The following is a 71,625-nucleotide window of genomic DNA, read 5'->3' on the forward strand; positions in this document are numbered from 1 at the left end:
CTAAACTATAACTGTATCTAATATTACCCATCCCTATAATTTCTCGAGTGAATCTGTGATGGAAAAGTCAGGACTTTTCTGTTCAAACAATTGTCAGCTTAGCTTAGAATTTACTTCCTCTCATTCTCTATGATCTGATTGTTCTTACATTTTTATGTAGATGCTGATGTAAGGCTTGCCAGAAGAATAAAGCGTGACACCAATGAGCTGGGTAGAAATGTTACCTCCGTGCTTGAGCAGGCAAGAATCATTTTTCCTGTGATCATGAAGGAAACCCTATAATATATATACATATATATATATATATAATGTCTTTTAAGTCTTTTTGTGGGTTTGAGTTTTGATCTTGAAAGAGTTTCAATTATAAATTGATGTTGTGGATCCATGGAATCTGCAGTATTTGAAGTTCGTGAAGCCTGCTTTTGATACTCATATCTTCCCATCAAGGAAGCATGCAGATTTCATCATACCCAATGGTGTGGAGAATCATTTTGCAATGGATACAATCTTGCAGCAAGTCCAGAAAAAGATTGGCTATCATAACCTCTGCTACACATTAACCAATCTAAATGTCATTGAACCTACAAACCAGGTACTATACTTACATCTTCTTGTTCTTTTTGTAAAGTAATATTGTGTTCTGTTAATTGGCCTAAGTCAGTTACAGTTGAATTCTAAGGGATATTTTCAATTATATCTTGAAAAGTGCTAGAGACACAAAAGTAAACTATGAGAGTGATGTGATTTTATGTGATCTATTAGATATATTTTATGATAAATGTAATTTTACAATATTTTATATAATGCTAAAAATATATTATTATACAGATCATGTGATGCATGCATACTCTAATTCGTGACAAGGAAATAGCAAAGCATGATTTTATTTTTCAATCGGATCGTTTAGTTCGTCAGGTATGATGCACTGCCTTTTGTTTAATCCTAAGAACCTTTATTTTTTGTACTGTCTATTTTTGTGTCTAAAACAACCCTTAAACGACCATTTTATTTTTCAGGTGGTGGAAAAAGTCTTGCCTGGCTTCCTTCTACACATTTTACAGTGAAACAAGTAACTACTCCTCAAGGTGTGTGTATGGAAGAGGAGCAGAAATTGTCAATCACTTTTATTATTATTAGCATTATTTATTTATGCTTAATGCGGCTATATCAAACTGATCTGCTGCTAACCTAACTTTGACATTCTGATCCAGGAGAACCATACAAGGGACTTAGTTTCTCGAAGAAATTATGTGGCGTATCCATTGATCGAAGGTATAACTTTTGATTAGAAAAATGTTGTTTTTTATCTTAAAATTTATCTCATCTTCACTCTCGAGTCACGCCAAATGATATATCATATTTTAAGTGAATTTTCTTTTGAGGGATTGACCTATAAACGGGATATAATTTTAGGAGAAAATCTTCATTCTTTGTATTTGATATCTGCATATATAGATACAAGTTTGTAACGGAAACTACAAGATTTTAGGAATTGTAAAGTTGTACAACAGTTGCAAGAAATCAAGCATTTAATCATTGTAGCTAGAGATCACGCAATCAAAGGTGTCAATCTTTCCAAATATGATTTTTGTGCATTATCACTTATACACCCCCGCAAGATGGACATGCTGTCGAGGACTCCAATCTTGGACCTTAGTGAAGCAAATTTGGCTTTTGGAATCTCTTTTGTTAAAAGGTCAGCAAGCTGATCATGGGTTGAAACGTTATTAACGTCAAGCAGACCTTTGTTGACATAATCTCGAACAAAATGAAGGTCAAATGCAATGTGCTTCATCCTAGAATGCATTACTAGGTTTAGGCTAAGTTGAGTTACCCCAATATTGTCACATAATATGAGAGGAGTTCTGGAAAGAGGGAAGTGAAGCTCGGACAGCAAGGATTTGAGCCACGCAATTTCTGATGTTGTAGCTACAAGTGCTCGATTCTCAGCTTCGGTTGATGAACGTGCAATGGCTCATTGCTTGCGAGTGCTCCATGAGATTAAGTTATCACCAAGGAAAATGAGATAAGCTGTGGTACTTGATCGATCATCAGAATTTCCTGCCCAATCAACGTCGAAGTAAGCTTGGAGTGTTGATGCACTTGTGTGATTGAGTTGAAGGCCATGATGAATGGTGTGTTAGAGGTAGTGAAGAATGCGTTTGGTTGCAGTCCAGTGAGTAGATGTTGGTTGGTGCATGAAATAAGCTAATTTCTTGACTGAGAAGGCGATGTCCAGTAGAGTGAATGATAGATATTAGAGTGCACCAATAACCTTTCTATATTCGGTAGCATCTGTAGGATCTGTACCATCTTCAACTTTGAGAGTAATATTTGTGCTTTGAGGTGTTTGGACATCTTTGGCACCATCCATCTTAACCCAATCAAGGAGACTACGTATGTACTGATTCTGGCTGAGAAACATTCCAGTAGACGTTGGGATTATTTCAATACCAAGAAAAAAATGAACCTATCCCAATTCTTTAAGAGAGAAACGTTTGCTAAGTTTTGTAATGATTTCATGGACAAGAGAAGTGTTGCTGCCAGTGATGAGGAGATCATCAACATAGACCAAGAAGTACATTGTATGGCCACCTGCATGATAAATAAATAAAGAGGAGTCCGATTTGGATTGGGTGAAATTCAAATCAAGTAGAGCACCTTTGAGCTCATTGTACCATGTACGTGGGGCTTGTTTTAAGCCATAGATGGATCTCTTCAACCTACAAACATAATTAGGAAAATTTGTGTCAACAAATCCTTTGGGATGCACCATGAATACATTTTCCTCAAGTGTTCCATGTAAGAAAGCGTTGTTAACGTCAAGTTGTCGAATGGGCCAGCGATGCATAAGAGCAATTGAGAGAATTGTGTGAATAGTAGTGGGCTTGATAACAGGACTAAAAGTTTCTTTGTAATCAATACCCGGTCTTTAATGGAAGCCTTTTGCAACAAGACGAGCTTTGTATCTATCGATACTTCCGTCAGGTTTCCTCTTGATCTGGAAGACCCGCTTACACCCAATTAAATTTTGAGAAGCTTGAGGAGGAACTAAGTCCCACATACCATTCTTAACCAAAGCTGTGAACTCTTGTGACATGGCTTGGCGCCATTGAGGATGCTTTAGTGCTTGAGTGACGCAAGTTGGTTCAATTGTTTCAGGAAGAGGGTGTTGGTGACAAGGTACATGTGTTTAGGCTTGTGAATATTGTTCATGGATCTAGTGGTCATCCTATGAGGAAGTGAAGGTTCAGATGCAGCAATTGGAATGGATTGATTGGTGCATGCTTCAAATGTTAATTGTAAAGGTTGTGAAGGAGAAAGAGATAGCATACCTAAGGATGGCTGTGACGAAGGTGGTAGTGCAAGGGAGTGATGTTCTTTAGGTAATGTGAGAGATGGAGGCACATGCTTAACTAGCGGAACCTGTGGGATAGGGCCAAAGAAAACTACTGCAATCGGTTGTTGTGTGTTGCTGTCTAAAGTGAGGTGAAGCTGTTCATCTCCTGAGTTTGAGAGAAAAGGAAAGGTAAGCTCACCAAACACGACATGACGAGAAAGGTAGAGACGATGGGTCTTGATATCAAGACACTTGTAAGCCAAAGACACGGCAAGTGGATTTGGGTTCAAATTTGCTTTTGTTATATGGTTTGAGCCAAGGATAACATAGACAGCCAAATGTGCGGAGCTTGAGATAATTTGGTGAACGATGGGTGAGAGATTCAAAGGGGGTTTTGCCATGTAAGAGAGGAGTGGGCATTCAGTTTATTAGATAGCATGCGGTCTCAAAAGCAAAGGACCAATAGGATAATGGAAGTTTAGAGTGATGGAGAAGGGTAAGACCAGTTTTGACTAGGTGACGATGTCGGCGTTCGGAGACACCATTGTGTTGAGGCGTGTGAGGAGGGGTTGTAAGACTAGTGATACCGTGTTTGGCGAGGAAGGGACAGAGTTTGAGATACTCACCACCATTATCAGTGTAGAGATGCTTGATGGTAGTGTTGAATTGATTTGTAATATAATTTTGAAGGTTAATCAAAATACTCTCAACATCAGATTTTTGTTTGATTGGATAGAACCAAGTAAATTTAGTGAAATGATCAATGAATATAACGTAAAAACAATAACCATTGATTGAAGCAGTTGAAGATGGACCCCATACATCCGAATAAAGTAATTCAAATGGCTTAGAACTAGTCATGGACAAGATGGAAAAAGGTTGCTTGTGGCTTTTATTACATTGATAGGAAACACAAAGACTTTTCTTGGAGATAGAAGATTTTTGTAGAGGTAAATCAAATGAACGAACAACTTGAGTGACAATTTTGGTGGAAGGATGACCCAATCGTGAATGCCAGCCACCAAGAGACATGTGGACACCAACAAATGCCGTAGGTGGTTTGCGCAAGACATGAGTTGGCTGAGGCATATAGTAGATCCCATCCTCACATTTACCTTGAAGTAGATGCACCCCTGTGCTCAGATCCTTCACAGAGAAAGAAAAGGGATTAAATTCAACAGAACAATTGTTAGAGGAGGTGAATTTATGAACAGAGATAAGATTGCGATTAATGGAAGGGACACAAAGATGGTCTGTAAGAGCAAATGTTTTGGAAGGTGTGGTGAGATTGGTTGAACCAATGTGTGTGACATTCAAACTTGTGCCGTCCCCAATGACAACCCCGTCAGGTCCTTCATACTCAGAGTGCATATACATGTTTTGGAGTTTAGATGTGATATTATGAGATGCTCCCGAGTCAAGCATCCAACGATTATTTTCAGGTTGAGGCATGATTGTGCAATTTGCTTGGGCCAAGACACGACGAAGCTTGCGGCATTCTGTGACAGTGTGGCCATTGAAGCCACAAAAATGACAAGTCTTTCCTGATTGGCGGCCTTGTTGAGTAGAATCAGTAGAGGAGTTGTCGTTGGTTTTGTACTGAGAAGGACCACCAGAATTTCCTGGTCGAGAGTATGTTTGTTTCTTGTCATTCTTTTGAGAGGAACGATTATTGTACCTGCATTGAGAGACGTTAGTTGTAATAACAGTAGAGTTAGAAGCATGTTCTAGACATTTCAAGTAACGTTCATGGCCAAGGAGCAGGTCATGGAGTTCTTCAAATGTAAGAGAGGTTGCACGGGTGCGAATCGGTGCGATAATCTCACGGTAATCCAAGCCAAGATCATTAAGAATGTAGAGCGTAAGGTCATCGTTTGTCACAGGTGTATCGATGAGTGCTAACTCATCTGCGATAATCTTCACAAAGTGAAGATATTCTGTAATGGACCGAGACCCGCGTTGAAGAAGAGTGAGGTCCTCCTTGAGTTGCATAACTCGAGTGCGAGAATGACTGGCATAGAGTCGTGTGAGGGTCTTCTATGCTGCCATGGACGTCTCAGCAGTAGCAATATGAGAGACAACACCCTCAGAAACACCATCAAGAATGGCGTTGAGCAGGAGCTTGTGCTGTCGTTTCCAATGTGAGTATGCAGCCTTGATAGTGGCCTGTTCAGCAGAGGAGACACCACTGAGAGAAGGGCATGGTAGTGTACCATCAAGATACCCCATAAGGTCATAACCAATGAGTAGAGATTCGAACTGACAATGCCAAGCAGGAAAATTGGTAGGTGTCAGCTTGTGAGGAAGCTGGGCAGCAGCGTTTACAGCAACAAGAGGCATGGAAATTTGAGGATTAGAAGAAACAGAGGTATTATTGACTGCCATAGTAGTAAGAAGGATCGGCTCGTTGGAGCTTTGTAAGCTCTGATACCATAAACAGGATATAATTTTAGGAGAAAATCGTCATTCTTTGTATTTGATATCTGTATATATAGATACAAGTTTGTAACGGAAATTACAAGATTTTAGGATTTGTAAAGCTGTACAACAGTTACAAGAAATCAAGCATTTAATCACTGCAGTTGGAGATCAAGCAATCAAAGGTGTCAATCTTTCCAGATCTGATTTTTGTGCATTATCACTTATAACCTATCTATTTAAAACGTATGATATCAATTAGTATGACCAAAGATGATAAAATTTTCATAGGGTGTGGGATAGTGAATAGTGGCAGATGAGAAGAATTTTTTTTTTATTATATTTCAGTGGAGAAGGCATGGAGAAAGCTGCATTGCTTGCATGCTGTGCAGAAATTAACATAGGAAAAATCCTCTTCCTTGGACCTGACCTGGTGTTACATTCATCAAGTTGAAAAGGAGTTGTCTCAATGTATCGTGGTCTCTCATTCCTCTTCCATGTAGGTTCATGACACGCTTCCAAAAGATATTTCAGAAAGAAATATCCTGTGAAAAGGAGTTGTCTCAATGTATTATTGTCTCTCATTCCTCTTCCATGTAGCTTCATGACACGCTTCCAAAAGATATTTCAGAAAGGAATATCCTGTTCTTGCCTCAGGTGACCATCATTATCATTAGAATAATACTACATATATGCAACCTTTTTACAATTCTTTTGTAACTCTGTTTTAAAATAAGAGTATTTTTTATAAGACCGAATAACTATTTTATTACTAATTTTATAAAAATATTCACAATTTAAAATAGAGTTGTAAAATAGTTGTAAAAAAATTACGTTTTCATTTTCATTGCGACGTATTTTTTTCCTTCCAGAATATTAATGTAATTCGTTTGGATTTCTTTGCGTGCAGGTGAATCTGCCATCCAAGCAATTATATATATTTTTATTTATATATTTTATATTTTACAAATTATATATATAAATATATATTATAATTTGTTAAACTTATTTACAAGAGTGTACATGTATTGGATTGGCATCTTAGGCCAACTTTTATATAGGAGGTTAAAGCAATATAATATTGTGAATAAATCTAATACACTTGTGAATAAGTCTAACAAATTAAAAAATTGATAACTAGTTTTTACGTTATTTATTAGTTTTTAAATTATTGTTACATATTTTAATTTTAATTTACAATTTAAATTATATAATAATTTATATTTGGCACCAAAAAAATATTTTTTTAAATCCAAAAATAATTTTTAGATCAAATGGAATTGAAGTTGGAGGGACGAATGGAATGTCCACCCCCCAACCCCCGGCAACAGGGTAGAGTGCCGGGAAGGGGTGACCACACCCCTGCATATGTGGGTATCACCCTTAACGGATATAAAACAGTGTTTGTGATAATTGGCCTTAGATTGTGATAATTATCTGAGAGTCAATTGAAGAGTAGTTGACAGCAGAGATAATAAAAGGAATCTCGAATGTGAAGAAGATCAATAGAAGCTCCTTTAAATTGGATCATCGAACAAACATAATCTAAAAAGGCAATGTAAAACAAATTAAAATTCAGGTTTTTTAGAAAAATATTCCCTTTTCAATGCTTTCATGCATTCTCAGTACTTTACAAACATTTGAAGAAAAAAATACCAAAGAAAACTCTGGCAAATTATATCCACACTGTTAATAATTTAGAAGAAAAAAAATATTATTATGAAAATTGAGAAATTCTGCAGCTACAAGGAGAAACTTTGACTCCGACTACATGAAAAATGTCTTTTTGCGACTAATATTTTTGTGGCGATTTAAGGATGTTTGGATATAGAGATAAGACATAAAATTCTCTATACTTCTCATAATTTTCTTCTTAAATACTTTTCAACTTTAAATATTTATATTTTTTATTTAATCATTATCTAATCATTATCTAAATACAAAAAAAAATATAATTTTTACAAACTTTAAAATAAAATATAAAAATTAATACAACTTTTTTCAAACATCAAAACCCAGCCAAAAAAAAAATATTAAAAAGTTATATTCATACAATTTTTTAACTTTATAATATATATATTCAACTTTTTCTCTTTAATTTTTTAAAATTTAATAAAATATCTTAACTGAAACTACTTTATTACTATTCACGTAATTATGAAATATTCAGCTTTTAAGCTTTGACGCAAAAGGTTAACTTTTTGCATTTCCCTCGTTTCATTTCCTGCGAAATACAACTCGTCACTTAAAACTATTTTTTGTTTTTATTTAATACGACTCGCAGACCAACCTTATGCATATATTGGAGTGATATACAATGTTTAATTAAAAATAATATATATATATTTTTCAGGATTTTAGAATATTTTAAATATATTGAAATATTTTAAGGATGTATAAAATCTTATAGGTTCATTTTATACCATATACCGAAAATAATCAAGAAAATTTTGAGGAACCCATATTTGTGAACCCTATTTTTTTCGTAATATCATTAGATAATGAGTTAGTGATCATGTTTCTATACTCTTTTTCAGGTTTAGCTTTATCTTTAAAAAAAAAGTGTTTCGAAACTAAAGCACTACTAATTTCTAATAAATATTAATAACTGGACTAAATATATTATTTTCCATCTAACCATTCTAGTTTCATGTATAATTTAGTGATCTAATCAGATGTATTATTGATCATTTAGTCAGTTAACTTAATTGCAAATATCAATTTTTTTTTTCTTTTGCATTTAACAATAATATAATTTGAGGGATGATAGTCTTATTTTTAGGTCATTTAACTATTAATTGTGTAGAAATAATATAATTCCATTTCACAATAATAACCCATTCTTTTCGGAATAGGAATTCCTATGCCACAAAAACCAAACATGCTTTTAGCTTTCATTCAAAAAAATAAAAGAATCTTTGGGAGGGAAACCTAAAAGAGGAGAAAGAATCAAGAGAAGCATTTTTTAGATGTTTCTTGGGAAGTAAGAATTGAGAATAAGGTAAAAAGAAAGAAAACGTGTAGAATATAGATAGTTTCTCCTCTCATCTTCTAAAAGAGTATTGTTTTTCCTTGGAACTGAATAAAAGAACTAAATTAAAAAGTACACCACAAGAGTCTAAACATAGATTTGTCCTTTGAGTAAAGAGAGATATTTAATTACAAAGAAATTTTAGAAAAATAAACTTACAAATTGGCAATCGTGCAAGGTCTAAAGTGTAGGCCACTCCAAAATGACATCTACCTTTGACTGGTCTGCATGAACACCATCAGTAAACTCAATAAAACGAAGGAAAGTGACATAAGTAGTAAGGAAAGAACACTTCTTCTGATTAAAAAACAAACAATCCTTTCTCAGCATCTCAAAAATAGTTCAAAGGTGACCTAAGTGTGATGCCTGTGTCGGACTATAAATGAGGACATCGTCGAAGTAAACAACAACGAATTTTTCCATAAAGTAAAACCTAATGTATGAATCTCATGATTGTGTTGGGCACATTGGACAGCCCAGAAGGTATGACCATCCACTCATACAAACCATGTTGCATCTTGAACGTTGTTTTTCACTCATATCTAGACCTTATTTTGATTTAGTGGTATCCGCTTTTAAGGTCGATTTTTTAGAAGACCTTAGAATCAGACATGGACCCAACATGTCATCCAATAAGGGAATCAAAAATATGTACTTCACTGTGATCTTGTTCATCGCTTTGTTGTCTATTCACATACGCTAAAAACCATCTTTCTTCAGTACTAGAAGGACAGGAACTGCACAGCTCATACTTTCACAGATGTAGCCTCTCTCCAATAACTCTACAACCTGACATTGTAACTGTTTAGGTTCCTTGGGGCTGAGGAACCTAAACAGTTACAACGTCTATTTGGCAAGCTCGATCCTAAAACAAAGTTAATTTGGTGTTGAATATCCCTCATAGGTGACAGTCCAGGAGGAAGATCTTCTAGCATCAAATCAGAGAACTCTGCTAGCAGCTGCTACACCTCTGGTGGCAAATCTGGGTCTATGTCTACTACACTATTCCCACAAGGTAGCAAAGCGTAAATCACGTCTTCACACTCAATCTCTTCTAGAAACCTGGACATAAAAAGTAAGTTAGTACATCGGCTATTGGGGTAGGAGAGGTTCCTTCCTGGCAAAGTGCCAACACCAAGGGTGCAAATCGGTTGGTCCGGTCCGACAATGGACCATTTTCGGTCCCTCATTTTTTTCGAACTAGACCAGACTGAACTCCCTTAGGGATCAGACCGATAGCTATAGATCCAGTCTGGTCCATTCGGTCCGGCCTAATTTTTTTTTTTTTTTTAAATCAATTAATAAAAAAAATTTTATTTAAAATATGAAATTAAACTAAGTGACTTATTAATGTGAATTATGTAACAAACTCAATAAAAAAATATTTCATATGGTCAATGATAATAAATTAGATAAAAATTACATCATTAATTTATATAATTATTATATATTTAACTAATTGATATTATATTTAAGTTAATTGATAGAATATTAATAAGTGTTAATAACATATTTAAAATTTTATATTGTTGATAGTGATAGGTTAGATGAAAATATATAAAAAATATTGTTAATTTATAGAATATTAACAAGTATTAATAACATATTTAAAATTTTATATTTTTAATTGTATAATTATTATATAAATAATATATATAAAATATTTTTTTATTTTTATTTTTCATTCGGTCCGGTCCGTGGTGGAAAAACCCTGGACCATGGACTGGACCGAAACCTTTCAATCCTCTAAAACATGGACCGAGACTGACCGATCTCAGTCTTGGTCCGGTCCAGTCCAGACCGACTGTCTATCACCCCTTTGATGCTAAGGGAATTCTTCCGCCCATTGTGGATAACGCTGCAAAAATATTACAAAGGCCTACCTAACTACACATGACAAGCATCCATAGAGACGACATCACACCAAACATTATCAAAATAGTTTTTGCCAATTGAAAAGGATACTAGGCATCGTCTGTCTACTATTACCTCATTGCCCATATTTAGCCATGACAATTTATATGGCTTTGGATGACGGTTTGTCTTCAACTGTAACTTTTGAACAGCTTCTTCAAACACTACATTCTCACAATTGCCACTATTAATGATCATCTTACAGACTTTATCGACAACTGAATAGGTAGTGTGAAAAATATTGGTTCTTAACCAATCGTCTCCTTACCACTCTTATGAGCTAGTAGACTCTTGCGAACGACTAGGGTCTCATGGTCATCACCATACAACACATCTCCATCCTCCTCGTCATCATACACATGTTCTTCAATTTCTTCAACTTCTTCTACCACTTCTTCTTTAATCAGGATATTTTTGCATTTTTTATTAGCAGATTTTCTACAATAATCTACTTGATGTCCGAGTTCGCCACACCAGAAACATATGATATTGGAATTAGAATTCTAGCCCTTCAGTGGCTAAGGGGTAGGACGAGATTCCTGAGACAAACTATTTGACTGTGTTGATCGCTTTTGATTATCGACCTCCTGCTCTGCTATTTCTCCACTACAAGTGCACTCTAGTATACTTCAGAAATTGTCCATAGAGAGTGAAGATTAAGGATATCCTGTAGGGGCTGCCGCAAGCCACCCAAATATCGTGCCATCATCTGCTCCTCTGTTTCAGATAGATAATTCTGGGCTATCAATTGATAGAACTCTTCCATGTAATCATCAACTAATCTCATGCCTTGCCTCAATGTGGGAAGTCACTAAAACAAGGTTTGAGTGTAGCCGAAAGGAATAAAATGACCCTTCATCTTTTTCTTCATCTTCTCCCAATTAGTAATCTTGGTCTTGCCCTGTCTGTCTCGTGATCGCTTCAACTGCTCCCACCGAGCAGATGCTCTATCCTTTACTTTGATGGCAACCAGTTTCACCTTCACACAATCTGGGACTTTTTTATAATCAAAAATTTGCTCTATTTCATGCAACCAGTCAATGAAATCTTTAGCCTATAACGTACCATAAAACTCAAGCACATCCACTCTAAAATTGAGGTCCCCAAGACGCACCTCCCTACCATGGTGCTCCCGAAATAAAGCACAGGTTTGATATGGGTTCTCGAAACTAGAATCAAAATCGTGATATTCCATCTCACGATCACCGATATTTTGTGCCGCTAAACGCTGGGATAACTTTGCAACCTATCTCTGCAAATCATCAATCATCACATCCTGAACGCTACGATCACAATGAGGAACTTCCTCATTTGAAACCTATCCACGACGACCACGAACACCAGGCACCAGCTATGGAAACTGATGAGATATCACACTAGGAAACATGCTAAAGCTCTGATGCCAACTGACACCGGACATAATTTAGATTAATTCTGGTGGCTAGTTTTAACAAATAGTCGAAACATAAAAGACAAGAGAGTCGTCCAAAATACAAGAAAAACAACTCTGTTTTAAATTGAAAATTATCAAAACTCCAAAATGTACAACCAAACCCACAAGTTGGGCTGAAATAGTTATAAATTCGAAAATATTATGATTTTATCAAAAATAGCAAAATCCTAATAAACATATCAAAAATATAGCCAAAATTGGGATAAAAACTACCTTCTAACTAAGAAACTAAATATTACCATAAAAGGCAAAAAATATCTAAAATTAAAGTTTTGAATAAAGCAATAGCTGATTTTGGGCTCATAAACAATGCACATGGAGCATAGCTAGGTGACCATGGAATGCGCACCAAAAAAAAACTTTTTGAATTGGGGTCATAAGCACGAATTCAATACTCGCAGCCAAAGTTATGATCAAAATACCGATATGTGCCCCAAATAAGGAAAAAAAACATTGTTTCCAGTTGTACTTGAGTTGACTTACCGTCTTGAGATAGTTCAGTGCCATCAACGTACAATCTGACAGCTCAATATCATCTGATTCGAATACTCATGCATCAGGAACTTAGTGATCTAAATAGATGTATTATTGATCATTTAGTTAGTTAACTTAGTTGCAAATATCAATTTTTTTCATCTGCATTTAAAAAAATAGAATTTGAGGAATGATGGTATTATTTTTAGTTCACTTAACTATTAATTGTATAGAATAATATAATTCCATTTCACAATAATAACCCATTCTTTTTGGAATAGGAATTCCTATGCCACAAAAACCAAACATGATTTCAGTTTTTATTCAAAAAGGAAAAGAATCTTTGGGACGGAAACCCAAAAGAGGAGAAAGGATCAAGAGAAGCATTTTTTAGACGTTTCTTGGGAAGTAAGAATAGAGAATAAGGTAAAAAGAAAGAAAGCATGTAGAATATAGATAGTTTCTCCTCTCATCTTCTAAAAGGGTATTGTTGTCCCTTGGAACTGAATAAAAGAACTAAATTAAAAGTACACCACAAAAGTCTAAACATAGCTTTATTGTTTGAGTAAAGAGAAATATTTTAGTTATAAAAAAATATAACAGAAGTAAACTCACAAATTTATGCAATTTTATATAATAAGTTAGATTTACTTAAAAATAAAGATAGTTTTATAATTTAACGTACTATATAAAGTCACCTAAATTATTGAATTTATATTTGTAAAATATTTTTGTAGATGCAGCACTTCCCCTCAAGTAAAAAGTAGAAGTACCTCTATAAAGCCATACCACCTAAGATAAACAAAGAAATTGTCATTTTTTATTTATTTATTTATTTATTTATTTTTGCTAACTAATTAGAGTATTAGTATTAGTTTCATTAAAATCATCTTTAAAATTTGATGAAAAATACATATTTTCCATAAATCTAAAATCTCTCTAGCCATAATCTCACATTAGATTAATAAAAATAATAATATAATATTATTTTTTTAATAATAGTACTTTTATTTGTATTTTTTATATTTTACAATTACACTAACTATATGTTAATTAATAATAATATTTATTCCTTCACATATTTCAAAACATTGTTCACAGTTGGGGTAACTTTTACAATATAATATTATTTTTGAAGATGAACAGTACATCTTTAAATTTGAAGATATACTTAAAATTAATATAGCTTATAGTTCAAGCTTTTATTTTTTGAAGAAGCCAATGTAATCATTTTGTCTACATTTCTTTAAATTGTGAAGATGTATTGGCCTTTGAAGAAGATGCTGCTAGGTACCAAAATGAGGAGATCATCGCGAGACCAAAGAACGACATTATTAATAGATGATATTGTGAGGAAAGAACAATATCCTCCAATAGCTTCCAGCCCACCGGCCGTTAGCATACCTCCGAGGCCTCCTAATCAACCTAGCATACCTCCAAAACAAGCTCCGTCTAGTCAACCCGAAACGCCCCCCAAATCCCCCACTGAACCTAGCGGTGCACCGCCTCTGAAGTCTCCTGAACAACCCACCACAACCACTCCAAAAGAACCACCCTCCAATGAACCCCAAGCACCTCCCAAACCACCCCTGCTTGAACCTCCCAAATCCCCCCATGAACTTACCACGCCACCACCTTTTGATTCATCTGGACATCCGGCTAAGGCATCTCCGAAACTGCCCTTTGTCATCGGTAAAATGTTATATATCGTATGTACTTAATATACGAGCATGCCAAAAGACCAACATTTTTTCCTTATGTCTTGACTTTGAAATATTAAAAATAAGAAATTTGCTTGATTGTTGAGGACGTTATGGAAGCGGAAGGCTATCATGGAAGAATTCAGCTAATTTTTCATTTCTATTTTTCTCAGCAACCAAACAGATAGCAGTGAGCTTCTTCGTGTTCTAATCATTAAAGGATATATGTTGATATCTGAAAAACACTGACATTGTGATTAATTAATGCTCCATAGAACACGATGAAGATGTTATTAACTTGATTCATTTTTTGTGGAGATTTCAGGGGTATCGGGAGGTACAGCATCGGGCAAGACTGCAGTCTGTAACATGATAAGTGACCGTCTCCGCAATTCTCAACGGCTCTATGATTGTAGGGTTGTGCTAATCGGTCAGGTTCGCTTCTCTATTTTTGTGACAATTATTCACTTTATAGCATGATTTTAATGAAATAGCAATAAATTTATTTTCATGAATTTTTCAAAAGATTACCTTAATGAATTAAAGGTCGTGCATAATTAATTTGTAATGCCTAATTTGATATATTAAATTCAAATTGCCTACCCATAAAACCACTATTCGAAAAATTCTCTTCTCAATTAAGCTGATGTGGATGATATATCTTGTAAAGTGATTACATGACATAATTTGATTTAAAAAAAATGTTAAATTTTGAATCTTACAAATCAAATAATCTTACTATTTAAGTGACGTGGATGATATTCTCTGTATACCGACTTGATAATAAAATAACTCTTCACTGGAAATACGTCTAAGGCTAATTAATATTTGAATTCGAACCCAAGTTAATATTTGAGTTTGACACCCGGCCCTTGCTTGCGCGCCAAGCTCAACTTCTCCTCAGCTTCATCTCCAAGCACCTTCCAGTTTCCATCCACGAGACATAATTCGACACAGTTGAGGACCAGAATCTGGGAGAATTTACTTGGGATATATATATATATATATATATATATATATATATATTATTGAGACATATTAGGGTTTTAAAGACAAAATCCCGATTATAAACAAGCAAAACAAAACGGATCAAAATTGAGACAAAAACACACCGAAAAGCAGAATTTTGTAATATTTATTGTGATATTTAGTAATGTTGTTAAAAATTTACATTATAAATTATATGTGTTTATCTTTCCATTAATAATCCTTTAGGCTTTAGATCAAAAAGATCAACTTTAGGGAAACTTGATCCAAATAAACTGCTAGTTATGATCCTATAATTAGTTCTTCATATGTTTATATAATTCAGGATTTTATATGCACACATATAAGTACGTACAATAGTTACAAAGAAATTTTACAAAAATAATAAAATCTAATGGAATAAGTGTTTTCACCCATTTTCGCTTGAATACGATGATGCGGTTTGCAATTTGTTTGATAGAAAAATATAATAATTTTCTTAATCTCATAAAATTTTTTGGTTATGATTTATTTACGTAGGACTCATTCTATCGAGGACGCTCTTCAACAGAAGTGGAATTGAAACATGCACCCGAGTCCAATTTCGATGATCCCGGTATATACATATACATATATACATATATATATATATATATATTTATATGCTTAATTACTAATTCCCATGTATTTGTCGATCAGCAGTACTAGGTTTGAATATATCTTTATATAAAGTGATTATCAAAAATAAATTCTTGTTTTAACGATATTTATTATTTTTCCATGAAAAGTTAATGCGGTTTGGCCTACTAAAAATGCCTGCAGCCAATAATATTATATTAACGATGACAACGAGCTTGTTTTGTTTTGATAAACGGCCCCATGCATTAATTGAGGTTTTAGGGATCAGTACTACGTAGTCATGCATGTAAGTATTATTTCCAATTTATTATTATTATTATTATATGCCCAACAAGCCCTTAAGATCAATTTTTAATACTAATATGTATAAACATTAACAATCCTATATACTTAATTAATAATGCTCAAATTATGAAGAAAAATAATAATAAAAGAACTATATATCATGTATATATTGTCAATATTTATACGTTGCACGTATATTATTTGATTTGTTTATGACTAATGATCTTATATGTGTATATATATTATATACTTAATTAATAATACTCAAATTATGAAGAAAAATAATAATAATAATAATAATAAAAGAACTATATATCATGTATATATTGTCAATATTTATACATTGTACGTACAATATTTGATTTGTTTATTACTTTGTTGAAATTTAGTTTTTTTTTTTTTTAATTTTGATTTTTGTCTTTCTTTAACTTTGTATTTTCTTTTTCTAGACAAATAAGCTATTGACTTTTTATTTTTTTATTTAATTATTATGTCAGGTACACCCCGGGGCTAATGCACCCGGCCGTTCCCTAGTGTTATATATATATATATATATATATATATTTATATAACTATTGATTTACAAAATTTCCTTATTTTATTAAAGAAATATATAGAAACTTCATAATAAAATTAAATTGTTTATGGTCTCCTCATTATGTGTATATAGATGCATTCGACAAGGAAAAGCTCTTAGAGTGCATTCAAAAGCTCAAATCGGGCCAGTCTGTTCAAGTCCCACAATACAATTTTAAGAAGCAGTGCTCTGACAGTTATCTGCAGGTACTTAATTCTAATTCCTGCTAAATATATAGTCATGGGGAATAAATTTGTACAATTGATCTGCACATTCCCAATAAAATTGAAATTTAATTATGTGATCTCTTTTTTTTTATAAGAAGTTTTACATTTTTTAAAAAAATACGCGAAACTTACATTAACACTTACATTAACTTTCTTATCTTACATTACTTATTTTAGAGATTTTAAAGGAAACATGCATTTATTTTAATTGTTTTATTTGGTCATACTTTGGCAGGTGGATCCATGCGATGTTCTCATCTTGGAAGGCATATTGATTTTGCAATGTCCACATGTCCGCGGCTTGTTGGATATGAAGATTTTCATCGATAAAGGTACATGTTTTTTTTTTTTTAGAAAATCTATTTAATACACCTTTTGCTATATCAGCTTTTTCCACTTCCCAGGAAGAATAATCGGATTAAAAAAATTATTTTCTTTGTTTATATATGTTTTATATATTTTTTTTTTCTTTTAGCACACCCAACATAGTGTTGATGTGAATGTTTTCTACATCACTTATGTTAAAAAATTATTGGTATTTTAATTTTTTTAAATTAAAATAGGTCCCACTATAAGTAGTCATGTATTAACACACCAACTTATATTTACCAAAACCCAATGATATTATAAGTTGTCACTTTCTGTAAATATTTTACCTAAAACTTTTTTATCAATTGATTAATGGATATCTTTTTTTTTTTTTTTTGAGTAAATGTTATTAATAAAATTAAAAAGCGCAATAGTAGGGATTTGGAAAATTCCAACAAACATGATCCCAAATCAGACATTATAGCCTAGAAAATAAAAACAAATTGGGAAATGGAATAAGAAAACTCCAGTCCCATAAGAGAAATTATATTTGCATTTTGCATCCTTATGGTATACAAATCTCGTGCATTTCTTTCTAGCGAAGTGGATAAATTATCTGCGACTCATGAAAAAATTATTTTTTTAATAATAAACCTCATTTTTTTAAAATAGAGTATGCGAGATTTAAACACTCTAAACTAACTGTGTCTAGTATTTACCAATTCCTATAATTTCTCGAGTGAATCAGTGATTGAAAAGTCAGGACTTTTCTGTTCAAACAATTGTCACCATAACTTAGAATTTACTTCCTCTCATTCGCTATGATCGATCTGATTATTCTTACATTTTTATGTAGATGCTGATGTAAGGCTTGCCAGTAGAATAAAGCGTGACACCAATGAGCTGGGTAGAAATGTTACCTCTGTGCTTGAGCAGGCAAGAATCATTTTTCCTGTGATCATGAAGGAAACCCTATATAATATATATATATATATATATATGTAATGTCTTTAAGTCTTTTTGTGGGTTTGAGTTTTGATCTTGAAAGAGTTTCAATTATAAATTGATGTTGTGGATCCATGGAATCTGCAGTATTTGAAGTTCGTGAAGCCTGCTTTTGATACTCATATCTTCCCATCAAGGAAGCATGCAGATTTCATCATACCCAATGGTGTGGAGAATCATTTTGCAATGGATACAATCTTGCAGCAAGTCCAGAAAAAGATTGGCTATCATAACCTCTGCTACACATTAACCAATCTAAATGTCATTGAGCCTACAAACCAGGTGCTATACTTATCATCTTCTTGTTCTTTTTGCGAAGTAATATTGTGTTCTGTTAATTGGCCTAAGTCAGTTACAGTTGAATTCTAAGGGATATTGAATTCTAATGGATATTTTCAATTATATCTTGAAAAGTGCTAGAGACACAAAAGTAAACTCAGAGAGTGACGTGATTTTATGTGATCTGTTAGATTTACTTTATGATAAATGTAACTTTACAATCTTTTACATAATGCTAAAAATATCTTATTATACAGATGCGATGCATGCATACTCTAATTCGTGACAAGGAAATATCAAAGCATGATTTTATTTTTCAATCAGAACGTTTAGTTCATCTGGTATGCACTGCCTTTTGTTTAATCCTAAGAAGCTTTATTTTTTGTACTGTCTATTTTTGTGTCTAAAACAACCCTTGAACGACCATTTTATTTTTCAGGTGGTGGAAAAAGGTCTTGCCTGGTTTCCTTCTACACATTTTACAGAGAAACAAGTAACTACTCCTCAAGGTGTGTGTATGGAAGAGGAGCTGAAATTGTTAATAATTTCTATATCAAACTGATCTGCTGCTAATTAACCTAACTTTGACATTCTGATCCAGGAGAACTATACAAGGGACTTAGTTTCTCGAAGAAATTATGTGGCGTATCCATTGATCGAAGGTATAACTTTTGATTAGAAAAATGTTGTTTTTTATCTTAAAATTTATCTCATCTTCACTCTCGAGTCACGCCAAATGATATATCATATTTTAAGTGAATTTTCTTTTGAGGGATTGACCTATCTATTTAAAACGTATGATATCAATTAGTATGACCAAAGACAATAAAATTTTCATAAGGTGTGAGGTAATGAATAGTGGTTGATGAAAAGAATATTTATTATTATATTTCAGTGGAGAAGGCATGGAGAAAGCATTGCGTGCATGCTGTGCAGAAATTGACATAGGAAAAATCCTCTTCCTTGGACCTGACCAGGTGTTACATATAATTCAACTGCCCGAGTTTTCTTTCTTTTTTTTTTTTCTTTTTTTTTTTTTTTGTTGTTGAATTCATCGAGTTGAAAAGGAGTTGTCTCAATGTATTATGGTCTCTCCTTCCTCTTCCATGTAGGTTCATGAAACGCTTCCAAAAGATATTTCAGAAAGGAATATCTTGCTCTTGGATCCTGTTCTTGCCTCAGGTGACCATCATTATCATTAGAATAATACTACATATATGCAACCTTTTTACAACTCTTTTGTAACTCTGCAGGTGAATCTGCCATCCAAGCAATTAAACGTCTGAAGGATAAGGGAGTCCCTGAGTCTCAAATCATACTCCTCAACATCATCTCTGTGAGTGAATTAGCTCAAGTGCTTGAATGTCATGTATTATTTATATACAACATTTATATATTTTTTCTACACTGATTGTAGGCTCCAGAAGGAATAGAAAGAGTATGCAAACAATTTCCAGCCCTAAAGGTTGTGACTTCAGAGATTGATGTTGGACTAAACAAACAAGGCAAGGTAATACCTGGAATGGGAGACTTTGGAGGCCGCTACTTTGGGACTCATGACTGCTAATTTCGATCATATTAATAACTGGTATAACAGCCGGCTAATAGTCCCTTTATAAGGCTTTCGAGCAGATATTCGCAGTGCCCCCCCTCCCCTTCCCCTGGGCGAAACAGCCCCCTCCACTTCACAGCAGCTCGTAGTCCCTTCAGAATAGCGACACAGCCCCTTCAAACAGATCTGCGCAGCCCCTTCTCAGCTCGCAGCCACCGAAATTGTGTTAGAGACCTTTGCTTTAGTGTTTGGTAAAAGTTCTAAGAACAAAAATTATTGGCAAACTGGAGAAAATTTAAAAATATTTATGATGATACTATTGATTTTACATTGTATTAGCATGTAGATGGGTGCATGTGATTTTTTGTTTTTCTTGTTTCCTTTGAAAACCTAAAATCTCATGCCGTATGTTTGGTTACTAGTACTTTAAAACATTATTGTAAGGTATCCTCTGGAGTTTCATTTCTATGAACCTGTTTTACTTTTATGCAAGCCAACGATGCAGATACACATTCATTTGGCTTAATAAAAAGCAACTTCTCATTTATTTGGTTTCTCAAGTGGTAGAGTTTAATACAAAACCCCTCTTGCAACACTTCTGCATTACCATGTAACTAAAAGTGCATAGATGCAGTCATATGTGTGCCGAGTAAACGACTTACCTTAAATTCATTTGCCCTGCACCTCACTTGCTCAAGAAGCTGTATCATTTGAAATACAGAGCAATGCTTGTGCAAAGATTCGATATACCAAGATAAGCGAGCAGCTTTTAATTAGAATGGTGGTGGTCGACTGCTGGAGGTGGAAGTCTGGTCGGCGTTGAAAGATTTTGGTGGAAGTCTGGTGGGTAATACTTGAAGCAGACCGCTTAGAAGCGGCTCTGTACTTTCAAAGCAATCTTTTGATGGGATTGTTTCATCAACCGCTATTATGGTGGCGAACTTCAGTACCGGATCAATATATATGGGTGCGATTAACTCTGATGCAATATATATGGGTGTGTTCATAAAGTCATAGTGTCATGGTGTCTGTCACCAATTATTGCTCAATTCCAACAAACCCGTAAAAAATGACTACAAATATTTGCACAGGGTTCTCTTTCTTTCTGATGCTTATTGGATTTAAAAGACAGTTCTTTATGTTGACAGAAAGGGGATGGGGAACAAAACAAAAGCAGTGGAGCCAAGCCAAGAATTTGGAAGGCTTCACTCACTTTATTCCCACCATCACAAATCAAACTCAAGGGGAAAAAACAACTTAACCTATACTTCATTTTACAGACAAAATGGCTCTCCTTTATCAAGCCCTAAAATATAAGCAAAATTCACCATAGCACCGTCCTCAATCACAAGACTGAAGGGTTCTAAGGGGAAAAATATAACCATTTGGACGGGAACAGCCCTCACATGAAGTAGCTGAGAGCCCTTCTTCTTCTAGAACCCCCTTCGCCATAAAGTTCATTCCATTGTAAAAGCTCGGTCATGTTCACGGACTCGGATGAAACACTTGCACATACCTATACCCACATAAAAATATAAATAAATCAAAAGACAATTGAAAATGCTAAAAAAATGAGAAGGTTGCATCAGTGGATATTTTAGTTTCACTTTACCCGTTCATGAGCATATTTGAAGTCATTTACATTCAAAGGCCGTATATCTGCACTACTGCTCAAAGCTGGTGCAGGTCTACCTTCTGCGAGAGCAGCAGCATGCTCCTGAAAGTGTAACACATTCGATCATATTACTTCTATGAAAAGAGCACCTGCGTCTGCTGGTTATGAATCTAAGCAGTGGACAGCTACATGTCAGTTCACCTCAAATTTGCAGTTTCTAACCCACCCGTGGGTAGCCCAAGTGGTAAGAGCGAACTTGTGTGCATGAGGCCCATGTCACAGGTTCGATTCTCCATGGGATCAAACTGAGATTTTAGTGGGAGGCCATGGCGGCGGGGATTGTTGTGCTAGTCTCCCTGGGGGTTTAGGTTCCATGGGTGAGTCCTAAGGGCTCTGCTGTGGAGTGGTTCCCCCATCATAAAAATTAAAATAATAATAATAATAAATTGCAGTTTCGAAGCGTTTGTTCAAAGAAAAAAACTTGCAAGTCATATGCACTCGGTGATTTAAAACACAATCACAACCTCACCCTGCTAGTATGAGGGGAGGACAAGACAGCTTCAGCCCTGCCACTACGAGTGAAGGACATGATTTTTTGAGCTAAAGCTCACTGGCCAGAAAAGTTTTACTCATAGAAAGGGTTGAGAACCAAAAAAGCATCAAAACATTACATTATTGGGCATTTAGCAGACAATTGTTAATCTCTAGTTTCACAGTCTGCGTAGAGATTTTGTATCTAAACAAAAGCGCTTGGAACTGTGATCTGGTGCAGCGTCTCGAATAGCTATGATAATATCCATAAGCTAGATTGCTTGGCAAAAAAACACATTAATAGCCTAGATTGAAAAGTAAAGATTTGGTGCAGCCTGTCCCAAAAACTAAAGATTACACTAACAAGGGGCAGTGATAACAATGCTTGAACAAGAAGAATAAACTGCTAAACCGTGCAATGATTGGATGGAAGAAGCAGACCTTTTTTTCCTTTTCCAATATCTCTTTAATTGGACGGTGAGCAGCAGTTACACATAGGTTCTGCAGTATATATTGAGTAAGCATGATGAGAGTGATTCCACTTATAGAATAATAATGAAGCTGTCGACAATCAATTTAGTAGTAACAAATATCACCTTCAGGTCACTTCCAGAATATCCATCAGTCATATTTGCAATTGCATCAAAATCAACATCAGGAGCCAAGTCCTCTTTAGCCAGTATAACTTTTAGTATCTTCGCTCTATTTGGAGAGTCAGGCAAATTTACCATCAATCTGTGGAAGAACACACCATAGAAACATGACACACAGACATTGAGAACTACCAGAATAAATGTAATAATCAAGCAAATGGTTAGTGAAAGCAATGACCTCACACAAGATGTGTGCATGCACATATGTATGTAAGCACAGGAGCAAAGATTTTGTGTTTTATGTTGTATATGTTTGCACGAGACTTTTGAGCCTTGTTTGACATGATGTTTTTACCTACGGGGAAGCCTTCGAATGACTGCCTCATCAAGGTCAAAAGGCCTATTTGTAGCAGCAAGCACCAGAACCCGCTCTGTGTCTTTTGTCCGTAAGCCATCCCAATTCACCATAAATTCATTTTTCATCTTTCGCATGGCTTCATGCTCCCCTGGATTTTCCCTCCGGCCCAACATGCTGTCAACCTATAAGAAGACCACCAAGTGAAAAAGTATTAGCAATAATCAACAAACAAGAAGTCAACATGAAAGAGTTAAAATGCTTACTTCATCAACAAATATAACACTAGGTGCAATTTTACTGGCAAGTGAGAAAACAGCTTTCACATACTTCTCACCCTCACCAAACCACTGCAATCAGAAGGACAAGAACATGAGTTACAAATTATGAAATGTAGTTATAATAATTGTCATAGTAAATGATGCAACTTATCATTCTTAACCTTGGATGTGATGCTTGACATGGAAATATTGATGAAATTTGCACCAGCTTCAGTAGCCACAGCCTTTGCAAGCATTGTCTTACCTGTTCCAGGGGGACCAAATAGTAATATGCCCTTGCAAGGCTGTACACAAGATATACAGTTAGATTGTTACCCAAATCATTTATAACCATATAAGCTCAATAGAAGCATGAATTGTTGCATATGGCAAATTTATGAAGGAAAAAAGGACCCAAGGCCATGGTCAAGTAATAAAGTACGAAAATCCAAATTTAAAGCTCGAAGGGCATCATCATATTCAAAACCTTCACACATATGCATGGTGATTCCATATATGTTAGTTGGAAGACGGTTTGTGCCTCAATTGTGCATGGTGGTTTGGGTGTTTGCAACTTGCAAACCTTTAATAAAGCACTATTGGGGAAATGGCTTTGGAGATATCATAGGGAGGGGGGAGCATTGTGGAAGGAAACTATAGACGCGAGATATGGTGTTGCATGGGGCGGGTGGGTTTCAAACGAAGTGAGGGGGCGGTATGGAGTGGGGTTATGGAAGTAAATAAGGAAGGGGTGAAAATGTTTTAAACAACATAGTCGCTTTGAAGTCGGTGAGGGTAACCGAATCCGTTTTTGGCAGGATGTGTGGTGTGGAGATCAGACTTTGGAAAGGTTTTTCCGGCTTTATATCGTACTGCAGCTAATAAGGAGGTTTCAGTGGCTGATGTGCAGTTATTTTCTCATGGTTCGCATCAGTGGAACATTATATTTTATAGGGATTTTCACGATTGGGAACTAGACATGGTTACTGAATTTTTCAGCTTATTACATTCCTCGGGAACTTCTAGGGTTCAACATGATAGTTTGAAGTGGAGGTCTAAGGATCATAAGTTATGTACTGTTAAGGCGTATTACAACCTTTTGATCACTTATGACCTTACTCCATTCCCTTGGAAGAACATCTGGAGATCTCGGGTGCCTTCCAAAGTTGCTTTCTTTGTTTGGAACGCCGCACTAGGGAAGATCTTGACTATCAACAACTTGAGGAAGAGAGGATGTGTGGTGATGGATTGGTGTTACATGTGCAAAAAGAATGGAGAATCGGTTGATCATCTCTTACTACATTGTGAGGTAACAAGGGTGTTGTGGATGAGATCTTTCGGAGGGTTGATGTTGCTTGGGTAATGCCTTCGAGGGTGGTGGAATTGATGGGCTGTTGGAGGAATTTGCAGTGGCTGTCGTCAAGTGGCAGCAGTATGGAAGATGATTCCGCTGTGTATCATGTGGTGTACTTGGATGGAAAGGAATGCGCGCTGTTTTGAAGACAAGGAACGTACAGTGGTGGAGCTGAAGAATTTCTTTTTTAATACTTTATTGCTTTGGTTTTCTGCTATTGTTTTAGTTGGGGATAATATTCATGACTTCTTGTTTTTAGTTCATCGCTCTTATAATGTATTTTTAGGTGTTCTGTGGTATACTACCTGTGTGCATGGCTTTGGCCTTTTTCATTAATAAAATTTATCTCTTACATATCAAAAAATATATATATATATGTAGTAATTTACAGGATTTACTCAAAAATCGTACAGCACACATTCTTTTATAGAAAGCCAGAAACCCGTTACACACATTAGCAACCTTTCAACATCGTCTGAAGAGTAATGACAATACAGTAGGTTCAAAAATGAAAATAAAAGCAGAAATCAACTTTGAAATAAATTAAATATTCTGTCAAACCATTTGGACTAAAGGTCACACAAAAAAGTGTGAATAAATGCTGTCCACGGAAACCCCAGGAATGACTGAATCAACATCCAAGGAACAAAGTGAAATATTTCCTTATATATAAAAAAAGCCCAAACCTATTGTAATAGCTATTAGAAATCTCATTAGGAGTGGGAAACCCCCTTGACATGTGACACTCATACCCATTTGATGGTTCTGATTTACCCTACACAAAATGGTAGGCTTCTGCCATGGTCAGACAGTGGTCAGTATGGGAAACATATTTCCGATGGGGGAAGACGTGGAAAAGGTAGTGGTGAAGGTGCAAGATCTCAGATCTGAGATCCTTGTTGCCAGCCTGCCAGTGCCACCACCCCGCCAATCAACAGCCATCAGAGTCAGTATAGTTCTGATGGTCTATGATCATCAGTTAGTTAAAGGGGTAATTGATACCCAACCCTACTCTCAAGATCCGAATCAGCACATTGATTAATTCTAACTTGTCAATATTTTTTCAGCTCATCAATATCTATAAAAGAGTAAATTTTCTCTGGACAGAGAGAATATAAAGAAACCTTGGTTAATTGGCCCTTGCAAAAAAGTTCAGGCCTCTGCAAAGGAAGCATCACCAACTCCTTCAATGTATCCTTCACGTTTTCCAGAGCCCCAATATCATCAAAAGTCACTCCAATATCACTGGGTGGAATAACATCGGCTAGAAGCCTTTTCTCAAATTCATTTTCTGTTACAACATCCTGATTTCAGCTTAAACAGTCAGTATAAAGATTATTAACTAATAGGTGCAACAAACAAAACCAGTCAAAAGTATAGTCTACGTGGGAATGTATTTAAAATACCTTGAGCGACTTCTTCAAGCTCTTCGATTCATTCTGGATAGCTTGCAAGATTCTAATCCCATACTGGAGGCTGCCAGAATTGCAACATGGCATTACAACTGTGTAATTCCAATCAAATAACTAATATTTCAGCCAACAATGAAGGAAAATGATGGTAGCAAGCAACCTACAATTACCTCTCACTAGACAGTACAAGCCTAGCATCAGGATCGGCTTCAGGATTCAGCATTAGATGATGGCTTAAAGCCCATCCAACTACCTTCTCTGCACCTGTAACATATAACAAATAGAATAAAATAAATCTGGAAACTCATCATGTCTTGATATATAAAAATAGAGCATACTTTCATTTGTAAGCATTTGGTCCTTAATGCATAATGTCTCAAGTCCGTCACATTCCATCCCACTCCGACCAAGAACCTATACATAACGAACGATAACCATGAGTATCATTTGGAAAACACTGTACTTTCAAATCATACAACAATGTACAAGGTTCAGTATCACACAAGACATGAAACACGCAGGCACCACACTCCCCCAATTTATTACATATACTAACACCCTAAACAAGGTTAATATTCTACTTTTTTGTATAAACTAAAACTGTTAAATAACTTATTTTCTTTCTTCTTTTTTTTTTTATAGTTCCTAAAACTGTTAAATAACTAGAGTATCAATCTAAGCAACTTTAAACATAAAGCAACAATAATGCTTGATTCTCCAAAATGTATACGCAGGACAAAATAGCTCACAGAGCGGAGGTGATTCAGATTTCCTTTCATTTTGAGGGTTTCGGCATCTTGATCCAATTGGTGCTTCCATGACGCAAGAAGTGCCTCATCCTGCAATGATTCATAGTCTTCCCCAAATTATTGAAAAGCAATGCCAAGTAACTGATCAGATAGGAATCACCATACAGACCTGTGGCATGTGAATGGCTACTTTATTGGGAAAAAGCTTCGTCAGAACTTTTGTCGACTTCGGGACTTCCTTACCCCTGTCATGCAGCCTTCCAAAACTATCCTGAGAAAATCAAAACACAGTAACGTCACACTGCTGAAAAATTCTTTCAGATGAAACAAAATTTCATGATTTTCAGTCAGTAACCTGTACATAGCCCATAAAAATTAGTTTTTCTGTGTTTGAGAGTAAGGCAGTGCAAAAACTCCGAACCCCATCCCACTTTCCACTACAACTACGCTCCAATTGGAGTCAAAATTTTAAAGTTCAGAATTGGGAATTAAAGAAATTTCAACAAACATCCAAAAAGCAAAGCATGGTAATCCTTTCTCCACACAAAAACACGCATTCACAATGGGAAAATGATGCACAACAACTTGAACAACTTTAAGGAAAGATAAGGAGCCATGATTTTTTAGGAGGTATAAACGTTACTGGGAAAGCCAAGTCAAGAAGTGCAGTTTGATTGCTGCCAAATTTCGTGAAAAGCAGACCACCAGGATGTGACTGCAAGAAAGGAAAAAAGACACGGTAAGATTGTCAAATTGAACATGAGGAAGCGAAAAGAAAGAACTTTAAATGCCATGTAGAAGTAAAAATTTTACTGCCTTCCCTAGTTCCAAGATTTGACCTCTACCTGACAACATTTGTATCTTTTTCTTTACATATCAAAGAAATATTGCAGCTTTTTTTTCCTTTTTCTATTTCTAGACTTTCCTGTACACCTCTTGTACTTAAATTGCACTTTTTGCACTTGTAATGAAGTTTTCTTTTTTGATGTGTAATATTGTAACGAAATCCTCATTACTTGTCAAAAAAAAGATGCAGTAGAAGTGATGAATACTTCACCCAAACCTTTTTCCAACTCCCTCTGTCCCTCTCTCAGTTTCATAGGCCCCTCAGCCTGGGTAGACAGCAGTCACCAGTTACCAGATGAAGGCAGTTACTTCCCCTAGGAGCTCCACCTAGTCTAGGAGGCATCCCCAAAACTACTGCTAGTGTTAGCACCTACACTACTGTCTCCCCCAAGCCTTGATAAATGATGTGCGATGTGTTGTCAGCATTGCTATATTTAGACCTGAAACCTGATATTCATATCTTCTAAGTTCCTAATTTAATAATCCAAAAACTAATTTTTAAGAAAGGGGGCAAAAAAAGGAAAAACTCAAGTCCCACATGGTTAAAAATTTCTATCATATGAACACAATCACTACCTTCTCTTTGCGATTATCAGTATGAGTGTGCGAACTTATTACAACAACATTATCAGGAAGCTTTTCAACTTTGCTTTTAAATGTTGATAACGAGTCTCCATTTCCCACGATAGACTTCTCGGCATCTTTCATAAACAGAATGAAAGGTGAGCTTCTGCTCTCACTAGTCACAACCTGATTACATGATATTTGAAGTGATCAAGTTGCTAATGCAAAAAAATACACCAAGACAGAACCCGAAAGACTGGTTCGAACGGGATAAAAACCGACCTCGAACAAAGTGTTAATAAGTAACTTGTCCAACTCTTCTACACCCGTGTTATCCAAACGAAGATCCGTAACTGCGAGAGAGAGAACAAATAGCAAGAGAAAATGCTGAAACTAATAGTACAAACTGCAAGGTCTAAGCTTGTGAAGATGTATAACTTCAGTAGGATTTTACCATTGCAAAAGAATCCATGCCCTAACTCACAGTGACCTCCAAGATCAACCCCATCTTGTATGGCTCTATCAAACCTCACACCTACTTTTGACAAAGGATTCTCCTCAAAAACCAATGCCACCTTCCCACGGCTTCCACTAGGTGGACCCCTGCACAATGAACTAACAAGGCATATTTTAGAGTGAGAAAAACCACAAAAACACATCTTGTAGCAATATAAAAATGATAAAATGTAACATCAGTTGAGAGAAAGAACAGACAGAGAAACTAAGGAAGAAATTCTTGAGATATAAAGCTCAAGTTCAATTGAAAATCAAGCGTATCAACAGGGCAAACATCCTTCCTAGAGACAAGAAAATCATTTAACCCAAGTAAACTATCGACAACAATGTTACCGTGAAGGAGATGCTGCTGTATATAAGCCACCCGAAGTTGAAGCACTAAATTTTACTCTATCACCTGCATGGTTCATATTCTGAAATATGATGCAAGGGAAACAAAAGCAAATCCAAAACATCTAAAAGGTGGGTGAAAACGGGGAAAAAAAAAAGTGAAAAAGGAATCTCTATGTATAATTTAAAATGGCCTACCAATTTTAAACAATAAATTCTTAGATGTCGCAGAGGAAGAGGGGGCGGTTTCAGACTCCATCTTAGGTTGAGATTCCAAGCCATATGAAGAAGGTGCATTCAAAGAGCTGGGTGGATCCACTTCAACTGCTGACGGGCCGATGTTCCTAGCCAAGTCCATCGTTAAAGGACTTTGTTTGGAGCAGTTGCAGGACTTTTCTGCATTATATCCATCCTTCAGCAGCTCTGCTTCCTTTGATGATAAACCCTATGACACGTTAATTATAAATATTCCAATTAATTAGCCTAGTCATCTATTATAAGTAAAAGTAGAGATCACATCAAAAGTGATGGATACAATGAAAATTAAAACGAGATAAAATTGCACCAACTCAATGGACCATAGTGAGAAGTAGACATTGGAGCCAATCAAAACAGCAAGTGAGAAAAGAGAAGAACGTAGCTCCAAAATAAGACTCAAAAAGATGCTAGATGTGGCTGAAATTTTAATATCGCGGTTGAGAGGGCAAGTTTATCTTACACCCAAAAAAGAATGGCTATCAAATATGAGCAATTTAGCCCCAAAGTAGTTAGCAAGTGCCTTTGCCAACATCTCCTGATATATCTCTGACCCTACAAAGAAATTCAAAGACAAATTCCAGTTCAATATTTTGTAATGTAAGTCAATATAGCCTCAAAACATATCTCAAATGTCAAATTAGCAGAAAATGCCGACACACCTGCAGGACCAGAAAGCAATATTCGTGGGTTCACAGTAGTAAGCTCTGTGGTGTACTTTGCATGTTCTTTATGCTTCAAGTGTATAAACGAAGCTGCAATCAGCACATTTTTTGTGTTCTCACTGCAAGAGGGAAAAAAATGAAACCACAAGTTACCACTGCATGATTCAAGATCCAGAACATCCAACATATCATCTACCAGTCAACAAATGAACATATAAAGTTACCAACTCTATTAATCTACCCTAGGCAACTACAACACACCCAGCTGATAATAATCTGATCTGCTGATTTCCAAGGCCAAATGATACTATTTGAGTGGTAAAACTATACAGAGCCATAAACTAAATGGAGATGGTTAACCTATGATATTAGGTATAAGTAAATCAATATAAAGCAGTTGTGCTAATCCATTCAATTATAAGCCAATGAAATTGTTTTTTTTTTTTTTTTTTTTTATAAGTGTAAACCAATGAAATTGTTTTGTATTATTCTATCATAATAAATCTTGAAATCAACAATTTGAAGACCAAAGGTTTGATCCAACAGAAATAAATTTCCCTAATAGGGGCTTCTTCAAAAAGTCCAATACACTCAGAATATCTAGGTTTTACTTCATTTATTCGACAGCATTTGACGCACAGTACGCCGAAAAAGTAACATATAAATGCTCTGATAGAAAAATAAAGTCAGCCCTACCAACATATATATATATATATAAGGAAAGAAGCAAAACAATCCACAATATAAAGCATATTGTTTTTTTTTATACATAAAAATTTATTAATATCATTAGGTGTAGCCAAGTACACTGCATGAATGCAAGAGAGAATACCTAGCTAGGGTGCAGAAGTGGATATAAGGCGATCATGAACATTAAGCCCATCTAGGAAAATGATTCTAACAAAGCCCAAGAGGGAGAAATTAGAAACCTATTCAATCTAGACCAAGCCCAAAGATACGCCTACCCTCAGCTAATACAAGAGAAACCACCACCAATACACCAAGGCATGTCCCACCAAGGCATGTCCCACCAATCCAGGTTTTGCCCTAAATTTCGACACAAGGCCCACTCAAAGATGTTGATTGTTTTTACAAGCCAATGTAAATTCCCCAACACACTCCTCAATACTTGTAAACTCAGAACGATCCTACTAGAAATATATCTTAGTCCCCAGAAATTCCAAGTTAGAATCTTGGGTTTCATAATACGATTGGTTCTGCCCTCTACTTCTCCCTCGACTAGGACTACCTCCCTTAGTCCCCGGACATTCCAAAGCATATTGTTATAATTGAATCGTCAAAACTGGAGTTGGAAAGTTCTAAGAGAAGAGATCCAATGAATCATGAAAGAATTGCACCTTAAATAGTAAGGAAATTTGTCAAATGAAACATCTATGTGTCTGCCATCGACAATGCCCGCACGAACGTCTTCTCGAAACACCGCACACCTCCAAGACATACCCGATGTTGATGCTGGCTGTGAATCCCTCATCCACTCGTTTCGTTCCTCCAAAACCTGTTTACAGATACTTTTGCTCAATTTCAGTGTACAACTAGTTGATTGAGCTAACATCCTGAACAAAGGCCAATCAAATCATTCACCCCATAGAGTTTTACATTGCCTGCCTCCATGCTGAAGTCCGGGTTGCAATCATGAAGAGAGTTCTTGTTGATTGTTCCAACTTCTGCAGCTTTATCAATCTCAGTGTTTGGGGCCGAGTTGCATTCCAGATCAAGTTCAGCTTCCGTGCCATCATGAACAATAGAATGAGTAGGCACCTCAGGGCCCGGGTGGATTTTACTGGTGGTCTGAGTTGGAGACTTCCAACGTGATAGACCTTGTCTCATGCTAGAAAGAGAGGCCAGTATGGAAGCTCCAGCCACAGCTGACGCATCCCCTGCTCTCCTCTCAAGGTGCAGAAGCTTTCCAAGACCACTTTGAACCTCCGCACCTTTGACTGCAACCTCATTCATCAGATTCTGAAACACCTATTTGATAAAGATTAAGGAACACATAAACACAGAGATAAATGCATATACACTTCCGAGGGTGCCGTGCACAGAGCTGGAGTTAAAAAGAAAATGCATATACAGCTCAACAAGGATAGGAAAAGTGGGGGAGGGGGCAACAAAGAACTAAGTGAAAGAAACACCCAAAGACTAAAAAGAAGGATACATAAGCATGGTTTGCACCAAACACCAACTCATCGCCTGAGTTCAGCTCGCAGCTGCCTCCACTCCTCTTCACATTTGTCCCATTTACTTGCACCGTTCCCTTGCTCCCAAGAATATCTAGCACAGCTAGGTCATTGCCATCACGCTGAGCATGTCCAGAAATAATTAGTAATATTGCATGTACATGTTTCTAAGGATTTCGTCTTCATAAACACAGAAAACCAAGTACACCCTAGCACAACCACAGCCAGCTAAGTCACCAGCACCTGAATGTGCTTGCTTGTGAGCAAAACATGCCTGATTCCACAACAACCCCAACAATTATTTTCCCAATTAATCAAATTCAAGCCCAAGATATACCTGCGTGTGCTTGATTCCGCACAGATGCCCGCTAATACTCTGATCCTTCAAAGTAAAATTGCAGCTTTTATTTGAACCAATCACGAAGTTTTCAGTGCAAATGTGAACAGTTGGATTCTGCAGCATATAAAAAGAACAAAATTATCCCACGGAAAAGGTAAACCCAGTTTCCAAGTCAATTCAAACCCGAAGTGGGTGTGTGCCTCCGCGCGCGCGTGGGCCGCTTTAACTGATCCTTGAGCCCAAAAAATATATTATGTTGCTGCATATCGCAGCAAACCAAAATAAGTGCTTTACTTGAAGCTTTGCGAACTATTTCAGCTAGAAAACATCGTCAGTTAAGTACCCAAAAACCAAAAGAAAAACAAAAATGAAAAAAACCTGTGCAGACTGTGATAGAAGCCTGCACCACGGCACCGGGGTCTCGAAGGTCGTCGCCGGGTTGTTACGTTTCTGGTAAACGCTCCATGAAGAGAACGAACTCCTCGGCTTATCCACAATCACAGCCGGCGAAGCCCCTTCAAGACCCAAAAAGAAAACTCAAGAAGTTACAAAAATCTTATATTTATAAAATTTGACAAATCGAAACGCACAAAGAAAGACAAGAGCTTCAAAGACAGTAGGAAAGAAAAGCGTACCCTCGGCGATCGGCGACACCACCGGGGCTGCCTCGCCCTTCCCAGGGCTCACGACGTCTCCGGTGATCGGAGCATTTTCCGATGTCGCAGGCGCACAAGATTCCTTGGAATTTTCAGCCGCCGCTGTAGTGGGTTTCTCCAAGGCACCGCCATTATCGACCTGAAATCAAACAAATCGATTGCTCAAGAAGCTTAATGTTTAACGCTTCCAAAGATTGTAAAGATGGAAAAAGATAAAAAGAAAACTAAAGACTTGAATTCGGTTAGGATTTTCGTTCAGTGTGACGGGAAAGGACACCTTTTGACGCTTGGGTGAGGGAGATTTATCTTCCGAGGAAGATGATCTTTTGCTATTGTTGTTCCCGGAGAGAGATCCACTCCGCCTCGTTGAAACCATGGCTCTCTCTCCCTTCTGGCACTTTTTTTTTTTTCTTTTTTCCCTTTTTGCCTCTATTTGAACGCTATATTAGCAAGAAACGGAGAGAGACTCTAGAGAGGTGACAGATTATACAATGAACCTCTTTCTGTAAAATTCGTAATATTATTAAATAGTATTTTCTTAATCATTAAGTTAAGAAAAGTTTAAAAAAAAAAATTTAATCATTAAATAAAAATAAATAAATAAAATATGAGGGGAGCATGAGCTGAATCCCGAATTTCTATCATTTTCCTTTTATTAATTACTTATACAATTGAGAGAGTTTCTGTTAATGTGATTTTAACGAGGTAATATAATTGAGATAATTAAAAATTTAAATGAAAAAATGAAAAATAATTTTTATTTTTATATTTTAATCATCGTTGCATTAAATAAAAAATATAAAATAATTGGGACAAAGCATTCCACGTATATATTAATTATATTAAAAGAATTCAAGCAACACTTATGATATTATGAATATAATTTATTTTATTCTTTAAAATATTATCATGATATTTTAAGTTAATACTATAAAAATAAATATAAAATTTAAGTTATTACTATAATTTTTTATATTTCTTTTTATTGACATACTAGGACCTCGTTTAGTTATACAAATAAAATGAGATGAGATAAAAGTTTAAAATTGAATAAAATATTATTAGAATATTATCTTTTAATATAATTTTTGTTTTGAAATTTGAATATATTGAATTATTTATTATATTTTATGTAGAAGTTTGAAAATTTTGTAATGATTATATGAGATAAAATGAAATGAAATAGTTTAGTTTGTGTAACCAAACAGGACATACGTGATCAAGAACAAAATCTCAACTGGTCTCCAAAACTCACATGATGGGGTAGATAGAGGAGTGCTACCATTTAGCCTTGGTTTTTAACATTTTGGCCACATTGGCAGCAGCATGAACATTGTGTTGGCTTAAGTGTGAAAAAAAAACAAAAAAAACAAACAAAATAATAAATCCTAAAGGCATTTGGTCGACCTCCTCTCTATCTTTCATACGAGTAAAAATGCCCTAAGGAGCACCACAAGTTTTTCTCATTTGCTCTATCTCGAAGTTGTGTTCTCCAATGTTGCATTGCATCCTCATCACCTGTAAGTGAAAATTTAACGGACAAAAACAGAGTTCTTCAATAACATTGTGAAGCTCTTGCATTTGCATTTTGAATTTTTTTTTATTATTATTATTTGATTTTAGAATTTTTTTCAAGTTCTCTACTTTACATCTCAAAATTTTTGTGGAGTTTCTACTAAGATTGTTAAAAGGTACATGTTTTTACATTTCTAGGTCATCCCACATTTTTTAGTTGAAGACCTCTGTGTTCCATTTGGTTTTGGTTTTTTTTTTATAAATATGGTCATTCACATGTTATCATTTCAACACAAAAAATGTCGATTTACATTCACATGTAATCATTTTGGCAAACAAACACAAAAAATTTCATTTCCAATATGCGTATAAACTAGCTGGAAGTTGGACATCATCTGCATGCTCTGGGCTTTATAGAATCCCCTAGTCCTCATGAACCCTTTTTTAGACATGTATTGAACGTCATAGTTTCCATTTGCATCACAGCTTTTGCCACTATCACAACTTCTGCCATCATTAGAAAATTTTGCTTCCAAGTTACCAACATCTCCATTTTTATTAACAAAAATTATATCCCTTTTTATTTTTATTAAGGAGATCCTCTAAAGAGTTGTGACCATTATATTTACTGCATGACTTAATCCTAATGTCATAGACCAAAAAGCAAAATAGGCAAAGGAGAAGATAAAAAAAACCTCTAAACCACCATCGAAAACATCTTTGAGTGAATGGTCAAGTTCTATGAAAGTGACAAAAATACAATTTTTTTTTTTTTTTGGATTTGTCAACATTGTTATTGTTGATGTTAAAGTAATGTTATTTTTATTTTTCAGGCTTATTATGGATCTATGTCGGCTCCATTTGTAGCTCCATTTTCTAGGCCTTTACCCCCATATACACCTTCAACAACCACTATCCATCCAAATCCATATAAGTCAATGACTCATTACCTATCTTCATTCCATAATGGTATCCCAAATCCATATGCTCCAAATCCCTATGCTTTCACTCCAAACTGCTATGCACCCCCTGCAAACACCTACACTTATACTCCAAGCCCCTATGCTTCTACTCTAAATTGTAATGCTCCTACAACCATTTATTCCCACATATGGGGAAGTCAAGTAAATTAATGACATTTTGAGTTAGAAGTATTTATGGAATATTGTTATTCACATTCCATTTTCTAACATTGTGTAGCCTCCGCATATCCAACCATTTGGGAGTAAAGAAAATTATCTGGGTTAACCTAGCAAGGGAACTTCAAGCAAGATTGAGCACTTTGCAGAAAGTGGGAAGGCGGAGACTTCAAAACCAATACATGAGAGTGAAACTAAGGATGTCGCTGTAACAAAAGAATGTACCTGTACAGACTCAAGCGAGCATCGTATTGAGCAACAAACATATGCTACTTCTGGAAATGGTGGGTCATGCTTTGCTCTCTTTTATTATGTAAATGTTGACTGTTTCATCTTTGTCAACTAAAATAATGAGGTCATTATTGTGTAATGAATCAGAAGAACTAGAAGAGGAGCTTGATGTGGGGGTTGAGGTGGGTATTGATGAGGAGAAAAATGCGAAAAAATTCAAAGTTGAGGTGGTCGACGCCCCGATGTATGGAATGATTTTTAAGGATGAAAATGTTGTCATTGCATACTACAAGCGCTGTGCAAAGCAAGTAAGGTTTGGAGTAATGACACAAAAAACAAAATGGGAGTCGAATGGGACAATGAAATACATTACTATTGGTTGTGCACGCAGTGGAAAGCACAAAAGTAGACAAACTAATGTGTCAAAACCACGTCTAACAACAAAAATAGAATGCAAGGCCAAGATCAATAACTAGTTGGTTAATGGTGAGTGGTCTCTGACAACTATAGAGCTTGCACACAATCATGGACTGTTGAGCCCACAGAAATCTAGATATTTGAGATATCATCGGAATATAGATTCAATCGCCAAGTGAAAGTTGGAAGTTAATGATAGAGTGGGAATAAGGATGAAAAAGAATTTTAGCATTTTAGTTGTTGAAGTCGGTGGCTTTGAGAATCTCGAGTTTACTGAGAAAGACTACAGCAACTTCATTGACAAGGCGAGACACCTTCGCCTAGGGAAAGGAGGTGTCATGGCACTCCTTGATTATTTTGATAGGATGCATGATATGGATAATCACTTTTATGCCTCTATGGACTTTGATGATGAGGAGAGACTGCGGAATGTATTATGGGCTAATGCACGGAGTAGGGCATCATACCTATACTTTGGAGATGTTGTAACCTTTGACACAACTTATTTGACTAATAGATATGAAATGTCATTTGCACCATTTGTTGGGATACATCATCATGGTCAATGTATACTTCTTGATGCTAGATTAATATCCAGTGAAGATACGCAATAATTCGTGTGGTTATTTCAAACATGGTTGAAGTGTATGAATGGTCGAGCTCCAGTTGAAATCATAAATGACCAAGATTGTGCCATGAAGAGCACTATTGCAATTGTTTTTCCAGGAACTAGACATAGATATTGTTTATGATACATTATAAAAAAAGTCTTAGAGAAGCTTGGCTCATATGCAATGTATAAATTCGGCTTGAAATCTAGCATTCCAGGTTGTCTATATGACTCCCAAACATGTGAGGAATTTGAAAAGAGTTGGAATAGACTAATTCATACATACAAACTTGAGGACTATGCATGGTTGAGTGGTTTATACAGTGAGCGCTCATTTTGGGTACCAGTTTTTTTGAAAGATGTGTTCTGGGTTGGGATGAGTACTACACAGAGAAGCGAAAGCATGATCGCATTCTTTGATGGCTTTGTGCATTTAGGTACCACATTGAAAAAGTTCGTAGACCAATTTGACAATGCTCTCAGAAAGAAAGTGTAGGATGAACAAGTCGCTAACTTCGCCTCATGCAACGCCACAATACCATGTCTTTCATTTACTATCATAGAAAAACAATTCCAGAGTGTGTACATGAATACTAAATTCAAAGAGATGCAATCTGAAGTGATGAGAATGATATACTGTAATTGCTCAATTGTGAAAACAAAGAGTGTGATCTTCACGTATGAGGTCTTAGACACTTTGCAGATTGAAAACTTTGTTAAAGATGTCAAATTCACTATTTACCTCAACAATGAAGAGATTGAAGTGAAATGTACATGTGCATCGTTTGAGACTCGAGGAAATTTGTGTAGACATGCATTTGCTTTGTATAGACTTTATAAGAAGGATGCATCCTTACCAACCAAGGACATTTTGAATCACTGAAGAAAATACTTGAAGCACAAATACACTCTCAGTAAGAGTAGTTATGACGACTTATGTGACAATCCCGATGCATGGAGGCATAATACCTCATGAGATTGTTCTGTGAAGTAACGTCAGATTTATCAACAAGTGAGGAGCATTACTTGAACATGGTGGAGCATTTACTTGGGGTAAAAGAGGCTCTAGGTGACTTAAGGCCTTCAATTAACATATTAAGTATGGAGGCTCCTACATCCAAGGGTAAGATTGTACTTAGTTCGAATGTTGTTAGAGGCAAAGGGAGGCCATGAACAGGACTGAGATTTTCAACAATCGAAAAAATCTTAAAAAGAAAACAGTCAAAGAACGACCGAAGTGGGGATAGTAACAAAGTCAAAAGTAGAAGAAAGCTTGAGGTTTGCAAAATTGTTTCTATCATGTTTTGAAAACTTATAGCCTTAGTTTGTGCTAGCATCCATATTGTTTCTTCTCTTTTCCTAGTTTGGTTTGTAAAAATTCTTCCATAGCAAGTGAATCACAACATAGAGCAGCCCATATTGATACTGCAACCCCTACTGATAGAACCAACAAGGTATGATCGTTTGCCAATACTTACATACTTCACTTTATTTGTCGTTAGAGATAGATATTATGACACAATGTTATTTTTAATCCAGGAAGTTTTTACAGCACAGGACAGTCCATAGTGGAGGCACCATTCACAAGTGCAGCATAAATGAGTTAATGATGTCATATAGAGAATGGAACAAGTTAATGTAATGTAATGTAATGAAGTGGTTGGTTTTGTGTAATGTATGAACAAGTTTACAAAGTGATCTCCTGTAATGTATAAATATTTTGTAATGTAATGAATCAGTTTTGATATTTCACAGATTGGATCTCATGTCATAATCTTGTTGTTGCTTCTAAATAATTCCAGTTCAGGGATCACTTAGACATCACTTTCAATTTTCAGGTACTGAATCTGAAACTGCCCATTCAATGCAAAAATTGAAAATGCCCATAGAATATTTCATATAAAAAATTAATGTTTACAACCAACAACTCTCAAGTACAAAATATCCCTATTTCACAACTAAGTTGTAGAAATTGTCTTTACATTTACAATATTATGGCGGAATGTATTTTTGAGAGAGCCCCTATGTTGCCAAAATAGTTGAAAATACATATCAAAATCAATCCCCAATACATGAACATAGAACAAAGCAAGACATGAATGCTTATTCTCCACCCTAAGCCCATCTTCCCTTTTCTAAACTTCACACTCTCTTTTGAAGACTTCATCCTCCCTTTTCTGAAGCTGAACCTCCTTTCTCGAGAGTTCGTCCTCTTTTTTTGAATTTTGTCCAAACGTTCTAGAAGTTCATATTGTAACCTTTCTTTATAATCATCTGTCCATATAAAAAAATTGCAGTCGAAATGCCGCTAACAATAAAAAATATGTTAGTACAAGTAAATGTTAAATACATGGCATAAAATGCTATTGTGGAAACCTTGTTGAGATAGTGGCATTGTTAATGCTTAATTATTTTAATTTCTAAGAGAAATCCATCTTCTGTTCCATAATATACAGAAAAAATCTACAAACATCCAATAGAAGCATTTCAATATGTGTGATCCCATTGCAGTTTATAGTATAAGTTTGAAATGCCCAACAATATCAATCAGCCTTGGGTGGAATATGGTTCCTACCAGTTGTAATTTTGTACACATAATCTCAAATAAGAAGTTTATCCTTTTTTTTATTACTTTGATTACCTTCAAGCATTTATGGTACGTAGTGCCCAAGATATTCAAGGGAAACATTGCTTGGTAGAGAGATCAAATGTCATCTAAAAGACATATTTATATCTGATTAATGTGTCTTTAGATTCTAAGCTATCAGAAAAAGATATATAATGGGGAAGAAAATGGAACTCATGACTGAGGCGGCATGTTTAATAATATAAGAAAAAAATCCCAACATAATCAATCAATCGGCCTTGGTTGGAATATGGTTCCTACCAGTTGTAATTTAGTACACATAAAATCCAGTCTTGGGAGCACGACATAAAAAAATAAATATAGATACATGCAACTACGTACAATGAAAAAAATTTCAAACCCAGATCTATGCAACTACATACAGTGAAGAAGTCATCGTCTTCACCATTGTTGTCATGGTTTGAGGTCGTCGTCATTAAGTGACCTAAGGTGGGTTGTTGTCGAGTGACGTGTTGCACCGTTTTGAATCTCCTCCTCGTCGAGCAAATGGTAGCGGTTTGAGAAGATATTGGTTTGTAGCTTTAAGGGAAATGGAGTTTCTGGGCATCATAAGGTGGTGTTTGAGAGAAAATGGATGGTCTGGGTGAAGTTTCTGGGCTTTATAAGGAACTCATCACCTGTGAGTTTTTAGAAAACCAATTCGTAGGTTGAAGAATGGTGATTTTGTAGAAGGCCTTTTTTAGTCATTTCGTATTGCCAGGGTGGAGGGTGTAGTTGGAGTGTTAAAAAAAAAGGCTGAAAATAGAATTTTTGGGGTAAATATACCAGGCCCAGGCCAAGATGCACCAAGCTCAATCCATGATAAATGTGCCATTTGGAGGCTAGAGGAAGGAAAGAAAAAGCAAAAGCTGAGAAAGGAAAGCAAGTCAAACACGCAATGAGAGGAAGTGACTTAAAGTTGATTTTCTCACCTACCATTGACAATGCCACAATAAAAGGGATCTCAAATATGAGGAAAAAGGACTTCGAGATAACTCTCAAGAGAAGATAGAGGGATCATCTTCAACCTCAAGACGAGAATTTCAGAAAAATTATCTTCTCCAAAAATAGACATCTCCAACCTCCATTGTATAGAGAGAAACGAGAAACCATGAGAAAATGTAAAATACTTCTATTATAATGTATTCGCCCTCCAAAGGACCCGTGGACATTGACCTTGTGCAGAATCACGTAAATCTATGTGTCTACATCTCTATTTATATTTTCAATATTATTTTTCTATTTATTGTTATAGATGTACGTACGAGCATCGTATCAATGCCCCGAACCGCCACCATGGGCTTCAGACTGTTTCATCAAGACCTGGATCATGCCTGTTGACTAGGAATTACTCTTTTTCTCGTTTCGGCTTGTTGTGCGATTTTTTATATTAATAGTTGGCACCGTTGTGGGATCGACTTATTATCTATACTGAAAGGGAGAGAATGATGATTTTCTAGCTTACAGAATCACCTTCGAAAGAGCAGATAAGATTTTCCTAACATTTTCATCTATCATTATTTTTATCACTTTGGATAAAACTGTTGAAGAGAGAGAGAATTCCTCGCCCATAGTGTTTAAAACATTGTGCACTTACTGTGCATAAAGCACATACACCAAACGTGTAATGCCCGGGAAGAAAAGTCCCTTGCCCTAAGTGCACTATATACTTAATTGCACAGTGTATGTAGCACATGCACCCACTATGCATGGTATGCATAAAAGTGCACTGAGATATGGGAAAGAACATTATGCACATAAGTGCACAATGCATCCAAGACGTACCCTTTGTGCATGGCATGCACAATGCCGTATGTAACAGGTGCACAAAACCATGCACCTGGGAAGGTCCTCACCCACTAGTCGTGGGCCTGTCAAAGGTAGGGCTGCAAACGGGCCGGTCCGGCGATGGATCAAAAATTTTCGGTCCATTATTTTTCCGGACCGAACCCCCAAAGGGACCGGACCGAACCGATAGCTCTTTTTTTTTTTTTAATAATTAATAAAAAAATTTATTTAAAATACTAAATTAAACTAAGTGACTTATTAATGTGGATTATGTAACAAACTCAATAAAAAAATATTTTATATGGTCAATGATAATAAATTAGATGAAAATTATATTATTAATTTATATAATTACTATATAATTAACTAATTGATATTATATATTTATTAATTCATAGAATATTAACAAGTGTTAATAGTATATTTAAAATTTTATATTGTTAATAGTGATAGGTTAAATGAAGATATATATAAAATATTGTTAATTTATAGAATATTAACAAGTATTAATAATATATTTAAAAATTTATATTGTTAATTGTACAATTATTATATATAAAATATATATAAAAAATATATTCTTTTTTAATTTTTCATTCGGTCCGGTCCGGTCCGGTCCGAAAAAATTGTGGACCGTGGACCGGACCGAATGATTTCGGTCCTCTAAAATATGGACCGGACCGGACCGGTCTAAGTCTCGGTCCGGTCTGGTCCGGACCGAAACGGTCGGTCCGTTCGGTTCGACCGGACCGTTAATCACCCCTAGTCAAAGGCGACAGTGACCACAACATTGACTGTCAGTGTTTTCTCCCAACCCAATGCACAATTTGTGCAGTGGGAAGAATGTACGGAGCCCCATGGCTGGCAATCGTGAGCTGGCAAGGCCGTTACAGACTACCACCAGAGTTGGAGATTTTTGTCGTTGGCGAGGTGTTTCTCGACCACGATCTCTTCCTAGGCCACGAGCTCCATGACCCTAGCCCCTTCCTCAACCCGTTTTGGCTTACCTCATCGTCACTTAGGCAGGCGCCCATCCCAACACTCTGGCAGGCAACCTCTTTGCCACATAATTTCTTCTCCACCCTCAAGGATAAAGCTCCTCGCCATCTTCACAGATGAGGCTCCTCGCCACCCTCATGAGTACCCTAGCCACCTACACATTGCATGAGGCATGCAGCGTGCCCCACATTGCTCAGCACGGTCTGTGCCTCGACCATAGGGAGTTACATAAGTTCCTTGGCCAACACAGGTCCTTTGGAAACACGAGTTCCTCAATCACGAAGCCTCGCCTGATAGAGAAGCTTTGCCCAACAGTTTGAGTTGCTTGGCCACGAAGCCTTGCACGACAGCTTCCTCAGCCACAGTCAGTTCGTCAGCCATGGAGTCCTTGGCTATAGTCAGTTCCTAGGCCAACATAGCTTCCTTGGGCACACAGCTTCCTCGGCCACCACAAGTTGCTTGGCCACACGAATCACTCGCCAACATAGGTTTCCTAGCCACAGTTGAACTCCTTGGCCTCAAAGTTCCTAAGCCACGGTCAATTATTCGCCAAGGTAGTCCTCAACCGTGGAGACCTTTGCTCGGCCACAACAAGATCAAGGGGTGGTCGTTGGTCAAGCAACTTATTTGATAATAGTAAATGAACATTACAAACAGGGTGATTTGGTGTATGCCTTTGATATTCTTGAAGCAAATGGATGAGAGGGGACTAAGACATAGCATTTCCATATATTGTTGCATGTCTAAGTAGACACAAAAGAATATTCGAAGCAGAAGAAATGTTTAAAAGGATGCCTATGATCATTTTGAAACAATGCAAATATAGGGTGTGTATCTTAATCAAGATTCTAATACCATTCTCATTGATGGACATATCTGGTGATATTAATAGTGCAATAGGATTGTTCAACAAGGAAGTCTACCTGAAAACATGCTTAAGGGAGGAGAAGTCAATTTAGCCTATCTGGAAACATGCATAAGGGAGGAGAAGTCAATTTAGCCTTGCTTTGATAAAGAAGTTTCCTAGTACATGGAAGAATATAGTTTCTGATTGAGTTCTAACATATTCAAAGGAATGGCTAAAATTTATGTACTTCCTTCTAGTTACAAAGCCCCTGTCGGGCACTACTTGGGCATCTTAGTCCATTTTTATCAGAGCAGACTGTTCGGTATCATGGGCATCCAGGATCTTTATCATTGCCAATGCATGGCCGCCCGTGGGCTTCACCGGTGCACCTCAAGCCTACGCCACACTCTAGCGAAATGATTCAGGTTTGCAGACCTCAAACTTATAAGAATGATGCTACTCATCATCTCATACCATACATTTTACTTCTTAAATTTTTTATTTTTATTTATTTTATTCTTGTTAAACTACTTGAGTTGTTTTACTCATCAACAATACATCATATATTTGTTATGGAAAAAAGGAAAAAAGATTAAAAGAAGTGTGGTGTGTGGTGTATGGAGATGATAAGTAGATTTATTCAACATATAATTTGGATTATCTACACTGACCCATTCAATTTTTGTGGAAATCCCTTAGCGCAGTCGAGCTCTATCTCCCGTTACAGCAACGCGATCAAGCTGTCTCCCATCACAGCAGCGCGGTTGAGCTCTATCTTTGGTCATAGCGGCATGGTCGAACTCCATCTTCTGTCGCATTAACGCGATTGAGCTCTGTCTCCCACAACAGTAGCACAATCGAACATCTCCTTCGACAAAAGTCGAGTCACTAGATTCGCCGAGAAATGGGCATGACAGCCCCTTGACTGTTCGACTCTTGCACAAACAAAAGCCGAGTAACTGGATTTGCTGCAAAATGGGCGTGACAGTCCATTCACTGCTCGACCCTCAAGAAAACAAAATATGGGTCACTGGATTTGCCATGGAACGAGTGTGACAATTCCTTGACTGCTCGACACTCATGCAAACAAAAAGCAAGCTCCGCGCTCGCACCTGGAAAGCAAAGCAACACAACATCTTCTCCAGCAAATGCCAAGTGTTTACACTTATGCCATAATCACTACTAGCATGTTACCTTTGGGAAGGAGTCATAGGGCTCGACAATTGCTTGAGATGGACCTAAGGGGTCGACGGGCTTCTTGATCACTTGGCACGAGTTACTATAAACAAACTCTAACTTCAACACCAAAATGGAAACATCAAACAACAATTCACATCAAGGGAAAAAAATCCACTAACGCCATAGAAAACAAAAATGGTATGAAGAATATAAATTCTTTGCTAACAATAAATAGTCTCATGCAACCTATCGGATAAACATTCATACAAACAAACTCCAACCCAAGTTCAATGCTCGCAACTAGCACGGTTGAGCACATCTCTTGCTACCTCTCAAAGTCGAGTCCCTTGACTCACTGCAAACAACAACGATGACAATCTTGATTACTTCGATACTTGCGCACAAAGTTGAGCCCTTTAACTATCCGGCCCTTAAACTCAAAGCTAAGCCAAGCTTTGCGCTCGCAACTAGTGTGATCGAGCACATCTCCTACATACCTCTCCAAGCCGAGCTCCCCCATCGTAACTAGCATGATTGAGTACATCTCTTGCTTATCTCTCCAAGCCGAGCTCCACGCTCGCACCTAGCGCGGTTGAATACATCTCCCACCTATCTTTCCAAGCCGAGCTCCACGCTTGCACCTATCGTGATTGAGTACATATCCCGCTTGCCTCTCCAAGCTGAGCTCTATACTTGGGAAGCTTCATTGCTTTGCACAAACAAATAGAAAACCATGGACTAATTCCTAGAATTTATCTTTTCTACATTTTTCCATTGACTATTTCTATCGCAGTTAACTTGAAGATTATCAAGGCCTTCAATCAACCTTAAAAATTACGGGCATCTGTTGGGGGTAAATATACCAGGCTCAAACCAAGACGCACCAAGTCCAATCCATGATAAATGTGCCATCAGGAGGCTAGAGGAAAATAGAGAAAAAATAGAAAAAGTAAAAGTTGAGGAAGGAAAGCAAATTAGACACGTTAGGGGAGGAAATGACATAAAGGTGATTTTCTCACCTACCACTAATAGAGCCACAATAAAATGGATTTGAGATCTGAAGGAAAGGGACTTCAGGGCGACTCTCAAGAGAAGATAGAGATAATCTTGAACCTCACGATGAGAGCTCTAGAAAGATTATATTCTCCAGGAAAAGAGGTATTCAGTCTTCATTTTACAAATAGAAATGAGAAAGTATAAATTACTCATATTATAGTGAATTTACTCTCCAAACGACCCATGGATATAGGTCATACGTCAAATCATGTAAATTCGTGTGTTTCAATTTATTTTCATTTTCAGTTTTATTTTTCTATTTATCGATATGGATGTACGTATGGGCACTGTATCAACGCTCTAAACCACCACCATAGCCTTTAAATTGCTTCATTGAGACCTAGATCATGCCTGTAGATCAGGAATGACTCTTTCTTCTGTTCCGACCTGTTGTACAATTTATGACATTAACAGCATAGGTTCTTGACAAGAAGTTTCTTGTAAGTGCATATTGGATAATTCAAGATGAAGTTCTCCTAGTCCGATGATTACTAGAAATTATTTGCACTAAAAAAGACTTGAACCTTAGACCTAAAAAGAGCATACTATCAAAACCAATGTGGTTACCACTTGAACCAACCTCTAAGATTTATAATTTTATATTTACGAAGAGCTGATTTGGTAAACGAATTGAGCTCCTCCGTATATTTCACAACTAAAAATCTCCTTTGCCCTACAATTTTTTTTCCTCTATTTTTACTGCTCAAAATATTTCATACATAGCTAAGATTTCGTATTTTTGCCCTACTAAAAAATTAATTTTTTTTTTCTTTTGTTAAATTTGGAAAAAAGTCTTAGCATCGGCCACTGTGCATCATGAGGCCCTCTTAGTCTCCCCCAACCCCCAGCAAAGCCCTTAAAGCCTGCTTTCTCCCCCACCTCCTGATCGACTACAGGTTTGGATGGCGTTGCGATAACAGTGGTTTCTTTTTCTCTGCGATTTCAACGCCGGGGAGCATTTTTCCCAAACTTCTCACATACTCTCTGTTATTACTCACTCACTCAAATTCTCACCACTCATGCACACACACTTCAATTTCGTTCATATAAAAATAGATCTAAAATTTTTAGGGTTTGTAGTCGATCTAAAATTTAAAATTTTGTCCCAAATTATTGAAAGTGGATCTCAGAATTTAAGGTTTGTAGGCAATTTGAACTTTGTAATTTGGCCCTATGGAGTATGTACCACCATTTCTGTCATATGGAGTATTCTTTGCAGTGGGGAAATCGTGGTTATTGAGGCATGTTAACTAGTTTATCCATTTAGATTGTCAAGAAAAATTATGAATTTGAAATTTAAAGATCAAGAAGTTGCTACATAAACAAAGAAACTGCCATTGGCCTTTTTCTTTCATTTTCTTATTTTATCTTTGCTTTATCTTTGTTTGGAGCTAAGAACATCATTCAAATTCCGTAAATTAAGTTATGATTGTGAATTGACCTCTATCATTTCTGGGAATATGTTTTTTAAAAAATATTTTTAGTAAAAATCCTAAGCTTGTGATTTTATTATAAATCTGGTAAATTGATTGTTCCAATGTAAACCAATTGTTATTTTGCCCATGGTATCTGATGTCTAGACTTTATACTTGGTTGTCTGTTAATGTGGCTTAGTGGGCCACTATGTCACATTTTTTTGTGAACTGACTACTCAACTCCTACTTTTAAAGGATTTTTGTGTTTGAAGAGATTGACTATCTAAACAATCTTTACCAAGTTTTTGTTGCCTTTAATGCAATTGAAAGTCTTATTTCGAGTTGCCCTCTTCTTGAGAGTTTATCACTCTCTTACTCGAAAATTTAATTCTAAATATTTATGCTCCAAATCTTAGTTGGTTTTATACATTTTCTCATCAATAATATTACTGGGATGTAACACACAGATAAAGGAGTACTTTGTAATTTCGTAACTCAGTGCATGTCAAAAACTGAGTAGGAAGGAAGATGATTGCTGGAGAAGCGAGGATGTGTGAATTTTTCATTTGGGTGGATATACTTCACTTGCTAGAAGAGAACATTCATACAAAAGAGAATAAAGTCAACAAAATGTGGGATGATGTATTATTGCGCGAACATGAAGTTCGTAAAAAGGAAGATAAAGTACAAGAGAAAGAGACAACTCTACGAAATGAAAAAAAAAAATTATTGTGTTTGTATTGGGTTATCACATTTATAATAGTTTTTGCTTGGTTTGGATAAATTGTATGTAAATAGCATGTTGTATGGAACTCTCCCTATGTTTTGGTACTCCCCTTATGTTTTGGTACTCCTATGTTTTGGTTATGATGTACAAAAGGGGTATACGTAGGTTCATTAAATTTTCTTTTGTAATGAAAAGTTATGTAATGAAAATAGCTTGTACACATCTCATGAATAAAACAAAAATTATAGAGCTCAGAAAGCTTGTACACATCTCATGAATGAAAACTATATATCAGGTACTGGAAAAACTTAAAAAGTCTTGTGCCAGTTGATCGACAACTTCTAACTAAAATTTTCGTCTACATCTTTAGTATAAGGCCACAAACATGCTATGTGTTTCACCATTGCTTTTTAGTCACGATGCGAAAGGTTAAAATTGATACAAAAAAGCATTGCATTGATAATGTCACCATTATACAATATTACTATTACGTGAAATCATTTCTATTTCAGCAAATCAATGATGATAATGCCTCACTAGCCAGAGGGGAGATCCAGCTTTTCACTGTAGGATATGCTTTCCCCCAGCTTCTGCTTCTTTCCGCCTGAGCTCTCCTCATCCTCCAAAGACTTGTCTTATTTGACTAACCCACTCCTTTGGAAGACTTCTCAGTTGTTTCCACCAAGTATTCTCACTAGCCAGTCGGACAACCAATGAGGGCCACAAGCTAATTTCATTTTCCCATGCATCTTCTCCTTGGCCAATTTAGCTTCCTACACTTTTTTTTTTTTTTTTTTATAAATGAAAGCAAGCTGCAGTTATTATGTATTCCTATAAGCATATAATCTATGGCATAAAGCAATAAATCTAAGCTTAGAAACCACATAAATGTCCACCAAATGAACATGGATTAAAAACTCATTTCAAAGAGAACAGTGAATATATCTAGCCCGAGGCTGTAATAGACGACTGGCAGCCCAAAAGGTCGAAAGCATTCAATATTGGGTTAAATGTTTACCAAAAGGTCAAACGAAAATCTGAAAAATGGCAGAAACAAACAAGGAGGACTTACAAATAAACATCTCTTGTCAATGCTCAATTTTGTCATCACAAAGCTAAAAAAATATCTCCTTAAACCCATCCCGCATGACTAATAGCACAATAATCAAAATGCAAAATGAACTTTACTCTAGAGGAGATTCAAAACTTACCAGCATGCAAAAGTAAGCTCTTGAATTTGCAACCTCACATGAAACTGAGCAACTATATACCTTCCTCCAGTTGGACTGGCGAAAAATGTCATATATATTAGGAGTAACCTCATGCAGAGGAAAGTGACCATAAGGAAGATGTATATATAGATAGAGCTAATCCAGAGAGAGAGAGAACCTAAAAACAAACATAGGTCTTCTCGAAACCAAACATTATAGCTTAAAACCTTCAATGCACTAGATATTGTGCTTGAACCTGAGTCGTCACACAATTTTAGTCACGTGAAACTAAAAACACCAAATATTCCATTGTATAAACATTAAAACCAAAATACGAAAGAGAAAAGTCCATCACAATTAATCTAAAGTCCAAGTCATGGAAAACTAATCGTGCATTGGAAACCAACTATATCCAAAAAATAATTTCTGAGGTCCAATATGCTTTCTGATTGCTCTGTGTAGACAACCATTAACAATTCCCATAATTACCAATCAAGACATTGCCACAAAAGGGACAAAGCATGGCTTGGTAAAGAATCAATCATCTTGTAGAAAGGGAAAAAAAACAAAAAAGAAAGAGAAACTGCCATTAGACCACCCGCAATCGTTTACGGTGTCCAGCAATATATAATCCCAAAAAAAAACCTACCCTAATAAAAATTGTAGACCCTACATGGCACATTTACGATAATAACAAGGAAAACTAAGCAAACTAATATCCAAAAATGCAAAAATCCAAACTTGATCAAAACTCAAAGCTAACCCAACACAGCCAGCGCCTTACTCGAAGCCTTAGCTCCTCTAAACCCACCTAATTCAACGCAATCTTCGTCATCCACAACTAGGCCCCGCAGCTTCCTCTTACAACACTGCAATGGCAAGAAAACAGAGCCCACCCCAGTCTCATCATCATCAAGATCGATATCGTTCAAATCCTCGAATCTCGACACAGAGGCCCTCATGCCGCAGACCTCGCAGTTCGTGTTCCTGTATGGGTTCAAGAAAGTGCAGGCCTTGCACGCCCATTTTGGAGCTGAAGGAGAAGAAGATGGAGAAGTAGAAAAAGAAGAAGAAGAAGAAGTTAAGCATACTTGGCAGGTGGAATTTTGAAAAGGTAGGTTGATGAAGGTGCATTTTTTCCAGGTCGAAGAAGCCATTGAAAATGAAAGAAGATGAGAGGGCTTTCTAGGGTGTATTCTGCTACTGTGACTATGGAAATGAGTTGAAAAAACTATACCCTTTATAAGCTCACGAGGAGTGGCAGGCGGAGGAGCGTAGCGAGGTGGGATTGAGCAGAGAGACGCTGTCACGGGATGGCGCTGGAAAAAGAAAGCCAACACTGGTCCTGGCGAGGGAGGAGGGTGGGCGCGGGATGTGAATCAAAATTCGAATGCCTTTAGAGATTAACATTGAATTATGCAAATGCAAATATAAAATTTGCATAATATGATATGATTTTGCATTTGGCTATTCCACTTAAAATTTATTTTCACATTGGATTATCCATATATTAGTCAAAATAATAATAAAATATTATAAATTTAATAATATTTTTTCATTTTTTTTTGTTCTATTATTTTTTTAAAAATAAGAGCTATATGAAAATATTAATATTATACAATATGAGATTTGGATAAAGATGTGGATAGGTCTTGGAGTACAGTAAATACATTCTAAATATTTCATACGATATTATTGAAAAAAACACGTCTATTACAAAAAAAAAAACAATGGGACGAGCACAAGGTATAAATATAAAACATTAAAAAAACCCTGCTCAATTGCAGCACAAGTTAGAACCGTAGATCTTTATTTCTGTTTTTTGGATGGTTGGTAGAACTAGTACTTGCCAGCAAATGAATGGGACCAGAACGCACATGGGTGTTGACCATTTTCTCGACTAAAATGCAATTCAGTAGGGGGAAGAGAGAGAGCGATCAGACCGAAAAAATAATTGTTTAATAGATTTGGCTAAGCTACAGTGAAGGTCAAATATAACCACAAGAGATGATTTATTGTAGCTAAAAGTCATTTTAGTTTATATTTGCATAATTCAATGCAGGCCATTTTTATCTTCTATTAACTAAATTTTCCATTTTATTTGCATTTGCATAATTCAATGCCAATGCTCTTAGAGCATTGGTAGTGGTTTATGCATCTTCATATGTAAAATTATCCTTTTTGAAGAATGATTTTGCATATGAAGAACTTGTCCCACATTGGATTATGCATCTTAAAATCAAATAATAATAAAATATTTATTATTTTATAATTTTTTTTTATAATTTTTTTTCCTATAAATCTAGTTTGTGCATTTAGATGGTATGGTCTAATAAATTCAAGTCAAATTACACTATGTGAAGGCAAAAAAACTCAATATACCATCCAGCTCAAATAAATCCAACTCCAAGTCCAATAAATTTCATACAAATTCAGAACTTAATATAATGTAATTCCATACAAATTCAACTGTCCAAATAAATTACATACAAATTCAACTGCCCCAAAATAAATTCCATACACATTCAACTTCCAACCAAAAGAAATTTCATACACATTTATCCTTAAACCTCATATATCAAAATCAACTTAATAGAAAATCCACAAAGTTGATTTTAATACAATTTGAACTACTTCAAGTTGGACTTGGCAGCTCCATATGTCAACCAACAGCTCCACAGCAACAGCTCCACAACAGCCCAGCTCCTTCCCACAGCAGCTCCACAAAAGAATGATGCAATTTGGTGCAACCACAGTACAAAAATTACCCAAAATATGTCACCACAATCAAAACAATTACAAAATATCATCGTCAAAACATACTACTATGTATGAGATATAGCCTTATTCCTTTGTTCCTCAATGATCTCCATTTGAAGATTATGGAAATATTCTTGCTGCAAACCTTTCATGGAATCAATATCCAAGTTCATAATTTCCATATCAGTTTTTCTCTTTTTAAGAGCTACCAAGTCAGATCTCTCTCTTTCAGTCTTAATTTCCAACTCAAGTTTTCTCTTCTTAAGAAGTAGTAACTCAGATCTTTCATTCTCATACTTCAATTGCGATTCTCTTCTCTCCATCATAGAAGTCCTCCTATCATCTTTCATTTGGTTTAAGGCCTCATTAATTACTATATTTTGTCTTTCGTTACACTTTCTTTCTTTTTCTCTTACTTTTTCAACCTTCTTGCCCATAGGTCTCTCACAATCGACGAACACATTTTCCATGTATTTCCCTAAAGGTATTGAGTTTGGAGTAATACCTGAACTTGTCCCATTTCTTTTTCTTTTTATGAGGTCCATGTGTGTTTGCCATTTCTGTTGGTGCCTCAATAAATTCCAACAATGATCCATGTTAAAGTTAAGTTTTTGGTTCTCTTTGTACAATATTTTTGCCTTATCAATCTACAAAATAGTAGAACAAAATACAACTAAAAACATTGCAAATACGTAATAATTATAACTACAAAACATAAGAAAAAATATTATACCTTGTCTTACTCGGTTGCACCGCTTGGATGCATTCCTTCAACTTGGGCTAAGCTACCACATAATTTATTGACGCATTTTTGAATGATTGACCACCGATTGGTCAAGGAGAGTATAGACCGGTCTTGACAATTAGGTTTTTTAAATGTGTGGTAGTAGTCATAAGTTCTACTCCACATTTGTGTAGATGATTGATCAGTTCCCCGTATGGAGTCCATACTAATGTTAAGCCAAGCTGAAACGATAGAATATATTCCTCTATAGTAAATGACACACCCCGCTGGGATTTTTATTTCCTTTTTTCTCGTTGGGGTTGTGTTGCTTGGACATCAACACTTGCACTGCCCATAGGGGGGTTGTTAATATGATCTTCACCTCTTTCCAACAGCGTGATGAAGAAGGGATCCTCATCAATTAAACAGTTTATCCTTCAACAAAATATTGAAGGATAAAATGTTACTAAAACTATCTCAATAGACGAAGTATATATGCAACATGGAAAAAACAAAATACATGGAAAAAACTATATATGTATGCAGTGCACATGGGAAAAAAAAATCTGTCTAAAGGCATACATACCTGCTGACTTAATGGTTTGATAAATATACAATCCAAATCAAGAAAAATGGCAGAGACATAGGCACTGTTTTAAGCAAAATCAATCTTTTAAGCAAAACCACAAGTCTACAAGTGAATATGTATTTCAAACCCACAAGTCTACAAGCAAAACCACATGTCTACAACCAAAATAATGCATTTCAATTTTTGAGATTTTGAAAATAAACCCAGTATAATGCATTTCTATTGAAAATGAGACAGATTACCAACCACATGTCTACAACCAAAATAATGCATTTCTATTGAAAATGAGACAGATTTTCATGAGCTAACTTAATCTTTGGGCAGATACAAGATAAAAAAGAGACCAAACTATTCACGAGCTTGAGATTACCAAACTGAGATTAAAAAAGAGACCTAAGATTAAAAAGACAGATTACCAAACTGTCATGTTGAATCTGTCAATAATTAGAGAATGACACGAGTACCGTGTTGAATCTGTCATGTTTGAACTCAACCTCGTATTATACAGAGTAGTTTTCTTCATTTTGGCAATAAAATGGTAGAGAACATAAGCAAATCATACCAGTGTATGGGAAATCACAGCATATATAACACTTGCAAACATAAGCAAATCATACTAATCTCGGTTGAATATAAGGAAAAATCACACAAAAAACCCCAAAAAAAATTCTAATCAGGGGAAATCACACATTCCATGAGGGGAAATCACACAAAAAAATTTGTGAAATCAAAACAAGTGGCTTGCACGAAATTATCTTTTCTAGGGTTTCCAAACAGCCGAACGAAATCGGGTATTGGGTGAGATAAGAGGTCGTCGTTGATGAAGGAACAGTCCCGTGGTGCACTTGAGCTGAGTTTTGGGCAATAGTGTAGCAGAGCAGAGAGATGAGAGAGGAAGGGGGAAGACAATGCAGCAGAAATGGGTTTGTCGAAGAGAAGAGAGCAAGAGAGAGCAAGAGAGAGAATATTCTTTGGTAAATCTAGCTTGTCGAAGAGAAGAGAGCAGAGAGAGCAAGAGAGAAGAAGGAATCATACCAATTGTAGAGGGGAATGGGTCTGTCGAAGAGAAGAGAGCGAGAAAGCGAGAGAGATGATGGAGGGTGACTTTTCGTGCGAGAGAGATGAGCCATTCGGATAGAGAGAGAAAAAACATTATTTTTAATGTTTGAAGACTAAAACATTGCTTCTTCAAATTTGAAAAAGCACTGTTTATAATTATAGATAAAAATGAAGATGGATACACCAATGTGGACGATTTTATAGATATATTCTTCAAATTTAATAATGAAGATGAAGATAGAAAAGTCACTGCCAGTGCTCTTAGAAATGTAAAACCCATGATGCAAAACGTGCGTTTTACATGAAAAAAAAAAATTAAAGCCACGTATGGTGCGCAACAGATGATGAGCTACAGTTTTACTCATTATGGAAGGGGAATTGGATGCTCTTTGACGTTGACCGCCTATCTACAGTCACAAATAAATATCCGAAGGTCTGGAATGTATCGTTTATTCCAGATTGGTGAGTCGCGAAACACCGAACCACTCACTCACTATCGGCCTCTCTTTAAATCCTCGACCCCGTCAGAACCCTAGTACTCCCTATCATCTCGCGCCTCTCAAATCTCTCAGCTCCATCGCCGCAGTGGTATGCTTTTTTTGTTCTTACTCTTGACATGTGTTTCCAATTCTATACGCATGTGCATGTCTATCGTTCGTATTTCTCCTTCGTGATTTTCTTTCGTCTCTGTATCGAAGCAGTAGTTTGAATTGAAGGCTGGATTTATTTTATATCTGGAGTTCCAGAGGAATTCTGTCTTGGGCTCAATGTGTTCAACTTTGGATTGAAGATCTGGGGTTTTCTAATGAAACTAGGGTTCCCGAAAAAAAAAAGGTTTATACGAAAATCGTCACTATGTGGAAATTCTGTGTTGGGATTTAGGAAATTTCACGATTCATACTCGATTAAATACCTAAGTTCTGAAAGTATCGAAGAAATTTTAATGGGGCAAAAGAAAGCTTGAATCTTCGCTTTTAGTATGCTTACGCAAGGGAAGTTTTGTGGATTTTGATGCTGTAGTTTGGTCCCTGAAGTATTTGTGGCGTCATACAACGGTTTCAATGAATCATAATAACACCAAGAAGAATGTTGGGGCGCCAATCCCTTTTGGTAATCCTGGGACGGTTCCACAGTTTATGCCCATGAACCAGAACCACCAAACCCATCTTCTATCTCAGTGTCACAACCTCAAACAAAAAGTGGGTCTCACTTCCCAGGCCACTTCCAGCTGTCTGAGCCTCAAACTCAGGCGCTTGGGCTTGCGCTGGCTCTGGCTCTGGCTCTGGCTCTGGCTCTGGCTCTGGCTCTGGCTCAGGCTCAGGCTCAGGCTCAGGCTCAGGCTCAGGCTCAGGCTCAGGCTCAGGCTCATGCCCAGGCACAAGCTCAGGCTGCCCATGTCCAATTCCAAGCTCAGTTACAAGCTCAAGCCCAGTCAGTTCCCCAGTTACATCCTGGAAATACTAGTAATGTAGGTGTCCCCTCACCTTCTGTTTTGACGGTTGGTTCTACATTATAAAGTTTTAAATGGTAGGTAAATTTTTCATGGCTGAGGGTAACCGAGAATGAAGCCGGTAAAAAGAAAATATTCTGTCTTGAGTCTGATACATACCGCTGTTATTTTTGCCGAACTGCCCAAGTTGGGACGCATAAAGATTTCCATTGCTTAATTTGGCTCTTAAAACTTTCATTTTCATCATTTTTGTTGCGTTGTGAAAACATGCTTCTCTCTATTTTTCTTGTTTTTTTACAAGTAATGCAAACTTAAATGAGACAAAACAGGGGGTGAACTCCAATATACAGGTAGTATTCAAGAGATCCACCAAACTAGCAAAACGGGAAAGTGCTTAAAATTGAATTTTGCTTAGATTTATGTTTGGATATGGGAGACTATAGATAGTTTGCAGGAGGTCCAGTTTATTTGTTTGTTGTTGTTGTTCATCGAAGAAGTACTTATCCGTCTTTTGCACTTCCTATTTGCTTGTAGAAGCAACCTGCACACTTAGCTAGAATGGCAGTCACATTCTATGATGTCAACTCACCCTCTGGCCTGAAGAAACTTGATGATTACCTCCTTACTCGTAGTTACATTACAGGGTAAGTCTTGCGACATTTGTCATTTATACTCCTTTTTTCATGTAAGCATTGTTTTGCTATTCTTCCTAGACTTGCTTTGGGAGTATGTGAGAAGAACACGAGAAGACACTAGCATTCATGATAGTGATTTCGATTCAAGTTTTTTCTATGGTATGTAAATTGCTTCTCGCTCTTTTCAGCTATCAAGCTTCCAAGGACGATCTTACTGTATATGGAGCTATTTTCAAGGCTCCATCAGCTGAATATGTTAACTTGTCTCGGTGGTTCAATCATATTGATGCACTCTTGAGGATCTCGTACGTCCCAGCTATTAGTTTTATTGTTATTGTGATATCAATCTTTATCTTGTGAGCTTGTGTTGGAGATGTTGTTTGATATATGTCTATACTTTTTTTCCTTGTGTTCTCCATGGCTTCTTTTGGTCTAATTATGTGTTCATGTTGCTTCTAGTGGTGTTTCTGGAAAAGGATGTGGTGTCACTGTTGAGGGATCTGCTCCCATCACAGAGGAGGCAATTGCAACCCCTCCAGTTGCTGACACTAAGGCAAGTACCTTCAAAATTATTTTTGGTGTTAATCTACACATTTCCCTGTTTATGTATTCATATGCCTTTTTCACTCACTCCACTTTTGGTCTATTTGGGTTGCACCATTGACCTTGCTTCTGGATGCTTTTGCTGAAGTTAATTTGGCTGTCCTTTTATTTTCAGGTTTAGAGATTTCTTTAAAATAGTTTAATCTAAGAGTCGATCAAATATGATGTTATTAGGCCTCAGCTGCAGAAGAAGATGATGATGATGATGTAGACCTTTTTGGCGAGGAGACTGAAGAGGAGAAGAAGGCTGCAGAAGAACGTGCTTCTGCCATCAAGGCATCTGGCAAAAAGAAAGAGTGTCAGTTTTGTGGCTTATTTTTTGCGACCTAGCATGCTTTTGGAATACATTTTAGTGTGTTCCTTGTTATCATGCTGGCATTAATAATCTATTTTATTTTTTGCCCAAATAATCAGCTGGCAAGTCCTCGGTCCTTTTGGATGTGAAGCCATGGGATGATGAAACTGACATGAAAAAACTTGAGGAAGCAGTAAGAAGTGTTCAGATGGAAGGGCTGTTTTGGGGAGCATGTATGTTCTTTGTCCTGATTCTTCATGTTTTTAGTTTTGGGCTTTAGAAAGAAATCAAACCAAGGTTTTGTCTTGCTCCAATTTCTCATGGAAAACTGTTCTCATCTGGATTGGTCATCAAAGTTTAGCTGAGGGTTGATATTTCTATTAGTTACACCATTTTTTGTGTTATTTTTTGGCAATTTCTTTCCCTTTTATCTGGTGTGTGATTTCTCTGATATCTGACGTGGAGCAAAGTATCATACGCTATTCTGACATCAACTCAATGATTGTCACAGCTAAACTGGTCCCGGTTGGGTATGGTATCAAGAAATTGCAGATAATGCTTACCATTGTGGATGACTTGGTATCTGTTGATAGTCTCATTGAGGAACAGCTTACAGAAGAACCAATTAATGAGTTTGTCCAGAGTTGTGATATTGTGGCCTTCAACAAAATATGTAAGTGTAGTTTGAAATCTCTTTCTTGTCTAGTGATCAATCTATATCATTGTATGATTGGCTGATTCAGGTCTCAGAATGCTTGTGGCATAATTAAAAGCGCCTAAGGCCGAGCGCTTCCCTCTTGAGGAAGGGGTGGCGTGGTATTCCACGGGAGAGGTTTCTATTAGAAAATCGTGGCGCACTATAGTGCGATAGGCGCACATTAATAATTTTAAGGGCTGCCATGGCCGCTCAGCTGCTCAAGTTTCCTGCGGCCTGAGTGATGGGATTGCCCTACATTTATTTATTTTTGTACTTATCATTTATCAAGTAGGATCTTTGTGGTATAATTTGCAAATTTTCTTGATGTTAATATAGTTTCATGTCATGTCTAATTGTTGTTGCAGAATTGGAGGGTTTGCCTCGCGTGTCAGCTGGATAGATTGCAGTGGTGGAGAGATTGAAGACCTTTATTTATGTCTATTTATTCTTCCTATATTTGATGCAGAACAAATTAATATCCCAAGTTTTGTTTGCAGGACTTGTGGTCTGTTACTTTGCTTTGTGCTTTTGGCATGGAAATAATATGACTTTACCATATCTATGTTTCTTTCCGAATATGTGGCCACATATATGTTGAACTAGACCGTCGTCTATCTCAACTACAACCTAAAACGCAAAGTGGGTCTCACTTTTCAAACCACTTCCAGACTCTGAGCCACAAAATATTCTCAACAGTCCTTTTTTTTCAAATTTTTATTTTTATTATATGTATTATTATCATGTATGGATAACAAGATTACGAGAAATGGATCAAACGAGAACTTTGGGTCCATTAGGCGGTTTGTGTGCGCTTTTCTTAAGAAAAGTTTACCAAAAAATTATTTCTCTACATGCTAGGTATTAATATGATAAAAATTATGAAATTTAAAATTTAAAATTTGAATTTTAAAAGAAAACTAACAAAATAAATTTTATTGTAAGTATATGTATTATTATCTTTTCAATAATGTTGTTCAATGTAGTCCACTTTGCGTGATTGGTTGGAAAGAAATTAATACTTAAGATGTCTGGATAAGTTGAGATGAAAGTTGAATTAAATATTATTATAATATTATAATTAGATTATTATTGTTTTAAAAGTTGAATTATTTATAATATTTTGTGTAGAAATTTAGAAAAATTATAATAATAAGATGAAATGAAAATAAATATTTTTTATATCCAAACTTGTTTGGATAGCGAGATGAAAATTTTTTGTTTTAGATGAAAGTTTACAATATTAATTTTTAATATTATTATTGTTTTGAGATTTGAAAATTTTGAATTGAGATTTGAAAAAATTGAATTGTTTATTATATATTATGTGAAAATTTATAAAAATTGTAATGATGAGATGAGATGAGAATTTTGTGTCTTGTCCCAATTGCTAAACTTGCCGGACAGCATTTTCCTCTCCGATTAGAGCTGCTTTTGCTTCTCCCACATCGGATTCACTTTGCAAGTGAAGTTCTGATTTGGAGAATTTCTCATTCTAGTTTCCATGTATATCAACGTTTGTAGTCTTTTTCATGTATTTGTGCTTTCCAGAGTTGCTTCAACTCCTTGTGTTGTAGGTTGCATTTTCGGAATCTCTAAAGTCGATCTATTTTGTACGTAGATTAGCCCCGATTTGGATTGGAAACTCATATCAACTTATCTCATATCATTATTATAATTTTCTCAAATTTCTATACAAAATATAATAAACAATTCAACTTTTTCAAATTTCAAAATAATAATAATATTAAAAAATAATATTATAACAACATTTTATTCAACTAATTTAAAACCATCTCGACTCATCTCTGAATCCAAACGAATAAGACGTTTTCAACCATCTCTAAGGCTTGACCATCTAGCTCACTTTTGCTTTAAGACAATGCCAGTCATCGAGAAAAGTTACTCATGTATTGTACCGATAATGTAAATTATATTTTTATTTATTTTTAAATATTTTTCAAACTCCTTTAAATATTTTGGAAAAAAAAACTAAAAAAACATTAAAAAACACTTTCTTAACCATGAAGTTAAAAAAAATCGGTTGCTTCTCTTTATGGAAGAAGTATTTTCCTTTGCTTTACCCCATCTTTTGGGAGAGTTGGTTATTAAAGGACAATAATACAATACCAACAACTCTACAATTTATCTACAACCTCTTATTAAAAAATAATTTATTTTCACTTTAATTCAAAATTATTGTCCTAGCAACAGTTTAAAGGACATGAAAAAAATTATTATTTAATCCTTAGTTGTAAATAGATTATGATAGAATTGTTTTCATATGATTTCGCGTTATTAAATAGGAGACCAAGTCTTGATTATTACTCGGTATTTCATTTGAGTTGTAGATGTTGGTCGCGGCTTCAAGTTATGATGGAATGGAGGGATCCGTCCACCCATCTCTTATGGTGTAGCAGACTAACACGATCCACTTTTTTCTTTACTTTCCGTAGGATATGTCACTTGTTTTCACGGTGCCCTTTCAAAATCCACGAGGCAATGTTTCCGACTTCTAGACAAAGAGACTTTTCTTTTGACAAAAAATATTGTTTTACCTCTTTGTATGATGTATTGACCATCCCAAATTTGCAGCACTAAAGACTCTTCATTATGTGCTTTCCTTTAGAAAAAGTTTTATTTATCACACTACACTATCATTTTTTTTTTATTTTTTTCTTACCAAATGTATGTGATAATGAATAGAATAATTCAATTAGTTTAAGAAGAATAAAAATAAAAAATATTTAAAAAAAGTAAAAAATAAAAATAAATATAGTGTGTGGTGTGTAGTGTATGTGAATGATAAGTAGTAAAACTTTTTTTTTAGAACGAGTTTTTCTACTAAGCGCTTCTACACCACACACCTATTAATGTAAGTTTTTATTTTTTTCTTTCAGCATGTGTGTGGTGTAGGAATAATAAGTTGAAGAATTCAAAATGCTGAGTAGAGTTTTTCTTTTAAAATATCTTCAAATAGTATTCGGTAAACAAAGAGGATTTACACCCTCCAATAGCATTGTGGCACGTCTGCATTCCAAGATTAGAAGAATATAATCGCCCTCATATAAGTAAATCCCATATAACCCCCTGGGCCCCTCCCATCGTCTCTCTCTTTCTCCGAAATTCGCACCCCATCGCATCAATCAACAATAAATGACAAATCTTACAAGAAAAACCATCAACAACATATCTTACAAGAAAAAAAAAAAGAAAAAAAGAAAGAGAAATTGAGTTTTATGAGAAAAAGAGAGTTAATCATATAAAAACCTAAAGGAAATACAATAGATTTCCAAAATTATAGTCTAGGACTCTGTTTGGTTCCTAGGAAGATGAAGCAAATAAATTGAGAAAATTTGTATCTTTCATTTTCATTGTTACAAGAAAAACAACAAATTGGATTTTATGGGAAAAAATGTAATACAAAAGATCTTCGAAATAACAATTTAGAGCTATGTTTGGTTGCCTGGAAAATAGAGGAAGAAAATCAAAAAAATTTGTATCCTTCGTTTTCATTGCCCAAAATACAAATACAATGCTACCCTTAGATGAACTGAAACAGCTTCACCCCTTACTCAAGTCGAGTGTTCACTATTAATTTCGTAAGCTAAAAATAGAAAAAAATCACCGGTGGGAGATTGTATGAGGGCAATTATATTCTTCTTTTCTTAAAATACAGACATGTCATAATGCCATCGAATGGTGTTTTTTTGTCCCCGTCTCCCATTTCTTTTGGACTACAAATAGATTCCTATGATTTGAGCCTTAAATATTTGCTAATTTCACTACAAGTTTTACAACATTTTTGTCAATATGATTTTTTATACCTCATTGTATTTGAAAAATGTTTTTAAAATTTTTTTTTATCATCGTCTGTCATGTCAGATATGATAAAAAGAATTTTATTAAAAGATGAGTACTGCTACATTCACAAAAGAGTTACACAAAAATAATCTCACAAAATAATGTGATTTCATTTGATTTGTTAAATCTAATTTATAATAAAAATAAATTTATAATAAAAATAACTTTATAATCTGATGAATCACATCAAACCATATCAATTTGTGAAATTACTTTTGTGTAATTTATTTATGATTAGAATAATTCTTTTAAAAGAGATCAAAATCTAGACAAGAAACAACACAGTTTTAAATATGGACTCTGGTATTCGACCTTCTGAATTACAGATGGGCTACTTGCTTGGTAGTACCACGTGTCATATTAAAAACAACGTAAATATTTTTTTGTGCTTATTATCAACAATATTAATTTATTACCATAATGGAAAATATTTTCAAATTTTTAATAAATTTTCAAAATGTACCATTCAATTCCATTCCCAAGCAATAATACTATTAGAAGTTTCAACCAATCTCTCTTATTTTCAAAATCATCATTTTATTTCTATTTTATTGTGTCTAATAAATATCATAGCCTATAGTTGATGTGCCTTATTTATATTATTTTAAAAACAAGACGTGTTTAAAAGAAATATTACGAAAAATTGATCTGAGAAAGTATAACTCACAATTGAGATATCTTTTAGAAAATTGGCATTGGATTATGCAAATGCAAAACAATTTTTCTACGTACAACCGGCCTTGCGGAATGGTCGTGTAACCGGTTGAAGTGGCAACTGCCACGCCAGCTTCTGACAATAATAAAAAAACAGAAGAAACGAAAGGAAACAAGCAACCCATCGACTAAAGAAGAAATAGCATCTCAGCATTTGAACCAGCGTTTGAAGAAGAACCAACATATGAAGAAGATGGACTAAAGGAAGAAGAAATGACTAGACTAAAGAAAGAAGGAAGGACTAACCCTTTTTCTGCAGAGCATTTCAAGTGGCTGAAAATGCCCAAATCCATTTTGGCAAAGGATTTCAAGTGATAGAAAAACACCCAATCTGGTGCTCGACAAGAATAAAACAAAGCTCATGACGGTTTGAAAAAAAAAATTGGAAGTCAAATGGGGCTTTCTGAGAAGTGTCTTTAGGAACTTTATGAGACCCATTGAGATATACTAAAGTCTCTCTCTTTCTATTCATTGTAAATCAATTAATTTATCAAATTCATGCAATGGGTTTTGTATCGACAATATAGGAGACCCTTTTGTTTTAGTTTTTGAAAATCAATTTGCACGACACTTTCAAGATTGAAATTATACTTCTCTCTGATGTTTGGTTGGAGAGAATGCTAGCAAAAATTATATTAAAACCGTGACTGTGGAGAAGATGATAGGGGCTTCGTGGGATGTGGCTACGTGGGCTGTGGCTTCGTGAGGCAGTGGAGAAGACGAATACAATGGGGATGAGGGTTCTGAAGATGAAGGGTTTCGATGGGGAGAAGGAAAAATGTTGGATGGGGATGGGGGTTTTTGAAGATGAAGTAGAAGGGAGAAATTAGACGATGGGTGATTTGGTGGGGGAGAATACAAAGACGAAAATGAAAATGAAAATGAAATCAAAGAATGATGAAAATTGGGGTTTTGATGGATGAAAGTAAGGTTTCAAAGACAGACCCACTGGCTTTGTGGAGAAGACGAAGACCCGCTGGCTTTGTGTAGAAGATGAAGACCCATTGGGACAGAGAAGAAGGTTTCGATTCAATGGAGGCTGGCTTCGTGGGGGGGGATGGGGATGGAGGTTGGCTTCGTAGGGAAGACGAAGAGAATCCACTTCATGGGGATAAGGGTTCCGACTGGAATGGAGGGGGATGGAGGCCACTTCGTCTTCGTTTGAATTAAATTAGAAACAACGTTGTTTTGAAATGTGCCAAGTATGACATGGTGACGCGGGGATCCTCTAGATCGGTTGTAAGTAGACTTTTGGAATTAAAAAAAAATAGGAATTGAGAATTCTTTTAATTTGATTAGGTAATGCCACGTGGCAGGTTAAGCCAAATCACCTTAGATGTTGAGTAGCATCTTCCTTTGAATATACTGCAAAACAATAATTCTAGACGTGAAACGACACAGTTTTGAAGCAAAAGTCTTTTCCTGGCTCTCGGAGGGAAGCAACGGGGAAGGAATGCCGAAGAGGACAACGCATACGTACTCGAGCGAGGATGCCGCTCCAGATGGACCGGATTCCGATCTCTTTGTCTATTACTGCAAGCACTGTGGTTCTCACGTCCTCATAACAAGTTCTCTCTCTCTCTCTCTCTCTCTCTCTCTCTCATTCTATTTCTTTGTTTGGTTCCCAAGAAACTGTTGGAAAATTGTTATGAATTGTTAGGTAGAACTCATCCTTAAAAAATAGCTTACAATGAAAGAGTACCTAGGGGCTTATAAACCATCAACCAATCTCATACTTAGTCGATGTGGGATCGTAACAACCACCACGCTCTGCAGCCGACATCCACGACGATCCCAGCGCTCACACGGGCTGGCTGTGCGCTTGGTCTTTTCTTAACTACGGGAGAACACTGTCATGCCAGCATCGTCCCCGTATCGCACGATTGCAACCGTCGCAACATGGCCTTAAACATGGGGTGGCTCTGATACCATTTGTTATGAACCCACTAGGTAGAACTCACCCTTGAAAACTAGCTTACAAGGGAAGGGTGCCTAGGGGCTTATAAACCATAAACCAATCTCATACATAGTCGATGTGGGATCGTAACAAAAATCAACCCCTAAAGTTATGTATATTTTCTCTGGCACGAAGATTACTTCGTTTGAATGAATCGTAGTTCGCATTTTTAACACTATCAAACGGAAATGAACTCGAATTGATTTACTAGCTTTGCCCTAACTCGTATTATTTATGTTCACTGGCTTTGGCCATGAATTGGATAAAGACTTTTATTGTTTCAAAATGTTTAATATTCACATTTGAAAATATAAATAAAAGAAGCTCGACATTCACTCTTTAGAAAATTCAGAGTCTTAACACAACTTCAAAGGCAGATTATATTTGATTGATGGATTAGGTTACCTACTCGTCACTATTGAAACAGTATAATTTTGACAATATTAGGCATTGTATCCCCCTTAGAGTTGGTATAACTTGCTTTAGTCGATACTGAAGTTGATTTGTTCTAAGATACCCAGTTGCGGAAAATGCCCAAAAGGAAGACTGACAAAGCATATGTGTTGGACAAGAAGAAGCATCTTGCAAGGTTAAAACATCAATGAGGCAGGCAAAATTCTCTTGAAACGGTAAATTTAATTATCAATAAAAATATTGTGCAATATAGTTCTTTTTCCTTTTTTTTTTAGTATTTTTAAATATTTGGCTCCTTTCCGTTGGTTTTAAGTTGTTAATTCTAAATTATAATGTAAGCTATATTTAGAGCCAAATCTCTATTACTTGTACTATGGTGCACATGTATAGTGTCTTGTGATGCTTCTTATGTCCAACTGAGTACATTGTCCTTATGAACCAATAACCACATTTGATTTTCATTGAGTGGTTTTTGAGTTATAAGCATGCATGCATTCGAGCTCATATCTACGCTATGGATCTTTCTTATCCAGGGGTGAAGGGAAACTGGAGAAGCAATTCCGAATGAACTGTATGTCTACAACCAAAATAATGCATTTCAATTTTTGAGATTTTGAAAATAAACCCAGTATCATAATTGCTGCTCCTCTTATCTTCCTTTTTAATGTGGATATGTATTCTATTGAAAATGAGACAGATTTTCATGAGCTAACTTAATCTTTGGGCAGATACAAGATAAAAAAGAGACCTAACTATTCACGAGCTTGAGATTACCAAACTGAGATTAAAAAAGAGACCTAAGATAAAAAAGACAGATTACCAAACTGACATAAGCACTGTTTTAAGCAAAATCAATCTTTTAAGCAAAACCACAAGTCTACAAGTGAATATGTATTTCAAACCTACAAGTCTACAAGCAAACCACATGTCTACAACCAAAATAATGCATTTCAATTTTTGCGATTTTGAAAATAAACCCAGTATCATAATTGCTGCTCCTCTTATCTTCCTTTTTAATGTGGATATGTATTCTATTGAAAATGAGACAGATTTTCATGAGCTAACTTAATCTTTGGGCAGATACAAGATAAAAAAGAGACCTAACTATTCACGAGCTTGAGATTACCAAACTGAGATTAAAAAAGAGACCTAAGATAAAAAAAGACAGATTACCAAACTGACTCACTTCCGCATGACAGCTTGAGATTTTTGTCCTGTTCATGAGATATTCTTTGGTAGAATATCTGTTCATGCAATATCAATTTATACCTTTCTATTAATATTGCATTTCAGAAGATATATTCTACTTTCAATTTCAATAATTGGAGAATGGCATGAGTGAACTCAACCTGGTATTATACAGAGTAGTTTTCTTCATTTTGGCAATAAAATGGTAGAGAACATAAGTAAATCATAACAGTGTAGGGGAAATCACAGCATATATAACACTTGCAAACATAAGCAAAGCATACCAATCATACCAATCTCAGTTGAATATAAAGAAAAATCACACAAAAAACCCTAAAAAAAATTCTAATCAGGGGAAATCACACATTCCATGAGGGGAAATCACACAAAACAATTTGTGAAATCAAAACAAGTGGCTTGCATGAAATTACCTTTTCTAGGGTTTCCAAACAGCCGAACGAAATTGGGTATTGGGCGAGATAAGAGGTCGTCGTTTATGAAGGAACAATCTCGTGGTGCACTTGAGCTGAGCTTTGGGCAATGGTGTAGCAGAGCAGAGAGAAGAGAGAGGAAGGGGGAAGATAGTGCAGCAGAAATGAGTTTGTCGAAGAGAAGAGAGCAAGAGAGAGCAAGAGAGAGACTATTCTTTGGTAAATCTGGCTTGTCGAAGAGAAGAGAGCAGAGAGAGCAAGAGAGAAGAAGGAATCATACCAATCGTAGAGGGGAATGGGTCTGTTGAAGAGAAGAGAGCGAGAGCGAGAGAGCGAGAGAGAGGATGGAGAGCGAGAGAGAGGATGGAGGGTGACTTTTCGCGTGAGAGAGATGAGCCGTTTGGATAGAGAGAGAAAAAACATTATTTTTAATGTTTGAAGACTAAAACAGTTTTTCAAATTTGAAGAAGCACTGTTTATAGATATAGATAAAAATGACGATGGATACACCAATGTGGACGATATTATAGATATATTCTTCAAATTTAACAATGAAGATGAAGATAAAGAAACCACTACCAGTGCTCTAAGAGTTGGTATAACTTGCTTTAGTCGATATTGAAGTTGATTTGTTCTAAGATACCCAGTTGCGGAAAATGCCCAAAAGGAAGACTGACAAAGCATATGTGTTGGACAAGAAGAAGCATCTTGCAAGGTTAAACATCAATGAGGAAGGCAAAATTCTCTTGAAACGGTAAATTTAATTATTAATAAAAATATTGTGCAATATAGTTCTTTTTCCTTTTTTTTTTTAGTATTTTTAAATATTTGGCTCCTTTCCGTTGGTTTTAAGTTGTTAATTCTAAATTATAATGTAAGCTATATTTAGAGCCAAATCTCTATTACTTGTACTATGGTGCACAGGTATAGTGTCTTGTGATGCTTCTTATGTCCAACTGAGTACATTGTCCTTATGAACCAATAACCACATTTGATTTTCATTGAGTGGTTTTCACATAGTGCATTCGAGCTCATATCTACGCTGTGGATCTTTCTTATCCAGGGGTGAAGGGAAACTGGAGAAGCAATTCCGAATGAACTGTATGTGTTGTGGGAAGATGGTGGAGTGTTATAGTATTTGTCTCATTTATTTCATGTAATAAATGATTGATTATTTCGAATCCGTTACCATTTTTTATTGGGCCGTTGTCAAATCGATTGTTGCCCGGGTAGCTAACTAGTCTACTGAAGATGTTAGTCCGTTTTTAGAAGTGAAGGTTGCCCAATCAGGGCCCATATTAATTCCAATTGGGTCTTGGAAGCCTGTAAATCTAAAGGAGGGTACTTTCGTAACTTCGATGATTGAACAAATACCAGTGCGCGAGAGCGACAGAGGGGAGCTGAGGAAGGAGAAACAGTTCGGCTTCATTGGCGGTCTTAAAGCAAAGGAGAAAAGAACTTGAACGTACGGTTCGTTTTCTTCTTCTTGCTTATTCTTGACATGTGTTTCCAATTCTATACGCATGTGCATGTCTATCGTTCGTATTTCTCCGTCGTGATTTTCTTCGTCTTTGTATCGAAGCAGTAGTTTGAATTGAAGGATGGATTTATTTTTATATCTGGAGTTCCAGAGGAATTCTGTCTTGGGCTCAATGTGTTCTACTTTGGATTGAAGATCTGGGGTTTTCTAATGAAACTAGGGTTCCCCAAAAAAAAAAGAACGGTTTATACGAAAATCGACGCTGTGTGGGAATTCTGTGTTGGGATTTAGGAAATTTCACGATTCATACTCGATTAAATACCTAAGTTCTGAAAGTATCGAAGAAATTTTAATGGCGCAAAAGAAAGCTTGAATCTTCGCTTTTAGTATGCTTACGCAAGGGAAGTTTTGTGGATTTTGATGCTGTAGTTTGGTCCCTGAAGTATTTGTGGCGTCATACAACGGTTTCAATGAATCATAATAACACCAAGAAGAATGTTGGGGCGTCAATCCCTTTTGGTAATTCTGGGACGGTTCCACAGTCTATGCCCATGAACCAGAACCACCAAACCCATCTTCTATCTCAGTCACAACCTCAAACACAAAGTGGGTCTCACTTCCCAGGCCACTTCCAGCTGTCTGAGCCTCAAACTCAGGCAATTGCACTGGCGCAGGCTCAGGCTCATGCCCAGGCACAAGCTCAGGCTGCCCATGTCCAATTCCAAGCTCAGTTACAAGCTCAAGTCCAGTCAGTTCCCCAGTTGCATCCTGGAAATACTAGTAATGTAGGTGTCCCGTCACCTTCTGTTTCGACGCCTGGTACTGGGAGTGCCAAGAGGAGTTCTCAAAAGCCACCTTCTCGGCCTCCTGGTTCATCCAATGCCAACACAGGGTCACCGTACAAGACCATGGAGCTGACCCCTGCTGTTCGTAGAAAGAAGCAGAAGCTACCCGAGAAGCAAATACCGGATAAAGTAGCTACACTTCTGCCAGAGTCTGCTCTTTACACTCAAATGCTCGAACTGGAGGCTCGTGTTGATGCTGCTTTGGCAAGAAAGAAGATTGACATTCAGGAGTCACTTAAAAACCCTTCCCGTGTTCAGAAAACACTTAGGATTTATGTTTTCAACACCTTCACATATCAGACACAAACAGGTCCTGAGAACAAGGATGCAGAGCCTCCTTCTTGGTCACTTAAGATCATAGGGAGGATATTGGAAGATGGAAAGGATCCTGTGGTGGCTGGAGTGGTGCAGAAACCAAGCACTTCGTACCCAAAGTTTTCATCTTTTTTCAAGAAAATTACCATATACTTGGATCAGAGCCTCTATCCAGGTAACCATGTAATTCTATGGGAGAGTGCCCGTTCGCCTGTTCTTAATGAGGGATTTGAGGTGAAGAAAAAAGGGGATAAGGAATTTACCGCAATAATAAGACTGGAAATGAACTACGTGCCTGAGAAGTTTAAACTTTCCCCTGCTCTGAGTGAAGTTCTTGGAATTGAGGTAGAGACTCGCCCAAGAATTGTTGCTGCAATTTGGCACTATGTGAAGGTTAGGAAGTTACAGAACCCAAATGATCCTTCCTTCTTTTTTTGTGATCCACCTCTTCAGAAAGTGTTTGGGGAAGAGAAGATTAAATTTGCCACGGTTACACAGAAGATATCACAGCATTTGACGCCCCCACCACCCATACATTTGGAGCATAAAATCAAGCTTTCAGGAAATTGTCCTGCTGGAACTACTTGCTATGATGTACTGGTTGATGTGCCTTTTCAATTAGAGAAGGAAATGAATGCATTCTTGGAAAATACCGAACGCCACAAAGAGATTGATGCCTGTGACGAATTGATTTGTGCTTCTATAAAGAAGATCCACGAGAGTCGTCGGAGGCGGGCTTTCTTTCTTGGATTTAGTCTTTCTCCGGCCGAATTTATTAACGCTTTAATTGCTTCTCAGAGCAAGGATTTAAAGCTTGCTGCTGGAGATGCTAGCCGTAATGCTGAAAAAGAGCGCCATTCTGATTTCTATAATCAACCATGGTAAGCTTATGTTATGTTTATCGTTATTTCCCTCATTTTATGTTGGTATAAATGTAGTAGAAAGTTGCTTCTTTACCCAAAATAAAGCCTCCCAATGGAATAGCACATTTGCTTTCGTTCTTTTTTGTTAGTTTGGTTTTGGTTTTATTCCTTTGGATGCTAGGCTTGGTTAGAGAATAAGAGAGACAAAAAGAGGAAAAAAAATCAAATTTGGAACACTGTTTCTTATTAATCTCATGGATGATTGATATAATTTTACCTACCTTTCCCATTGGATATCTGATCCCTATAGAAATGACCATCTGATACTAGTATTCTCTAGTTACAGAGGAATTTGAAATGATTGTAACCTATTATCTGAAAATCACGAGAAAGGATTATAATCCACTATCATATCCTTTCAATCATTGGTTTGCCCTAAAAAGTATCTCTGATTGAATGAGATTTTAAGATCCTATTTGCACTTGCTCCTGTAAAAAAATGTTGCAAAGTGCTTAACTTGCTGAAAGATTATGCAGTGCCTCGACTTGACATGAGCGTGAAAGGGGTTTAAAACTTTAAAATCTGTTTTTCATTTTAAATGGGCTAAAATAACATCACCAAAGTACAACCGTTGAATTATGGTCCTAATTCTTTGTTGATCCAGTTGCAGAAAGTTTTAGTGGCTTTCTAATGTAGAGAGCGTACTTGTGCTGGAATGGACAAAAATTCCAGTGTTGTATGCAACTCCTGTAGCTTTTGTAGGTCTAGTTCATTGATAAAAATGTTAGTTACTGATCACTGGGCACACTTTCGATTTCTATGCTTTTCGTCCATTCTAAACATAAATTTACGCCATGATGTTTTCATCTTAGTTTCCATATAAAACAAGTTTTTTGACAAGTACAAAGCTGCTTTGACTAATGGTATTGCCACGAAGAAGTTACTGTTCAATGTGACCCTAATGTTAAGTCCCACCTGACTTCTGCCCTGATATAGATGTCTTCTTAATTTCTTTTTACATTTTGGTGAAATCTTCAGGGTTGAAGATGCTGTCATTCGTTACCTGAACCGCAAGTCTGCTGGAACGGATGCTGCTGGAACACTTAAGTGAGGATGATTGTTAGCATCCTGTTTGCGATTCAATATTTCTAACATAATCTCCCAGCTCCTATTGTTTTCTTGCAGCTTATGTTGTTGAGTATAAGGGCATATGAATTTACTCTCTCTCTCTCTCTCTCTGTGTTTGATCTCTTTTTTTCCTCTCAAGGAATGTATGGTATGCTCTGGAGAAAGACTATTCTTAGAGCTTTTGGCAATGTATTAGTTTAATAATGGAGGTGATTATTACCATGAAAAATTGTATTTCTATCTCTTGTCCTGCTCAAGGTTGCAGACATTTGGATGCCAGTATATTTTGCTACTCTGATTAGGAAACACATTTACATTAGTTTTGTAACTTTTGAATACTCATATTAATTAGAAAAATGATAAACACACGTCACTTTTTCCAAAACATTACACAACCTTGTTAATTATTTCAGAAGTGCAATTTCCATCTTCAGTCCCTTGCTACTTGT

General features: G+C 36.1%; 5 protein-coding genes across 10 annotated transcripts; 4 read left to right on the top strand and 1 right to left on the bottom strand.

Annotated features, from left to right (window-relative positions):
• Window positions 1–13,919: 13,919 nt before the first annotated feature.
• On the top strand, window positions 13,920–20,497 carry LOC108994348 (uridine kinase-like protein 2, chloroplastic). 2 transcript variants are annotated; one of them, XM_018969501.1, is made up of 14 exons: window positions 13,920–14,322; window positions 14,656–14,765; window positions 15,837–15,912; window positions 16,891–17,003; window positions 17,260–17,356; window positions 18,190–18,269; window positions 18,426–18,620; window positions 18,875–18,958; window positions 19,057–19,126; window positions 19,219–19,279; window positions 19,513–19,594; window positions 19,730–19,799; window positions 19,871–19,953; window positions 20,035–20,497. In XM_018969501.1, exons 1-14 carry the CDS (start codon window positions 13,929–13,931, stop codon window positions 20,182–20,184), a joined length of 1,665 nt encoding a protein of 554 aa, XP_018825046.1. In that variant the 5' UTR covers window positions 13,920–13,928; the 3' UTR covers window positions 20,185–20,497. The 2 variants fall into 2 exon arrangements, with proteins under 2 accessions (XP_018825046.1, XP_035550178.1); XM_035694285.1 differs by lacking the exon at window positions 13,920–14,322 and adding an exon at window positions 14,446–14,520.
• A 650-nt stretch (window positions 20,498–21,147) lies between these two features.
• LOC108994347 lies at window positions 21,148–33,859 on the bottom strand. Of its 2 annotated transcripts, none has more exons than XM_018969499.2 (28): window positions 33,686–33,859; window positions 33,388–33,547; window positions 33,131–33,267; window positions 32,750–32,866; window positions 32,391–32,534; window positions 31,817–32,203; window positions 31,573–31,730; window positions 30,212–30,333; window positions 30,013–30,104; window positions 29,493–29,739; window positions 29,298–29,361; window positions 28,903–29,063; window positions 28,731–28,801; window positions 28,461–28,634; window positions 27,682–27,753; window positions 27,208–27,309; window positions 27,039–27,128; window positions 26,628–26,703; window positions 26,460–26,553; window positions 26,284–26,353; window positions 26,002–26,181; window positions 23,706–23,828; window positions 23,530–23,613; window positions 23,264–23,448; window positions 22,912–23,050; window positions 22,757–22,816; window positions 21,782–21,886; window positions 21,148–21,685 (listed from the first exon to the last, which is right to left on the bottom strand). In XM_018969499.2, exons 1-28 carry the CDS (start codon window positions 33,782–33,784, stop codon window positions 21,572–21,574), a joined length of 3,627 nt encoding a protein of 1,208 aa, XP_018825044.1. In that variant the 5' UTR covers window positions 33,785–33,859; the 3' UTR covers window positions 21,148–21,571. The 2 variants fall into 2 exon arrangements, with proteins under 2 accessions (XP_018825044.1, XP_018825045.1); XM_018969500.2 differs by having other exon boundaries at window positions 31,832–32,203; window positions 33,686–33,858.
• A 2,553-nt stretch (window positions 33,860–36,412) lies between these two features.
• On the top strand, window positions 36,413–37,324 carry LOC118349429 (protein FAR-RED IMPAIRED RESPONSE 1-like). Its single transcript, XM_035693850.1, has 2 exons — window positions 36,413–36,606; window positions 36,910–37,324. Exons 1-2 carry the CDS (start codon window positions 36,413–36,415, stop codon window positions 37,322–37,324), a joined length of 609 nt encoding a protein of 202 aa, XP_035549743.1.
• Window positions 37,325–54,754: 17,430 nt separating this feature from the next.
• Window positions 54,755–58,556, top strand: LOC108994356 (elongation factor 1-delta-like). Of its 2 annotated transcripts, none has more exons than XM_018969513.2 (8): window positions 54,755–54,888; window positions 56,285–56,394; window positions 56,574–56,690; window positions 56,845–56,938; window positions 57,163–57,286; window positions 57,403–57,516; window positions 57,795–57,956; window positions 58,346–58,556. In XM_018969513.2, coding segments are annotated over exons 2-8 (699 nt in total). In that variant the 5' UTR covers window positions 54,755–54,888; window positions 56,285–56,308; the 3' UTR covers window positions 58,348–58,556. The 2 variants fall into 2 exon arrangements, with proteins under 2 accessions (XP_018825058.1, XP_018825059.1); XM_018969514.2 differs by having other exon boundaries at window positions 54,771–54,888; window positions 56,288–56,394.
• A 9,383-nt stretch (window positions 58,557–67,939) lies between these two features.
• LOC108994354 (SWI/SNF complex component SNF12 homolog) lies at window positions 67,940–71,414 on the top strand. Of its 3 annotated transcripts, none has more exons than XM_018969511.2 (3): window positions 67,940–68,010; window positions 68,131–70,066; window positions 71,087–71,414. In XM_018969511.2, exons 2-3 carry the CDS (start codon window positions 68,496–68,498, stop codon window positions 71,157–71,159), a joined length of 1,644 nt encoding a protein of 547 aa, XP_018825056.1. In that variant the 5' UTR covers window positions 67,940–68,010; window positions 68,131–68,495; the 3' UTR covers window positions 71,160–71,414. The 3 variants fall into 3 exon arrangements, with proteins under 3 accessions (XP_018825056.1, XP_035549970.1, XP_018825057.1); XM_018969512.2 differs by having other exon boundaries at window positions 67,959–68,015; XM_035694077.1 differs by having other exon boundaries at window positions 67,948–70,066.
• The last annotated feature ends 211 nt before the right edge of the window (window positions 71,415–71,625 follow it).

The sequence above is a fragment of the Juglans regia genome, chromosome 9, assembly GCF_001411555.2.
Source record: "Juglans regia cultivar Chandler chromosome 9, Walnut 2.0, whole genome shotgun sequence".
Taxonomy (NCBI): Eukaryota; Viridiplantae; Streptophyta; class Magnoliopsida; order Fagales; family Juglandaceae; genus Juglans; species Juglans regia.

Bases quoted from the DNA above. Each gene is read 5' to 3' on its own strand.
- LOC108994348 (XM_018969501.1), top strand. From the start codon at position 13,929: ATGAGGAGATCATCGCGAGACCAAAGAACGACATTATTAATAGATGAT. The intron at 17,004-17,259 runs GTACTTAATTCT...ATACTTTGGCAG, and splicing joins GCTCTGACAGTTATCTGCAG to GTGGATCCATGCGATGTTCT. The intron at 19,595-19,729 runs GTGTTACATATA...TCTTCCATGTAG, and splicing joins TCTTCCTTGGACCTGACCAG to GTTCATGAAACGCTTCCAAA.
- LOC108994356 (XM_018969513.2), top strand. From the start codon at position 56,309: ATGGCAGTCACATTCTATGATGTCAACTCACCCTCTGGCCTGAAGAAA. The intron at 56,395-56,573 runs GTAAGTCTTGCG...CGCTCTTTTCAG, and splicing joins ACTCGTAGTTACATTACAGG to CTATCAAGCTTCCAAGGACG. The intron at 56,691-56,844 runs GTACGTCCCAGC...TGTTGCTTCTAG, and splicing joins GATGCACTCTTGAGGATCTC to TGGTGTTTCTGGAAAAGGAT.
- LOC108994354 (XM_018969511.2), top strand. From the start codon at position 68,496: ATGAATCATAATAACACCAAGAAGAATGTTGGGGCGTCAATCCCTTTT. The intron at 70,067-71,086 runs GTAAGCTTATGT...TGAAATCTTCAG, and splicing joins GATTTCTATAATCAACCATG to GGTTGAAGATGCTGTCATTC.
- LOC118349429 (XM_035693850.1), top strand. From the start codon at position 36,413: ATGAGGTCATTATTGTGTAATGAATCAGAAGAACTAGAAGAGGAGCTT. The intron at 36,607-36,909 runs GTTTGGAGTAAT...AGTTAATGATAG, and splicing joins CGCTGTGCAAAGCAAGTAAG to AGTGGGAATAAGGATGAAAA.
- LOC108994347 (XM_018969499.2), bottom strand. From the start codon at position 33,784: ATGGTTTCAACGAGGCGGAGTGGATCTCTCTCCGGGAACAACAATAGC. The intron at 26,554-26,627 runs GTATGCTCTATT...TATATGTTACAG, and splicing joins CCAAATGCTTACAAATGAAA to GTGCAGAGAAGGTAGTTGGA. The intron at 26,354-26,459 runs GTAATTGTAGGT...CAATTCTGGCAG, and splicing joins CTTGTACTGTCTAGTGAGAG to CCTCCAGTATGGGATTAGAA.